This window comes from Candoia aspera, chromosome 3 (genome assembly GCF_035149785.1).
Source record: "Candoia aspera isolate rCanAsp1 chromosome 3, rCanAsp1.hap2, whole genome shotgun sequence".
Classification (NCBI taxonomy): Eukaryota; Metazoa; Chordata; class Lepidosauria; order Squamata; family Boidae; genus Candoia; species Candoia aspera.
This window is the reverse complement of record NC_086155.1, coordinates 189,229,733-189,301,821: the sequence shown is the minus strand read 5'-3', so window position 1 is coordinate 189,301,821 and position 72,089 is coordinate 189,229,733.

Here is a 72,089-nt window from a genome sequence, read left to right as displayed (position 1 = left end):
AAACTGACATTTAATTCTGCATGTTCATCCAAACATATGTTAAAAGGAAGAAGGGCAAATGGTGAACTAATACAAAGAGTATCTTCTGATAACTGGGTTAGGTTCACATTAGCCAGTTCATAGGAGTTTTTAGGAACGGTCATACTATGAGGAGGCTTTAAATGGAGGTTGCCATTCAAAAGCTGGAACTACGTCAGCAACATGTTCAGCTGTTCTTTCTTTTTTTTCCCCTGTCTTCACTGAGAATTCAGAACAAAACACACCCGTCAGATACTCATCCTGCATATCCCCCTTTTTCTCCCCTGAATATGTTCCTCATTTAGATTTTTCAACAAAAAATTAAAGATGGTTTTCTAATAAAGAAGACTGGAACAATCCTCCTGAGCAGTAATGTGTAACAGAATGAGCATTGCTTTGTGATAGTAAAATTCGTTCTTTCCAGATGTGATGGCTTGGTGTCTTCCTCTATCAAAGAGGAACAGTTACAGCACATTATACAGCAGGGGAAGGCATTTTCCCCGCCCATCACAGCCTACTAAAAAAAAAAAATCAACATTGTCTCCTCAGAAAATACATATTGACACTGATAAGAGTTCTGCACAGCCAGAATCCTCATTTCCCATAGAGGCCCCCCTGCTTGATTGGTTTAAGCTCCACCCCTTATGAGACATGAAAAGAAAAGTAATCTGTGGGAACAGCAGCTCCGAACTTTAAAACTTCGTGAGGGTGAGGGTAGCGGGAGAAAGAAAAAGGGAAAGGGGGAAAAAAGCCCATTCTTTCTTCATTATGGTTTGTTGAATATTCCTTTGTCTTGTTGTATAATAGAAATGATGTTCATGGCATTGGAGTATACACACAGTAAATGGTTTCTGTGGTTATCAAACACCTCAGCTTCACTTCAGCATTTAATCACCCTAGAAAAGCCATTTCTTTGCCTTGTATACGATTCTGCCACAAACATTCTCCCTTCGCTGACACCTCACCCTGGAGCACCAGGACTTCAATTCATACCAAACATTAAATGAAAAATGAAAAATGATTATTTTAAAATATTTATTGAATTAAAAAAATGAAACTTTCCTTTTTTTACATAAAAGTGGCGCTGGAGAGTAGCCAAAGGCCCGTTCACAGTAGTGAATGTATTAACACAGAGCAAAAGGTTTGTAACTTCTCATCATGGACACACAGAGGCTATGCCCGAGATTTTTGCAAGTCTTCAAAATGCAGAATGGAATTTGCTTAAAACATCCTACAACTGGGAACTTATAAAGTGGACTGGGAATTTATAGTCAGCAAATGTAATGGTATGTGGGAATGACCTTGGGAGACGGAGGGGAATATATGCTGCCTGGGGAACGATCAGATAAGAGAGGGCATAGCCTGCAGCTGCCTAATGGACAGAGAAAGAAACTCAGAAAGGATCTGTCCTAACTTATCAGTCTGTAAGAAGAGACAGTGGGAGATTTGTATTTTCAGACCTTCAAGATCCTCTTAATGTAGCATTACAATAAAGTACAATTAGGTCATCTGGTCATGTTTCCTGTCTGGTCTACCTGGGGAGACTGACAGCAAATTCACGAATCATATAGTTGGAAGGGATGATTTAAGATGGGGTGGTCTGCAGGGGGGGTCAAAAAAAGTCAAGTGATCTAAAGCCTGCCTCTCTTTTGCAAATGCAGCACAAGTGGGAAAAGGGTGGGGCTTTAGTTGCACAATTACAAATGCTGTCTGGAAGTGTTTTATTCCCTCCTGCTGATTTGGGGCATTGAACTCAAACCCCAGTTCAGTGCTGGAATCTACTCTAGCCTGTAAACACACCCAGCAAGAGATGTGCCACCTCCCTATGAAATTGGTTGCACAGCTGAATTGCATTTCCTATTGGCACGTTTTCCTTACTATTCATTCAGAATCTATCTTTCCATAATGTAAGACCAGTAGTCCCAAATGCCATATTCTGAGACAATAGGCAACATGTGTAGTGAGTTTCTAGCAACTGTGATTCTTCTATCTAATGAAAACTTAGATAGAAGAATTTTAAAAATTATTTTTTTTAAAAAACTATAACGTAGTTAATAAAGCATCCTTTTTTGTTGTTTATTCATTCAGTTGCTTCCGACTCTTCGTGACTTCATGGCCCAGCCCGCACCAGAGCTTCCTGTCGGTCGATGCCACCCCCAGCTCCCTCAGGGACGAGTCCACCACCTCTAGGATATCATCCATCCATCTTGCCCTTGGTTGGCCCCTGTTCCTTTTGCCTTCCACTTTCCCTAGCATAACATTTCCCTAGCAAACTGTCCTTAAATCCCTTTTATTTCCTTGACTTCAGTTTGACTCATGAAATTATAATACTTGAAGGCAGAAAATGGGAATGGTAGTAGCCCATTTCCCTACTCTTCCTACTCTTACAGAAAATTAAACCATGGACTATGTGTTGCCCTTTAATGCTAGTTAAATTTGGTCACCTAAAGAATGATTCTTTCAACCTCATTTTGGCCTACATATGTAGCAGAAGGTAGACAACCTATGAGACATGGGGCCACAATAGACATGGGGCCACAATATTCTGCTGCAATAAAATAAGCTTGATTTTTTTTTAAAAAAATCATCTGAGTAGCCAATTGGTAAGAAATATCTTTGTTTTATATTTTCTAATTTACAATTTTGAAACCATAATAATTGTGTTAATTATTATAATTCATACGATGACAAATATGATTGTTATTAAAGGCATTCAAAGCTGGACATAGATGAAACTATTCCTTCCAAACTTTACTGCTGAAAGTCTAGATGCACCAAGATGGCCAGTCAAACAATTCCTGGATCTGTTTTGCACAGATGAAATGAACTTCCTATGTCCAGTGTGATTCTCTAAGCCTTTCTGAATAATACATACATTTACATTTGTGTTTATTTTTAAAATAAATAAATAAGGAAATTACCCGTTATTTATTAGGTATTATTAGGAATAACTAAAATAGGTTTTGCTTTGTATGGAGGATGGAGAAGAAAATAACTTTTTATTGTACCCAAGTGTACCAAACCACCAGGGGAAGGGGCTGAATTGGGAAATGTATTGTTTCTTCTCCTTGGTCTCTCAGATCTACCTGAAAAGTTGGGGAACCATTGCAAACTGAAGACTATGTGTGAGCAAAAACCTCTAAAATGATTTGGGCTTTGGCTTCCTTGTAGAACAAATTACATTCTCTTGGAGTCTTTCCTAAAACCAAATAATCTAGTGATTTCCGGAGGAAATTCATATGGAGTGTGAAAAGGGGACATTCACAGAGAGTGTGTGTAAGTGTGTGTGTGTGATAAAAAACATATATCAGGGTTCAAAAAGTACAGTCCAGAATTTAGCCCCAGAACCCCCCAATGTGAATGAGGATAAACTTTTCATCCTTGGGGGAAGGAGCTGGGAGGGGTATTACAGGGCAATATGGCAGCTTGAGCCTTACAAGGACTAAATGCACTCATTTCATCCCTTAAACCTCCAATAACAAGCTATAACAGGACTCGCCATGGCCCAGTCGTGGAGTATGATCCTTGACAAGCTACACAAACCTAGCGAGGTCCTCAACTGACCAAAGTCGCACACTTTTACTATATATGATGAGTATGAGACAGGCTCATTTTTCACATATTTTGTTTTATCCTAAAACATGACTCTGAAGTCTTTAGAAAAAAAGTAGAATTGTCCTAACAGTCAGAAATCACACTGAGACGAGGAGCAGGTCTCTAGTGTTTAGTACTACTACATTAAACAGAATCCTAACAAACTGAAGAAGCGTGGGAAAAACCCAGACAGATAAACCCCGAAAGTTAGGGCGGGACTGATCTGTGTCTCTTTGAATGGCTGCTTAATTCCTCAGTACTACGCATGCGTTTTCCCCCCTGGATAGGGGCCCCTCCTGCTCGCCATCAGTACTCATGACAAGTAGAATACTGTACATACCTAACAAATAAAAGTAATAAAGTGACAACGTGGCAGCCAGTGAACTTGAGGGCAAGCTGAACACCAGAATGATACTTGATAGGATTGAATTCTAGCTTCTCCCTTTGAAGAATTATTATCCGTGTTGCCTTCATGATTGCTAAAGCTCTTAAATTTATGCTAATATAGTTATATAGAATCAAAACAAGAATAACAGAGCTTGTACTTGGTTCCTTCTGATGACAATTATTGTCAGCAATAATATTTTCCCTGAAATCTACCCTTAAGAGTAACAAATAAGTATCCATGCAAAGTTAACTATTTCCAAGTCAGAGCAGGAAGCAGAAAAAATCATGATAATTTATAGAATCTATTAATGTGGAATTCAAAGAAAAATTATTATTTGCCATCACACAATAACAACAAAGATTAATTAACATAAGCAGTCTAGCTGTCATATTTCTCTAAGTAAAAATAATTGCAAAGCAATTCTAATTCACCAAATGGACTTCTAAACATATTCCAAATAAAGTCAAGAAAATGAAAGTCACCTTTAAGTTAGGATAATCAGTGTTTTCTGCACTTTTTAAAAACGGGTTTGTGAAATAATATTAGGATTTATACTACTAGGAATACAAGAGAACACTGCACAATTATCATTACATTTACAGTATGAGTGATAACTCCATATCAGCATTTCAAATGCATAAATACAATGTCTGTGAAAAGCTGAAGCTGAAGTTTATATTTTAAATAGTATATTTATTTGGCTTAATTTATTATGTTTAGTTCAAACTTTCTTCAGTGGAGCTCAGAGGAACATTTTTATCTGAATTCACCTTGGTTTACATTACCCATCAGTATGGGGTGAACACAGTAGTCACACAGTCTTGCTCCTGTTGGCTCTCCTTCTGTGTGCTCAAGCGAAGCTGTGAACAACCTACCAGGGTTTCATTGTCACATGTTCTCCTCTGAGAAACAGAACGGGTGTCCATGGAGGGGCTCAAAATCCGCCGGATGGTGGAGATGGTATCCCTAGAGAAGCCTTTTGTAAGTGCTTGGGATATCAGCACAGATATAAAAGGGGAAGGCTTGGATCACAACACTGCCGTGCCGCCCTGCAGGTTTGACACACACACTCCACAAGCACTCCTGGAAACAGACGTACAATCCCACATAACAAATTCTCTTCAAAAAATTTACTGTTGTCGGCATCTCTCCCCCTGCAGTAAACTCTTGCCCATCTCCTTCTCTTTGGAAGGACCTCAAAGGATCTCTTGCTTCTTCCGTACTAGTTGCTTCAGCTTTGTTCCCATAATCTTTCTCCCTTCACATGGGAACTCTGATCCTAGGTCCCTTGCAGTGCTGTGTCCCTAGGCACTTCCATGGCTTTTCTTATCCCCTGGTATTGGTATTGGCCCACATGTCTTTGTGAAATCTTTGTGCCATTATCATTCAAATCTGGTGGATTCCCATCATTCCCATTTGAATATTTGAGTTAGAAATCTAATTTTGCTTTAATATTGACTGATGATATAAATTAGGACTGGCTAAATATTATGGCACTACATCTGTGCAAGGCTGACCTTTTATATGAATTGATTCTTGTTGACTTGCTTGATAAAAAGGGTAAAGAATTAAGCATTTTCCAGCACCTGAACACCTGCAGACCTTGTGTTGGATGGATAGAGCACATGCTGCTAAGATTTTATCAGATTTTGCTTACGTATTGAAGAACTGGTATGCCTTGTCAGACTTTTTACTGGTATTTCGTTACTGAAGATGTGCTATGGCATCTCTGAATGCTTTAGAATACATGGTTTTGATTCTTTTTGTCCCCCCACCCCAATTTGGAAAGACTGTAGACAATGACCTGTTTTCTATGCCTTTATGCAAACTAATTAAACTGAATCAGATACACTTCTTGCCTAAATTGATAGCTGGTGGCAGATCCAAATGAATTTTCATAGACCTTTGATGAGTTACGTTATAACTCTGTTGCTTGAACTATGTAATGCTGAAGACCAATGCAGAGTCTTTGACCATCTAAGGGCTAGAAAAGTTACAAAGCACAGAAGAAACCATTAACAGCATTTCCTTCTGACTTACTCATCCTCCCCTTCCCACTACAAGACATGTCGCAATTGTAACTTCTAGACTTTCTCATCAGCATAGCTTTAGCAGAGAAGCTGCATCCTCAATATACCTGGAGACACCAAAGTGGGGAACCTACCTCATATTTTAATTTTAATATTTCTTGATTATTATGAATTGTTTTCTTTGCAAAACCAGAGAATTTAAAGACAGGGACTTCTGCAAAATATTTTCAAATTATTTCGCTATATATTTAGAAAGCAACATTCTCTTTTTACTGGGTTTGTTTGGTTGTATTCTGTTTAATTAGTAACATCCTATTTACTGCAATCCATCCAGATCGACAAATTATGGCTTGTGCTTGCCCTGTAAACCAGAATGGTAAACTAGGCTTTGATCCAGGTTTGCAGAGAAGTTGAAGTCAGAGCTTGTTGACATGTGTGTTAAAACAATAAAATGCCAATTTTCCACAAATCAAAAAATAAAAGCCATGAGGTCAGCAGATAAGAGAAAGCAGAAAACATCAACCCATGTTTGTTTCGATACACATACACTGAACTGGACTTTGGTGCAATATTATTGGGTTAAAGTAACTACAAGTTTATTGTCAGTTGCTTTTATGGCATGGAATAACAGGAAACCTAATACACAATTTCCCCTGGCAGTGAAGCCTGTATCTCCATAGGAAGCAAATGTTAGAGGTAGTTGCTTGTTTTCTATTATGCAGAGAGCACCTAGAAGAGAAAGCCTTCAGCTGCCTTCCTATCAACCTGAGGACTTGGTAAAACTGGCCAGGAAAGTGATGAGCAGGTCCATCTCTGAGGACAGCTTGGGCTACACCCTGGAAACAAAAGAGATAAAAAAAGCCAAGCCAGAGTCCAAGGCATTATAGCCGGAATCCTTAATACAGTTGCTCCTGCTCCATTTTCTGCCCAGCTTCTTTGGTCATGCCTGACCATTTTCTACAGCAAAGACAGCGCAAGCATTGCATGGAAAATCAATCATTCACCTGTGACAGGGATTGGCACTCCACAACCCACAGACCATATGCAAATTTTAAGTGGCCCCAACACCTTTCCCTAGTCCTCCTAAGTTACTGTCCAATCTACATAGCGTGATAGGGATACTTCATTTCTGGGCAGCATACTTCTCTATTTTTTTTCAAAATTTATAGTCAAGTATTTGAGCAGATCTGGGCTCTTCATGAAAACAGACGTGCTTGGTGGCTGCCTCATTTTGCTGCTGGTCTGGGTGTACAAAAGGGGAGGAGATATAAAGTCACACAGCTGCTGCTCCCAATGCAATCGTGCCAGGTTTCTTTCACTCAGATGTTTCAAAACAGGCAGGATTCCTTTGGAGTACTATGTCCACCCTTCCCTACATATGGTTGTTGCCAGTTGCTGTGGCACAGCTTCTGAGTATCCCTGTTTCAAATTTGCTTGCTTCTAAAACGAAGCACAGCACCACCTGCCAACTTCACAAAGCAATTGGTGGTGGTGGGGTGTTATTTAATTCATTAATGCTGGTAAAACTCTCTGCAATTCTCTGATGAAAGATGTTATTAGGTGTCCAAAGTTTTAATTATTTAAAAGCATTATGTCAGTTCCCTATCTGCATTGTTTGTTCCTGGTACAAGGCAGACATAATTTCAGGAAAATGAATGTTAGAGCTTATATCGCTGTTCTAAATACTAATGTTGAAAAATTTTGATTCTAATGGCTTTGTAATAGAAATTGTTACTATTTGTAATGCTGTTTTTATTATGCATTAAGTGCCTGTCCCCTAAAAATGCTTAGTCTGCTTGCAATTAATTATTGTTCAATAGATGTCTTGCTTTTGGGCTTCTGGGTGTGGATTTATTATTTTATTATATTTGATATCATATAGGTTTTTAGTATTTTATTTATTTATCTATCAAATTTCATCACCGCCCATCTCCCCCCAAAGAGGGACTCTGGGCGGTTATATAAATAAATAATAAATCAATATATAATTGATTTATTATTGAAATGCTAATAATGTAATAATCCTGCTGGATCATATCAAAGTCATAACTTGTCCAGAATCCTGCTTCTCAACCAGTTGGTCTTCCAAATTCCTATGAGACCACTAGCAGACATTTGGCCTCGGATGTGGAAAGTAGCACGCCAGCATGATCATAGCCTGTAACCTTTGATGGATTTATTTTTAAAGAGTGGCTACTTTGAATTGTTGAATGGAAGAAAAGAACATTAAAACACATTTTAAGTGAATAAATCATACTGTGTTGGCATTTATTTTAAGGGAATGACCAGTGGCTCAGCAGAAGCGTACAAGGCTTGCACACAGAAATTCCTAGAATCAACCTGTCATTTCCAGTTTAAAAGGATCTGGTGATGTGTGAACAACTGTTCCATGGGCAATTAAAGTAAACCGATGCAGCCTAGAGGGACCAATTAGTTGACCTATGTTCCAAGAAGTAAGTCTGTGCTAAGAGAACCTTCTTTATAACCTAAGATATGGATTAGGTCAAATGATCTGGCTGATCGCATCTAGCAGTTGTGGACATTTATATGTACAAATAGACCAATTTTTAGAACTTTTAGTGCTAAAGCAGGGAGAGAAGGAATTGAACTTCTCCCAATACATGAGCTTCTGTTTGGAGTTCTATCATGGGTGACTGTAGGAGGATAAGAGGACAAGAGTCACAGAACCATTTCTTCACTGTAGGAAAGAATTGTGTCTTGTTCAGTGTCTAAACTCAATCTGCATTTTTATATCCAAACATACAACCCTATATTGTGTCAGTATGGCTATACAGTACTTGCACAACTGTGCGCTGGTAATGTCTGCTCCTTTGTTTGGATTACTCCATGAAGTAGACAATGATTAAGACAAACTCAAAGTCAGTTTATTAAAATACATTTCACATCTATTAATGGCATATAAATTAAATATATACTTGACTATCTTTCTTATAGAAAACATTCACTAAAATCCAAATATTCTCTAGAAGAACATCAGCAGAATGATGCTTTGAGGCATAAAAATCACAATAAATATCAAATACATGCTTTTTAACCAACAATAAATTTGCAAAAGGGTAACTCAACTGACATGTTAAAAATATAATTCTAAATTTGACCATATACTTTTTATAGTCACAGATTCTGAATATATGCTCATCTGCATATCTAACAACATCCACACATTTGGATTGCTAACTCTTTGTTTGCTGTAATGCCATAAAAACTTGGCTGCTCAATAAAGCTTTTGGGAAGTGTTAGTTTGGGCCAGCACCAGTGAATAGTGCAATTTTCATGGTTGTGGGTCTGTGTGTGTCCCTGTGTAATGCTTTGTAGTTTTTGTTCCATTTTCCTGTGTACCACTCACAGCCAGGTTGGAATGGAGCAGCATAGGAATCTTAGTAATAAATAACAGAATATCCAACTGGGTTATTTTTAAAAAGTAAAATGAAGCCACTAATTTTTGTTAAATGCCGTTTGCTTCTCTCATCTTATTGGGAAATGTTTTTTTAATAACTGATCAAAACGAATAAGTCTGAAAGAATTCTTGGATCTTCAGCTGCTCCAATGTGGTAGATCTAAAGAACCAAACTGCAGAGGAAGATCCATCAGGCCAACAAATAATAAATCAGATGATATACTTGAGCCGTGTAAGTGTCAAGATCAGATTTTCCACTATTGCCTATAAGTGTGAAAATGTGCACACTCATATGAGAATCATGCTTGCAGTCTCATTTTTTCAATCACAAGACCCTTCTTACAAGGAGATGGCTTTTTTCAAACACGTTAATGGGGAGGAGATGGCAAACTCAGAGATGTTGCCAAATGTTCGTGTAGTCTGGTGCTAGTAGAGATGTATGAATATCTTACGCCAAAAGTGGTCAAGATTTTGTAAATCTTCAAGCCAAATGCCTGGAGAACAAATGAGAAGGGCACCAAGAAAAGTGAGAGCAGTTAAATGATTCCACTATTATTCATCCCAAATGGAGAGAAAAATCCAGCACTTCATCTTCTGCAGAACTTACACATATGACATCTGTTTTCTGATCATCTGTCCTACCCTCCCAATGGTCCACTTCCTTTTTCTCCTACCATAGTCTTGGAGGTCTTAAAATGAGAAGAACAAGTGGATAAGAGGGACTGTCCCTATTTCCATGGCCATGAAACAGGTTTATTTATTTATTTATTTTTCAAATTTCTATCACCACCCATCTCTTCCGAAAAGAAGAGTCTGGGCAGTTTACAACAAAATCACAATTAAAACATATAAATTACAATATAAATAGATCTATAACAATAAAATAGATATAAAATATAAAATCCAAGCAGCGCAGATCTTGTTTGTTGGGGAGATGATACTAGCCACCCCCGAGATGGTTGCCTTATTGTTGCTGAACAAATCAGAACACTTTCTCTGGCCATTCTTGTGTCATCCCTACAGACATTACTCCAACTTTTGGATGAGTTATAAATTGTTGATAGCCAATCAGCTGTTATTAGATTTGATCAAATAGATGCCCAGATATGTATCTGTTCCCCTCCTCCAAATAAACCCACAAAGGAATCTCTAATTTAAATCAAAATTTTGTTTCAAATAAGCTTTCAGTGCACATGAAATAAAACTCTAGAGCTGTGAAAGAATTTGGTCTACTGAGTTTTAATAATTAAGCCAATTTTCTTATGGAAAAAAATTAGGGCAGGGTACTATTGGTGTCAGCTGTAAACTACTGAAATACATTCATCCATAGCCATGTTTCTTTTCCCTGAAAGTGTTGGCTAGCAGACTCAACTCAAAACTTTGTTGCTAATCCATAGAGACCCAGTGCCTCACCTATCTATATTGTCATTCATTTTGCCTACTTTGTATTAAGAGCCACTGTACTGCCCGGTGTTTACAATGCTGACAATATTTACTGAATTAACATAAGTTATCATACTGATAACAGAAGTATACCCCAGCATGAATATTGACTCATAATATTTCCAGACATGTTTTTTAAGATTTTATTCCCTCCTTACTGAAAATAAAATAGAAATGGGTCTAATCCATTGTCATAGATGCAGTTGTCTTATGCTGCTGGTTTGAATTTTGTACAACTTAGCACCAGTTAAAGAGGGGAGAAGACACAATGCCTATTCAAATCCAGGAGCCCCTTTATAAGTGTGATTAAAGCAGAAGCAAACTTTTGGCCAGTTGGAGGAGCCCTATTCAATGGAGAAGGAACCATATTCAACTATTTTACAGTAGTTATAAAATGAATGCTGCAATGAGCAAGAAAATGACCACTTCTGTGCTGGATATACTAGTCCCATTCAACATAGCGTGAGCTAACCATCTGCATGTGGTTCTTAGCTGCAAAAAAATGTGTCTTGCTGTGCCAAAGGTTGTCTCCTCACTTTGCCCATTAATGGGCCACTGATTGATTGATTATGTGCCATCAAATCGGTGTTGACTCTTAGCAACCACATAGATAGATTTTCTCCATGATGATCCATTCCTAACCTGTTCTTTCAAGTCTCCCAATGGTGCACTCATCGCCACTATAACTGAGTTGTCCACCTTGCTGCTGGTCACTTTTCTTCTCTTCTTCCATCTTCCCCAGCATTACAGCCTTCTCTAGAGAGCTGGGTCTCTGCATAATTGGCCATTAGGATACAGAAACTCAGATTTTCAAACTACAGTATTAGTCACAAGTCTAAATATATAGAGAAGCAGAATACTGTATATTTAAGATGCAACAGGATTCTACACTCTTTAAGTGCTACATGGACCCTTATGCAAGGGAAGTAATTGGGAAATGAAAAATTACTGCAGTGTCACAGAGTTGGAAAGGGCCATTTATGTCAGCAAGTCCAACTCCTGTTAAGGGCAGGAATCCAAATTAAAGTATCCCCAACAGATGCTTGTCTAGAGAAATATGGTAGTTCTGAACAGACCTTTTAATTGTGCAACTGTGTTGCTTTATTCAGGAAATTGAGCAGGAACAAGAGAAGGTATCTAGACAACATCCCTTCTGTTTATAATCCTCCAGGTTTCTTTCTGCCTTTCTTTTTATTGCAAAAGAACCCACTAAGAAAGAAAAGAAAAAATGGCACATTATGTATTTTGATTGTGACTCCAGAATTTCAGTTACACCAAGGCTCCTTACTGGCATAATTATCCTTTGGGGGGAGGATTTTCTACTGGAACTGAGATAGTTTTCCACATGGAATGTCTACTTTGAAGCAAAGGAGACAATCCAAAGGATGGGCAGCTGAAACAATGAGGTAGGCAGGAGACTATTTGTAGAATTAGTGTCTTGGTTGGCTAGATTTATTCCCTTTTAAACAGGTAAAATTAATTGCTAATCAGAGTTCTAGACAAAGAGAAGGACTTGCAAGAATCAAGACAGAGATTTTGTTTTCATGTCTTTGCGTGCACAAAAAGTTCCATGGCTTTCGAATGGAACCAGAATGCTGGGCACATATTCATAGAAACATCTGTTTTCCCCATGATGTACTGAACAGTATTTATTCTAAGATGGCATATTGTTAAAACATATCCCCAAATCATTGATATATCTTATATATAACATATTCAAAGATAATGCCTTAAATTCTGGCACCTGCAGCTCAGTGCCTAAAAGGGAGCACATTTTTCTCAGGGTATATAAAAGGTAAAAATCTTCTAGGGAAACTGGCAATATCTCCCAAGAATCTGCAAGGTGTCAGAAAGACTGTGCCATTTTCTCACCGATAATCTGTACTTTCATCTTGCATGAAACAATTTTTCACACACAAAAAAGTCTGCACTTCCTTATACTTGAGAATGAAAAAGAATTAGAAATAGCTCCAATTTTCTTCTGAAAAGCAGGCTTCTTCTGCTTTCGATTGGCCTTTCTCATGACCCTCTGTACAAGACGACAGATAATAAATATAATGATTAGTACTGAAAAGAGAGCTGGAAGGATAATGGCCTCAAACAATGTAGTTTTTTACAATGTTACCATAGTAAATAATAGCAGCATCATTTGTATGACTAGAGTTAAGGTTGCATCAGTGTTTCTCTTTTACACACACACAAACCCACACCACTTTTTCCTATGTGGCATACATGTCCTGTCTTTAAAAGTCTGTAATTTCACTCCATTGATTTCCTCTGTGCAGAAAGACATGGACTATGTCCACTCATAATGACTTATGCATAACTTATTACAAGCAACATTGGGCTGATAAGTCAGACACCAGTATTAGACTAGCACTGGCTTCTGCATCATTCTCAAATCATTTAACCATGCTTGCACATACAGGAATGAAGTCCTATTCTTTAGCCATACACAGAGCAAGCAAATTCAGATCACATTACAGCTGGCAACCTGATGTATGGTCTTAGAAAATGACTTCCATGGGATAGGCTTACAAGGCATTGCTGCTCTAGTATGGAGGATCTCTCAATGACAATAGTAACTGTAGTACAAAGAGAATCGCTTCTGTCTTCTGCAAGGACCTAGTGATCTCCAAGGAGATGCCCATCCCATTGGATTTCTGTGATCATTAAGAGGGACATTCTTTTAGTTACCATTTGAATATGAATTTACCTAATTTTGCATTTCCTAACCAATCCACAAATGAAACTTAGTTATCCTTCATCACACACGATTTATCTCTCTCATATAGAAAAGCCTATGGAAAAAATACATATATTGGTAAAAGTAATGTACAAAAATACATCTGACTTGGAAAATTGTTTGCAAAAACCTATGCACATTAGGCAACACTACAAACAAAATGCATGTTTGGAGAAATATGTACCAAAATAAATACAAATGTTATGCATTTAAAAAAAATACATTTTGATTAATTAAACTTGATTTCCTTAATATTTTGATATATTTAAATATGAGAAATGTAAAGAAATCTGACCTTCACATAGGACAAATTTTATTTTATTTATTTATTTTCTATCCCACCTTTATTATTTTTATAAATAACTCGAAGAGGTGAACATACCTAATACTCCTCCCTCCTCCTGTTTTCCCCAAAATGAGGAACAGAGAGTACTGAAACTGAAATGGACAGATTCCTCCATCTCTAGGAGTCATTCCTGAAGATGACAGATAGGGAGGGTCCCATGGGGAAAGTAGTAGTAGAATTCCTATATTGTGAAATGCAACTTCTGTCATAAACTCTCTTGTATCCTTGGCCAAATCACGTTCCTGTCTGCTCAACTCTGGGCAGACCACAGAATTTCACACCATGCTTTGGATTTCCAATGGATGCCAAAACCAAATAGCAGTCCAGAGAAATCTAAGTATTTACATTTAAAAACATAGTACCTGAGCCCAAAGCTAGGATTCTTAAATGAAATCTTCAGCAGTTCCAAGGAAATTAATACCAAATATCAAAGGACGCTGAAACAGAAGGGTTGATTTAGCACATTTCAATTCATCATAAATAAATCTGTTCTAAGAGGGACATAACTTCCTGATCTTAATAGATTCTCCTACATTAATAATATAATTAACTCAAACATATATCTTATTTAGAAAAAGGGTTTTTTCTCCCTTTTCTATGTCCTAAAGATACTGCTTGTGTCTAATTACTAGCAACATGAACATTTGGCTCTCCTGTTTCTATTCTTATTTAGTAGGAACATAATTTTAACAATAGGAAAAAATGGCTTCTATGGTAGAAATACCAATAGTTTAACATAAAGATGGAAAGAATCCAGGTTCTGTTGACATATTTTATGAACATGATGGGATGCCAGATTGTCGGTGTACATCTGTGGGGGTTGGCTACTCATTCTATTGCCTTCTGTGTGCTTAAATGAATTAGCTATTATAAAAAAAGTGCATAAACAAGTTTAATGTTCTACACTTCACTTTCCATCATAGGAAAAACTGTCATGTTTACTAAAATCATTATGAAAAACAAGAAAGAAGTTTGATTTCTCTTTGTTATAAAAATGGAAAGGATTAACAAGCCTAAGTTTTCAATGCATTCAATTCATTTTTGTATCTACGCGTGTGATTAGCAGACTGCTTTTTTGTTATGCTCTGTAAAACGTGGAACTGTTATCCAGTAATTATAGTAAGTATATTTTTAAGACACGAGGTTATATAAGGTCATTTAGTTAAGCATTTTCTCCCTTTAGACCCCTTCTTGCCATTAAAATCACAGTCATAAAAATTACCCATGTCATCCAAATGTTTTCATATATGGCATAGTATCATTATTTTATGTGCTGAAAGGTTCCATAACAGAATCCTGCACAACGAAGATGCAAAAGTGTAGCTTCCATAGGAAGACAAAGCACCACTTTATTCTAAATGCATGAAAATATGTTTTTGTGGAAATGTATCAGGCACTCTAACTTGCTAGTGTTGATTTCAGCATAATTTACAGAACAGACTGCATTTACAGTTGATGCAGTCTTGTTTATTTCCTTGGAAACAACACTATTTGAACAATAATATATTCTTGAAGTTTTCTGGCCAATTCAAGATCTGGGTCAAATTTCCTTTAACCTCAGGTCTCCAACTAGATCCTTAGAATGGTTATACTTCCTCAATGAAAACAAAACAAAACAAAACAAAACAAAAATCACCCCTGAATGCAATGGGAATTCTTAGCTCACTAACAGTGATATATTTATGTAATAGGGAATAGCCCAAACATAGTGACTGTTAACACTCACTTAAACCATTCCATTCTATTTTTAATAGGACTCATCTTTAAGAAGTCAGGCTGAAGGAAATCAGCCATTGTAAGGAAAGGTTTATCAGAACAGCCCATGGGATTTTATATTTATTATTTTCCCCTTGGTTTAACAACAATGGAACAATTTAAACTTCATTTTAAATCTAACAGTTTGTGAGCTAATTTAGAATCTGAATTCATTCCAAGCCTGATAGCTTGAATTTGCCCCAGATGGACTTCCAGTTCTGTTCAGATTGTTCAACAGCTATTTGTAACTAAATCTGTAGCAATGGGCCAACAACCAGCATCCTAACTGCATTTTCTTTCTTTCTTTCTTTCTTTCTTTCTTTATCTTTTTTTGGGGGGGGGATTGAAAAGGCTGCATCTATAAATCACTGTATATGTTTTTTAAAAGGCAGGCACATCCCTTCCTAGCATCTCAGAGACTCTTTTGTCCTGCAGATAAGTATACAAATAAGTGGCAAAGCATCACTGAAGTTTGATATAAAAACACTCTCTCTTTTTTTTTAATTTTGGAAGGCAACCAAGGCAGCTTCACACTGTACTTTATTTCCCTCTAATCTGACTGACTCACAGTCTTGCGATAGTGAGATAAGCTAGGTAGGCAAATTTTTACAGAGTTGCAATTACTGAAATTGTCATTACGCTGCTCCCTGTAAAATAAATATAGATAGAAGTGAAATTATGCACAGGCTAGGAGTAGAAAGTGTTTTGCTTCTGTTTGCTAAATTAATCTCTTCCTAAATGGCTGCAGGCCAGGTAGGTTAGCATTTGTGGTTTCAAAGGTTTTCAGCGCTTCCAATGAGCCATGAAATTACTGCATGCGGCTGAAAATGGCAGCTGATGAAAGGAAAAGAGTGAATCCCAAAGGCAGAAAGACAGGAGGAAGCAAAATTACAGGCAAAAAGTCTGATTTTTGATGTTGCTCATTGTGAAATGTACACCCAAACTTTTAATAAAACATAAAACATTAATAAACCGGCTAACAATTCCTTACAATTTCTTTTGAAGTCTTGGTATAATTTTCGAAATACTTATTAAAAACGGGCAGTGATTCAAGAAGAGCTGAGCACTTTCCGACTGCTGCTGGTGGCATATTGGTGCACTCTGCTCGAGACTTTTGAAATTAGATTTTTATTGATGTTTTTTTAATTGAATTATATCCCTGGATTGATGCTGCCAGTTAATCAACTGACCCTAAACTCTTGAATTGTTGCGCAACTTTAGCTAATTTTAATTTGGATAGCAAAGAGTAAAATATACCATGTAATCAAGCATCAGTTTCTCATTCCAGATCGACAAAGTTTGCTTGGATAAAAGCAAGTTGGCTCCAGATCAACATGGTGTTAATAGCTACTTGGCAATGGTACATGTGTATGCCACTGGTGTGCTGACATTTTTCCTAGACAGAGATGGAAGAAACAGCTTTTTAACCAAATAGGAGTCCAGATTATAGTTGAAAGGAATGGCTCCTAGGCCAGCAAGGATAACTTTTGTTCTATATGACTTTTAAGTTGTTACTCAACAAAGATCATGTCCTTAACCTGAGCCCATAACATTCCATTGATCTGAAAACTGCCACATTGATTCCAAAGAAATGTTGTATAATAGAAAACCTTAGAACTACTTCATTACTACAAATGATCTGTTGTACTAAAAGGGGATCATATATAATATTCATGGTATCTGGATACTTATCCAAAAAACATCGTGGAGGTGGTGGGTGGGTGGAACAGGAAACTTTATCCATAAATGCAGTGCTTTAGGTTCCTTTACTATATACCTACTCAGGTGTAATTTTCATTATAATTTCTGTTGAGCAAGGCTGACAAGACAATATACTTCAGAATCTTGCTTTTGGTTTCTTGGATACTGAATAAACTAGGACTCGGTGGTCCCATTGAAACTGTTGTTCATTGTCAAGAGGACCACAGTGTGAATTTATATTCATTCATAGGTCCAAGTATACCATAAACTTCATGTCCCATCATTAGAAATATATGACAATTTTGATCATTTTAAAAATAAATATATCAAAGAACTCACAAAAATAATAATTTCCTCAGAAATTAAATGAAAGGTACTTGAGGTGTTAAAACACTGAGCATAGGAGAAAGTGAATCTGATCAATTCATTTACTCAGATAAAGCACTTGAGTCCTTAGTGCTTAAAAATCAGTGCTAATAGAATTGTCACCCACTTTTTTCTGATAGGTGTTTATCAGCCACATGGCAGAGTAGTATGTAGTTCTCAGTGGGACAGGAAGAGCTGTATATTGAATTTAGCTTGTGAAATGGGTGTATCTCTCTCTCTCTCTCTCTCTGTCTATCTATCTGCCTTTCTAAGCTGCCTTATTCCCAATGGAATCTTTTTAAAAATTGCAAATTTCTTCATAAACCAGACAGAGAGAACTTGAGACCAAAAAAAAAAAAAAATCTTGAATGCTGTAGACAGCAAAACTGACAAATCTGTCCTTTCCTTGAGGGAATAGCTTCTATTTATCTACTATAAAGTGCTTCAAAAACTTAGTGCTAGGTGCTTCCTCTCTACCTATGGCATTCACTGAACACGGAAAAGAGAGGAAGCAGAGGCAGCTGCTCTTCTCATATGCTCTGCACGTGCAGATATAATAATGAATGATTGCTACAGTGGCATCTGTTTGAAAAAAGAGCAGACAACTTTGCATTACAAGAATAAAGCCCCTTGTACATTGCACTGTGGCCAATACAATTAACCCTCTGACCTTATGGATAACTACTTTGAACTGTTGCTCAAATGTAAATGTTTGAGATTTAACTAGAACCTGGGAAGTTACTTTATACAGAATGAGACCACTGGCTCATCTAGCTCAGCACTGGCCAGAAACCAGTCTTCATTATTTGCATATAAAAAGCTGTACTACCACACCAAACTGCACTACTTCCTACACTATTCTTTTAATGTCCTACGCCTTTCAGAATTTTAAAAGACCCAGATCTATCCCTCTGTAATTTCAATATTCATTTATTATGACGCTTTCTTCCTCCATCCTTTGAAAGCAAAGCAACAACAAAAGCTCTGGCTTAAAGTCACTGATTTCAGTGGACTTAAATGCACATATTTGTGTGTATCATGTGGGTACCAAACACAAACCAATGTGGTTGTGGCTCTGCATTTGGGCAAATCCTCCCCCAGGCAAACAAGAGTTAAAGAAAATTCTGCAGATCTGAAGATACTTCAGCACCAGTCTGAATTTGATTTATAAGTAGTCTGAATTTAAAATATTTCAGCTGCTCCTGGCTTAAATCAAAAATTTTATTAAATTGTAAATTGTAATTGTTATATGTTTGAAAATTAGGTAATTCAGTTTGAGCTGAAACCGTGCCTAAAAAGTGAATATACACCTCTGACCAAATAAATATTAGACTACTGTAATGCGTTCTACATGGGGCTACCCCTTGAAGAATATCCGGAAGCTACAACTGGTCCAGAACGCAGCCACGTGGACAATCTTAGGTGCCCTAAGGTTGGCACATGTAACACCTTTGCTATGTGAGCTGTACTGGCTCCCAGTTTGCTTCCAGGGCCAATTCAAGGTGTTGGTTATCACCTTTAAAGCCCTACATGGCATGGGTCCCAGTTACCTACGGGACCGTCTCATCCCCATCACATCAGCCTGTCCCACCCGGTCATGCAGAGAGGGCATGTTACGGACCCCATCTGTAAAAGAATTCCATCTGGCAGGGTCCAGGCAATGGGCTTCTCTGCAATAGCTCCGCCCTCTGGAACATTCTTCCCCCAGACGTGAGACAAGCCCCCTCTCTCCTGGACTTCCGTAAAAAACTAAAAACCTGGTTCCATCATCATGCCTGGAGCAGGAAGGGGAACAGTCTTTCGTGGGGATGGCTAGCACTCTAGAAGGGCCCTTTACACTCATGGATGGAGGCACAACCTTCAGCCATCTGGATTTTACCATATTTTATATTTTTATTGTCTATTTATTGTCTATTTATTGTATTTATAAGGTCATTGAATTTTAAACTGTCTGGTTGTAAACTGCCCAGAGTCCTTCCTTTGGGGGGGGGGGCGGAGATGGGCAGTGATAAAATTTGATAAATAAAATAAAAAATTGATAAATAAATACCCTAATCTTGTTTATAAAGTCAGGCAGGTAATCAGGGCTTCTGGGTTTGATCTAATGGGATAAACATGCCATTCAATAACCGAACAAATGCCATGACTTACCAGTGTTAAGCTACTCAGTCTGGTTCTTCAGACATTGGACTGAATTGATCAGTGATATTATGCACCCTAACAAATTTTAATAAACTCTTCCTCTTCTACAGTAAATTTGCTGAAAAGGATAGATCAAAACAGAATAATTAAGGCATGTAGGATCAGTTTCCCAAAGTACCTCCGAATATTCACATAGATCAAAATAATGCACATTTGAAATGTACCACTGAAATCGAGATGGGTGAGATTTCTGAAAGATTTTAAAATACAGTATTTTTTAATCACCTATCCACCTTGTAGCTAAGATGTATTTGTATATTGTGGCATGAAGTAAAGCATTCCCATAAGGTTGGAATGTGTTCCAGCTGAATTAAGTAAAGTCAAGGAAAAACCTTAAAACATATGTGTTATCAAGACATAGCAAAGTTACATGCTAGCTTTTTCCTTTAAAAAAGAAAGAAACGATATTAGAATACCTTGGCAGCAGATGTACACCCACAAACCTTAAGATATTTAAAGCGAAACTGACCTAGCTGGATTTATTATAATTTATCATTTATTACAAATGTCTTTATGCTGCTTCAGTCAAAAGCGAATCTAAGCAGCTTACTATGTACAACAAATTACACAATATTTATAATATTAATAAATGACATGATCATAAACTCACATCAGAACAACACATCATTAGCAGCATCCACATTTATCCTGGGTACATCCATCTTTTATATCTCAATCTATGAATGCCAGCTAAAAATAACCAAGTTTCTACGAATGTTCTCAGTATTAGCAATGGAGGATGCTGGTTTTATTTCTGGTAAGAGCTGATTCCACAGGACAGGACCTCCAGCAGAAAATCAGGATATTTTCATCTTGCACATTTTGACCAATACAAAACAATCCTTCTGTAATATCAGTGTGCTCCAGAGGCATCTGCAGAATTAAGGACTTTCATCAATATAACTAAAGCAGGATTGTGCTGTTGCAATGCAAGCTCCACCCCTTTTGCACATAACACAAGTACCAAACGGGTAGGGCTGAGGTGTGGTGATGGCCAAATGTGGCTTTTGTCATTTACCCTCTTTGTCCTGGGCAACTCTGGAGTCCCCCAGTCTTGGAGTATTCTAATGACTGTCATTTGCTGCTGGAAGGAAGCAAGACAAGAAGTTTGTATCTCCCACTCTCCTTCCTTGCTCCATTGTCTCTATAATTCTTTTGTTTTTGTGCTTGCTTCGAACTGCAAGCAATGGGAGGAAATAATTTTAGAAGCAGTTACAGGTAGTCCTCACTTAGCAACTACAATTGGAACCAGAATTTTGGTTGCTAAGTGAAGCAGTCATTAAGTGAATCTGACCTGATTTTATGAACGTTTTATGGTGGTCATTAAGTGAATCACAGGCATTAAGCGAACCATGTGGTTGTTAAGTGAATCACAAAGTTCCCCATTGATTTTGCTTGCCAGAAGCCAGCCAGGAAGGTAAAGAATGGTGATCATGTGACCACAGGCCACTGCAATGGTCATTAATGTGAAACAGTTGCCAAATGCCCAAATCGTGATCACGTGACCAGGAGGACACCATGATGGTCATAAGTGTGAGGACCGGTCATAAGTCAGTTTTTTCAGCACCATCATAAGTCTGAATCATCACTAAAAGAATGATTGTTAAGTGAGGACTATCTGTAGCCTAATCTAATTTCCCATGATAAAAGTCTGAAAAGTTAGATTCTTTTGATCTGAAGCACAACCTATTCTAAGCCCTGCCTAACCTACAGCTCCCATTTCAGGGAAAGTCAGGGGAGAAAACCACTAATCTTTCCCAAAGGACACAGATTTGCAACCTCCGAATAAAAACATTTACCAGTGAGCATTAGATACACATGACACATTCCCAACTGGTAGTCGGTGCCATAGACTACACAGCATTTTCTGGGTACTCCATTTTATACATTTTCCCACTGCAAATCAGGTTTTTATAAGATCGCAAAATTATGCCTCTCTCTGTTTCTCTGTCTCTAAATAGATATAAATATTATGTAAATAAATATTTCCAATTTATTCCCAGCAAATAAATTGTGGAAAAGAAAACAAATGCCCTGGAGAATTCAAAAGTAAATTATGCAGTTTATGAAAGAAAACTATTGCATGGACATAATTCATGTTCCCGTTGAGGAATCACATATTATACCTACCGTAATTGCATTATTTGGGATAATACAACATGCTCTGTGTGGCCCATGCTGCATAAATCTATACAGTGTAAAGACTAAAAAGGATGGACTACTTCATTACATTCCTACGAAAATGTTATTTCAGTGAGCATACATAAAACATGGATACATCTAGTTTGACGGTGAAAATTTACTTCTGCTTTGTGATGAAAGATAACAAGCCACGTGTGGCCTATCTTTTAAAACAAAATAATAACACACATTCTTTCCACCATCTGTATTCCAAGTAATTTGACTGAAAGCATATTATACCTTATGATCCCAGGTGAACAATGGAGGGATACACTAATCCTCATCCATATAAAAATCACCATCAGGTTTATTATATTGCAAAATTACAAGAAACAGATAGTCATGTTTAAGTGCCTGGAAGACAGGTGATATTTCAGAAACTGCTTTCAGGGTTGGCTAATTTTTATGGCAAAGGTTTTCTAAATGTTTGAGAAAAATAAAGGGAATTGTTTTTGATATATTGATAACCAAAAACATTCTTAACTGAAACAGCAAAAAGTCTTGTTGGTTTTTCAGTCTATCAAAGATGCTTCGTAGTGATTTATCAGCACGCTTAGCACTTTGAATTATAAGAAAAGCTATCTTTTTTCTGTATTCTTTGTTATTACACAGGGAGGAAAATAAATGTCCTTTGGGTGCTACTTTTTTCAGAAAACTATATAGCAGAAACATGTGCCACTTAGAGCTGCATTAAGACCTACCCTTTCAGTATGCACTGAAAATGCTACCATATAATGATTTATGTCCTCTGCATTATGAAGTATTCAGTATCCAGGCTGTGTGATTCTAAGTATGTTCTCATATTGAGTTTAACGAAGGAGATCCCAGGTTTAATTTCAGGCAACTTTAGGCGGCATTAGAAACTGGGGGGCAACAAATAGCCAGTATTGGCTATCTGGCAGCTATGGGTGAAACCTTTCTGCCTCCGGCAACTGGAAAATTGGTAAACCCCCTCGAGTTGTTTTTAAAAAGCACAGCTATTTATTCATAGACAGACAGACACAGACAGACAGATAGGGGAAGAGAGTATATATAAATAAAACCTGCAACCTTCTGTACCCTAAGCAAAGATCTTAACCGTGTGCTGTTTCAGCAGTGCCGTAAAGGGAGGTATAGGGACTATTGGACTGCATTAGCTCAGTAGTCCTTAGTAGTCCTTCCTCTGCAAAAATAGTCCATGAACTGCTGAAGTTAGCCTGCAGCAAACTCAAATTCTCTGTTCCAAATAGACAATAGCATTCAAGGCAACATAACACAAAAACTGTACTTCAGAAGTGGAGCACAGAAACCTGCCCCAAGGTGGCTATGAAGGTTAGTAGGGGTTAATTGAGGGTGATGTCATCCACGTCTGCTCCCCAGAAAGAGTGTTCTCCCTGTTCTGGCAAAGGGGTAACCAGGCAGTGTGAATAAACCCTAGACCAGACCTACACAACATACGGCCCACAGGCCATACGTGGCCCACCAAGCAGCCTTGTGTGGCCCGCCAGTGTTTTTTAAAAAGTCAATAAATTTGATGTTGCCACCGCCCTGAAAGACACGCTGCTGAGACCCTCCAGTGTCTCCAGGCCTCATTGCCACTGCCAGCTCTAGCACTGCCTCTGCTTTGCTAGTCACCAAACAGCTGATCAACCTACCAGATGTTTCTTTGTGACCCACAATGATTTTCAATTTATTTTTTTTAAGTAATTTTATTAAAGATTACAATTTACAACAATAAAAACTAATACAAAAGAAGAAAAAAGAAAAAATAGGAAAAAATATTAGAAGGTGCAGAAAAGAAAAAAAGGGGGAAATGGAAAGAAAAATAGTAAAAATAAGAATATCATAAAGAAAAAGAAAAGAAATATGTAAAGAAGTGACTTCCCCCTTCATCATAACAAGTATGAACAATTTTAGTAACTTATCACCTTCTCTTAAAAGACAACAAATGATCTCTTCCTATTTCCCGTCTCTAATTTATAAACAAATCCATAAAACCTCATCATTTCCATCCTGACATCAACAAAAGTCCATTAAAGGTTACCAGAGATAACAACATATCTATTTTAACCTTGATCAAATAAACCAACTTTATATTTGTTCCTTTTACTTTTAACAATCTTGATCTTTAAACCTTTCAAATAATGTTCTTGAACTTGATTTCTTATTATCTAGGTCTCTTGGTTTGTTATTTGTATATCCCTTTTAACTATTAAGACATCAGCCAGTTTCTTTTGTATGTCCAGTGTACCATCTTTTTCCATGTCATTCTTATAGCCTGTCATTTTTAAATCTACTTTCAAAGTGGTCTCAATCATGTCAGATAATACTTGTTCTTCTTCCATAGCATCTTTTAAACACAGTCTAGCTATAGAGCCAGACACTTTGATGGCTATTCCCTCATCTCCCAGAGCTCTAAACCTGCTGGAGACTGCTATCTTGTGGTCTCCTCACAAGAAGCAACTGTCTGGAGTACTTGTGGGCTATCTGAAGTCCTCTGTTTGTCCAGAGAGGAATTACAAAGAGCTGGTCTACTCGCTGGCTCTTCATTCTGCTGTGGTCATAGTTCAGTACGCCATTTCTTCCCCAGAAGTCCAATGATTTTTAATTTATCAGCATGGTCCTTCCCTTCTATAATGTGTGCAGGCCTGCCCCTAGATGAAAAAAAAAACAGGGATGAAATTGAACAAGAGATTTGTTGTTTTGTCCCTTCTTTTTAGCAGGATAACAGATTTGCTGGTGCCCAGAATGCCAGGCTGCTTGGGGATGTCCTTCCTTGTTTTGGGTGGTATGTGTGGGAAGGAACCGTGTGTTGTAGGATCTGCAGCAGCTCTGTGCTGTCAGTATTTCAGGTCCCCAGAAATGTAAACAATCACAGATCACCTTCAAGCTGCTTTTGAGAATTGAGGAATGAAAATTGTGCAGATAAAGTGCCCGGCATGCCTAATCAATCGCATGGCTCACTGCCTGAGGTTGGTATGTCAAATGTGAATTTTTAATTTCAATTTATATACAGGAGGTCCTTGCTTACCAACTGCCTCGTTCAGTGACCATTCAAAGTTATGACAATGCTGAAAAAATAACTTTACAACCAATGCCCACTTTACGACCTTTGCAGTGTCCCTGAGTCATGTGATCATCATTACAGTCCGCATGTGTTGTCCTATGCCTGACCCGTGGTTTTTCTTTTTTTCCCCCCATGGCAGAATGGAGAGATTGGAAAGGATTACAAGAGAGTAAGCAGGCACACAATGGGGAATACACCAGGCTGTTTGCATAGCATGCTTGTGGCTCCCAGCCCCAAGTGAGCTTGGCGCCGCCGATGCCACCACATTGCTTTCGATGTGTATTACCCATTGTGTGCCTGCGTACTCTCTTGTAATCCCTGTCTCTCCAATGAATATAAATAGAAACATTATTTCCCTTTTTGCTAATTATCCCAGCCCTGGGGTGAGCATCCCAAAGCGGGGGAGTGGTTAGGAGGCAAACAAAAGTGAAGGTGTGAAACTGATTAGTCTTGTCAGATTCCAGCCCACTATCTAATACTGAAGAGAGCATTCCAAAGTTGGGGGGAGGGAGGAAAAGAAAAGCACAGCCATGGTCACATGATTTTCCACTTAGCAATTGCTTCACTTAACAACAGAGATGCCAGTCCCAATCTGTGGCAACTAAACAAGGACTACCTGTATGAGTTTCTATGACTATGATCGTGTTCTAGCTAGAAAGGCAATCTAAGCTATGAGGGCATCCTTGATCCACCAAAGTTCTTCTGGCTTTCCTGAGAGACCAGGACATTAATAGTATAGGAGAAAAGCATTGAAGAGTGCTTAGTGGACATCCCTCCATCCACACACACCCTTTGGGGCATCATTAGCAGCAACTAATGTAGCTGCATTGATTTTAGTTCCTCTTATTTTCACTTGGATTGACCAAATATAGACATGACACCAAAGTGTAAATGAGGTTGAAAGGAATTTGTGAGTCTCACTTATTTTTTTAAAAAAATGAGCACTTCTAAAATCTACATATACCAGGTGGTGATTCCTACTGACATCAGTGTACCTTATAAGTTTAGGATCCAAGAACTCCCATTTTGATTACACTGTTAGGAATCCAGAATCTGTTTAAAACAAGCAATTAATGTCACTTAAGTCAGTAAAATGCAATCAAGCTAACATCGAAGCAGGCCTTAGAGATTTATTTCCATCTTTTGACATGCTGGTTTTGGACATGGAAAGCTTAAAATGGAAACTACCCCCTTGCCAAAATGGAATCTAAAAATAGGTGTGTGATACAGTGCCCAAGTCTCATAGCACTTCAAAAGAAAAAGTTTGAAATTTGGAGCCCTTGCCCTCCCCCAAACTTTCCATGAGGCTTCATACCACTTAATTTACAGAAAATTTTAAAATATTCTGACTTTTTACAAAGACAGTAGAAATCATTAATGAAGATACGTTCTCCCACAAGAAAGGGGGAGGAAGATTCTCAGAAATAGTCAGGAAGTCCAACTTATAACTTCAAATTAGCTTATTTTATCATACATTATTTAATAAATGCTAGCATAAATTTTTAAAGCATTCATTTTGCATAGCATCATTGGGCCAAATGGCCAAAAAAAGAATCAGAAATTAAAGTAAGATTTGCAGTTCATTTTGCCATAAAGGAAAGATCAAAGTTGAATTTTCAGTACTACACAGAATAAAGGTGCCTGATAACTGCCAAAAATATAGACTTCCTTGACAGCTAATATTTAAATCCAACACCTTCTAATGTAGCCTTCAGGAACTTGGCCTCAGTTTAGCTTATGCTTTGGTGTAAAATATTTAATCTTAGACTTGGTAGAGAGGAAAGGTGTGAATGTATAACCCTTTCAATGAAAATAGCACTGCATCAAAAAGTTTACCTTGTGATAAAATAAGTATTATACTTTTCAGTTCTTAGTGGTATGGGGATACCAAGTCATCTTGTATGCCTCCTGAAGAATCTGTATAACGACCAAGTAGCAACAGTAAGAACAGACCACGGAACAACGGACTGGTTTAAGATTGGGAAAGGAGTACGGCAGGGCTGTATACTCTCACCCTACCTATTCAACTTGTATGCAGAACACATCATGCGACAAGCTGGCCTTGAGGAATCCAAGGCTGGAGTTAAAATCTCTGGAAGAAACATTAACAATCTCAGATATGCAGATGATACCACTTTGATGGCTGAAAGCGAAGAGGAACTGAGGAGCCTTATGATGAAGGTGAAAGAAGAAAGTGCAAAAGCTGGCTTGCAGCTAAACCTCAAAAAAACCAAGATTATGGCAACCAGCTTGATTGATAACTGGCAAATAGAGGGAGAAAATGTAGAAGCAGTGAAAAACTTTGTATTCCTAGGTGCAAAGATTACTGCAGATGCTGACTGCAGTCAGGAAATCAGAAGACGCTTAATCCTTGGGAGAAGAGCAATGACAAATCTCGATAAAATAGTTAAGAGCAGAGACATCACACTGACAACAAAGGCCCACATAGTTAAAGCAATGGTGTTCCCTGTAGTAACATATGGCTGCGAGAGCTGGACCATAAGGAAGGCTGAGCGAAGGAAGATCGATGCTTTTGAACTGTGGTGTTGGAGGAAAATTCTGAGAGTGCCTTGGACTGCAAGAAGATCCAACCAGTCCATCCTCCAGGAAATCAACCAGACTGCTCACTTGAGGGAATGATATTAAAGGCAAAACTGAAATACTTTGGCCACATCATGAGAAGACAGGACACCCTGGAGAAGATGCTGATGCTAGGGAGAGTGGAAGGCAAAAGGAAGAGGGGCCGACCAAGGGCAAGGTGGATGGATGATATTCTAGAGGTGACGGACTCGTCCCTGGGGGAGCTGGGGGTGTTGACGACCGACAGGAAGCTCTGGCGTGGGCTGGTCCATGAAGTCACGAAGAGTCGGAAGCGACTAAACGAATAAACAACAAATACTTTTCATTCTGCAAATTCCTTCCAAGAAACGGTGTACGACTGCAGCTACAACCAGCAATCTTATAGGGAAAAAAGAATTGAGGTGAAATAACTGGCTTTAGCAGTGACCTCTGAGTTCCCAGCAGTAGATGGAAATTAGAAGATTACCTTTTTTTCTTTTTTATTTGGTTAGTTTCAGACATTTCTTTATTTGAATATCCCTTTTTGTATGATAAAATCATAGAGCTGGAAGGGGCCATCCAGTCATTGATTTTAATGGGAGAGAAATAATCTATGCCAGTTCAGATTTGTGAAATTCTGGAAGGATATATGGCAGAGCACCTTAGACTGTATGGTAGATGTATGCCCGGTGTATCCCTAGAGTCCTTCTCTGTGAGTGTGTGTATGCATGTGGGCATATCTGCACATTCTATGTTTTCAAAAATTCCAACATCAAAGAAGCAATGCTTTCTGAGACTCCATATTTCAATGCTTCTGAGTCTTGCCTTGATGGGCAATTACAAACCAATATATGTTTTAAAGTAACAGAGAGAGAGCGTGCGTGCACACATGCAAGAAAACTGGCATAACTGAATGAGATGCCAGAGTCAATTGGCCCTGAGAATTGCCCAACCATGTCAGGTTCTGATAGCAGGCAGTTTTGATCTATGCCACCAAACAAATAAGAGGATAATGGAAGCAATTTAACACCTGTGAGACACTTTCTATGCAACTAGTACCAGCAGACAGAGACAGAGAGCATTTTTTTAAAAAAAATGCCTTTAAACAATAAGTTATTTATTTTGCATCTACAATTTTATATTATATTCTTTTTGTACAATATTTTGGTATTTCACTACGCATGTTTTCTGGACAGATTACAGATTACAAATACATTAAACAATACTAAAACTTTTTTAAAAAATTCAGAAAATATAAAATAAAACAATTAGATATTCCTAAATCTATCCTTCCACCAAAATGCAGGTGAAGTCTTCTATGACGGAATGAGCACCTCCAAATGAATTGCTTAATCCTTCCCCTCCTGGCTGATATACTCTTGTCTATTTATCTTGTTACTTTCCCATTCATGCTGGGAAAAAGAGAGGCCGATTGGTGGGACTTCTGCAAGGCAGAATTAGCAAATATGCCTGACCTCAAGCAGCCCCTCTCCTGCCTGAAAAATCTCCTTTGTAAGAGAACCCCACACTTACATTCCTACTATTTTGGAAAATACACATCTAGTGATGTACAATGACTAATACAATGTCCTATTTGGCTCATTACTTAATTGATTTTATAGGATAATTGTGAGGATAAAATGTGATAGGATGACCATACCATGATCTGGGTTCTTTAAAACACATAATTTTAAAAAAATTAATCCTGGATGTGCACATAGATTCTGTCTTGAGACTAAGCTTCAAAAAGATGGGCCTGAAAAAGAAGAGATCTTAATGAATATAGGAGAAGTATATGAGATAAGACCATCCTTAGATTTCAGGCTGAAGCTTTCAAGGTAAGTACCAGCACATGGATTTGTTCTCAGAAACAGAATGGCCAGTAAAACACTAGTCCCTAGCTGACTCCTGAAGTAAGTGGAATTTCCAATAAATATATGCATTCCTGTTTCTTTAGTTATTTGCTAACTAAGGACTTCTCATACATTTAGAAAAACAAGCATTCACAATACTTCTGTAATCACAAAGTCTGCCACTAAATTAGTATTTCACGTGTTTACATTTAAATTATTAACTGTGGCTGAATACAAAGGAAGCAGAAAGAACTTGTAATTTTGGCGATAATAATGGAATATGATTAGCAGCATATCTTTCTAAAACCTAAATGTGGTTTGTATTTGCATTAATTCTTGCTTTAGCTGTTACAAGGCCAGTGTGTATGCTTTGTTTCCTCTAAGTCAATGTGGTATTTTTGGATTTCTTTAAAATTGTAAAATCAGTGAAACCAACATCAAACCAAGTGCAATAATGTCTGCAGGGTTAGGGTTAGTAGTTAAAAAAAGTCAGAATGGTGGTTGTGATGGTGTCATTGAAGCTCTTTTTTATGTCTGTCCCATGTGCAACCCACACTTGAAAAATGGGTGGAGCTTTGATCTCGCCATTGCAGCTGCCAACTTGACTTTTTTTAATCAGACCCTGTGGACACCCCTGCGCTATTTATTACACAGTGTGCATATAAGTGATGGTTTTGCATCTTTGAATTTCTCAGTGAAACTAAACTGCTAGATCATCTAGATTTCCAGTCCATTTTTAATCTTGATCTTTTTTCACTTTTAAAAATTAACTAAATACAAAAATCAAAGAAAAAGAATGTACAAAAAATTATAAAAGAAAAAAACAAGAAAACAAATACAGGACATATATTCACAGACATGCATACATATATAAAGCTGTACAGTTAACATTTCAATGAATGGAAGCCAAAATTCATTAGAATCATCCATAGCTAATCTATATTGATCAATTCTGCAGGCCACTGAATAGTTGGATCCATATATTTGTCTTTCCAATGCTGAACAATAAGTCTTTTAGCTGTAAGTAAGGTAAAGAAAATCCACTTTCTTTGTCCAGATGTCAACTCCCATGTGTTACGGATGAACTTCAAAAGAATATAAACATCTGAAAATATTGAATCTCAAAGTGTAGTTAATGCATGTAACTTCTTTCCCAAATGGAATAATTGTCGGACAATGAAGAAACATATATTTAAATAAAGCATTAATTTCTTTGCATCTCCAACAACTTAACTATTTACTCACACCTTTTCTATATAAATGCAATGAGGCTATTTCTGAAATATTTCTTGTTGAAAATCTAAAATCTAAAATAGTCTTTAAAAATTAAAGTGCTTGGTATTTTTTAAAATATATCTTTTTTTACTTAAAACATGCAAACAAAAAGAAAGGGAAAAGATACATACACATACATAAATGATAGATATAAAATATTTTTAAAGATTTTTTTAAAAAGCAAAATAAACAGATAACCCTTATTCTGAAACAGAAACCACCTAAGTGGTTTATGGACAATGACAGAGGTATTTCATTACCAAAAAAATAGTGACTCAGCAATTTTTGATATTATCAACCATGTTTTTTTTGCAAATGTATCCCTAAATAACTTGCAATTAAAACTTATTTATTAAGAACAAAGTTTAGAAACTCTCCTACACATTACTAGTTTTGTAATTTATACTATTTGGGTTTGAAACTGGAAAGTTAGAGCAAGTTTGGTGTGGTGGTGAAGGCACCAGGCTAGAAACTGGGAGACCAGTCCTACCTTAGGCCTGAACCCAGCTGGGTGACCTTGGGCCAGTCACTCTCTTTCAGCCCTAGGAAGCAGGTAATGGCAAACAGCTTCCAAAATCTTGCCAAGAAAATTGCAGGGACTTATCCAGGCAGTCACCAAGAGTCAACACTACAAGTTAGTGTTGACTCTTGGCAACTGCCAAGGCATGCATGCACACACACACACATCACTTCTTTCAGTCATTTTTCCTCAAGCTAAACATGCCCTTTGATCTCTCTTCATACTTTCTATGGTGCCTATGGTTTTTAGTCTCTAGTCCATCCTTGCTGACCTTCTCTGAATCGCTTCCAATTTCTCTAAAACCTTCTTGCTGTTGGTGTCCAGAATTGGGCACAGTATTCAAACAGAAGAGTGGAATAATTACTTCCCGTGATTTGGAAATTATACCTCAGTTGATACAGCCTATATCTTTATTTGCCTTCTTTGCAACCATATAACATTGCTGGTTCATATTCAGTTTGCAGTCAATTAATATTCCAGGTTCTTTATTACCAAGTCAGGCATCCCTAATCCTATACACGTGCATTTAATTTTTGTTTCCTAAGTGAAGAACTTTGCACTTGTCTTCGTTAAAGTTCATTCTATTATTGGCATCCCATTTCTCTTATCTATCCAAGTGATTTCAAATTTTATTTATTATCTTCTAGCATATCAGCCTTCTTACCCAAGTGCAGGCAAATTTGATAAGCACCTTTTCATTCAACTCAGAAGAGTGGAATACCTAGGTATGACTTTTGAGCCAGCTGTGTATCCACTTAATTGTCATGCTGTCCAACCCACACTTTATTTGCTGGCTAATCAGCACATCATGGAATGCTTTGACAGACATTTTGCTCAAGTTAAGATAGGTCTACAGCAGTCCCACAATTTATTAAGGAAGTTACTCAATCAAAGATCTTAACAAATCTATGCTGACTTCTGGTAATTAATGCATTGTTTTGAAGATGCTTACAGGTTGATCTGTTTATGAACTGCTCTAGAGTCTTCCCAGGTATCACTGTCAATCTAATAGTCTATAGTTTGCTGAATTTTCTTTTCCCCCTTTCTGAAGATAGGGACAACATCTGTTCTCCTTTAGTTATACCTTCAGTATGCTATGGTGCAATCCACCTGCTTCTGGAGATTTAAACTTAGTCAAAACAAAGAGGTATTCCCTGACCACCTCATTCTTCATTGAGCAGCTGGTGTGCTTGCTTGCTTGCTTGTTTATTTATTTATTTTCCTTTTGTTTTAAATTTATCTAAAGGAGCCATTATTTTTTGTTATTTATAGCATTCTTTGCTACATTCAGCTCATTCTGAGCTTTTGCTTTCCTGACACCAGTCCTACAGATATGGGCTACCACTGCACAAGCTGCCATTCCACAGTCTTATGACCCGGCCCCTTTTCCATTTCTTGCACATATCCCTTTTTGTTTTCAGATCTTCACTAACAATGTAGCCATACTGCTGTTGTCCCCTCTTGAAATTGTTAGCACTTAAAAGTTGGCAGTTTTTAAGAACTTCTTCTTTAGGAACTTCCACCCATCCCTTCCCATTAGCTTCTCTAGCCATTGCTTTGAGTTTATTAAAATTTCCTTTTTTTAAGTCCAAGAAAGCAGTTTGACTACATTCAGTTTTAGTTCCCTTTAAATCAAGAACTCCCATATCACGCATTGTCACATTCTCCCAATGTTTCTGCTACTTCCACTTGTTCAGCTAAGTATTGCCTATTGATTAATTCTTGATGTATAGCTTATTAAATATAGCAATGGATCACTGAAGAGGCACTGAAAAAATAGTTTCCAGAATTCATTTTAACTGCAAGGATTTAACTGCACTTTTATTTTAAAAGTGTCCTGCTGAACAGAATGTCATTTCATTTATTTGGTTGTAAATTGTTATAGCAAAAAGTATTTCACCCAAACAAAAAAATGTATGACAAGCTTGCTCTTTCAGCACATCCAAAGAAGCTGGCACCCAAACATTCATTCTGTCTGATATCCACCAGAGGTGAAGTTTGGGCCAGAAATAATTGAATGAGATATTCCAGGCTATGCTAATGCATTCCAAGTAGCTTTCAAGAATAGGGTTGAAAGATTTCAAAATAACTCACAAAAGGAGGAGGAAGAGGTCATCTATATGAACCAAGACCAAAATTAATTAGAGAAAAGAGGAAACATTACTAATAAGTAAAAGAAAAAGAGATGTTGCAATGAAGATAAGATAAATCAGAAGAAATTAACAAAGGAATTTTGAAAAAAGGAAGAAAATTAAGTCATTTCCAAAAGAAATGTTGAATTAAAATTCCAAAAAAGCAAGGGCTATCTTTCATCAAGGAACATATCCTACTTTACTGTTGACCTTGTGTAACATTAGAGATTTTGGTGGGGGTAATAGCAGTAGCCATAAGCTACAGCAAATTATTGGCTTGGTCCTCCGCATTTTAGAATTGGACCATATACTGCTTTAGCCAAAGAATCCAATCTGTAGTGCAATCCTATATGACTACTTGTGATGTAAGATTAAAGCTTAGTATCTTTTTAGCCTGGATTGTTTCCAATTTGCTAAAGTACTACACTGTTCTGAGAATGTTTTTTTAACCAGTGTGTAGAGGCTTGGCGAAGCACAAGATGTGTCTGGGTCTACAAGGGGACAAGTGGTTACGACAAACACAAAGCAGAAGTATGGGGATTTACTATTGAGCAAATCAAAACATTGTTTCTAGAATGAGTGGAATAATTTTGTTTTGTTAAATATTTGTTTTCATGGCTAACAAAGGGATTTAACTCCTGAGTTTTATGAAACATAGAACAAAACTTCATGTAAGCCGTCACTAACAGCCTTCAGAGTTTTCCTATCAGTATGTACAATAGATGTAAAGGACAACTGGGACTTTTCCCATTAATTTCTCAACTCCGATATATGCGGTATAGACAGCCATTCACCCTCACAGCATCTATCCCTCAGATAGATATGCTCCCTTCATTCAAGGATTTGAATAGTTCAGCCTGCAGTAATTGGGATTTCCTTAAAAATATTAAACTGTTTTCACTATTAACTACTATCTTGAAAATCCTGAGGGCAGCATTCCAAGAGCTTTGATTTTCCCCCAAAATGATTTGGTTCCCAGAATGTTTCAATTTCTGGATTTAGCGACTCGGAGCTGTGGTGCAGAAAAATATATTTTAAAAAATCTTTGAAGCTAGGCACAGAGAACAGCCAAGTATCTGGCTAGAAATTGCAGTGTGTTTTATTTTATATTTCCCCCCCGCCCCCAGTCTCCGGATTGCAGCCCAGCAGGCATACAAATACAGAGTGGGTGCCAGAAAAACACAACCAACATACTAGATATCAGGATTTAACTTGTTTTTCTAATAATAAAAAAAAATGACTGAGAAAATGTGCCTGGTGATGTTCGTTTGGTAATTATCTGCTTCCATATTATCTGCCTTTTCTCACCAGTGCTGATGGACACAGTCCACTGAGCCCTGCTTTCCGTTTTATAAGTCCCAGGTACAGACAAAAAACTGCATTTGTCGGAGAAACCTTCAGAGTAAGTGCATTTCTTTTTTCCTTTCCCTTCACTTTCTCCTCATCATGTCATCTTAGCCAAGGAGGATAAACCAAACAGGCCACTGGCAGGTTAATAGCAAAAGGATGATCTGTTCTCCCCTCATTGCCAAAACAAATTCAAAAGAAGCAATCGCCTTTTCCTGCAATGAGATCTTTCATTTCTTCTGCCCTCTGGTGGCAGCCCATCATGATCTCTGTGATGCAGGTGAAGGGGCTTGGGCAGGGTACATAAATTCATATCCTGCCTCAGGAGGACTGAATGGGGTGCCTCAGCCTTGAGATCCGTTTCCGGTGTTGGGATCTATGAATTATTGTGGCTGAAAGGCTGGGAAAAAAAAACAGAATTGGAAAAAGATTGGGCTGGATAACTACCACAATCAGAGTGGTAGTAAACTGCTATTCCCAAACTGGAATGACCACCATTTTATGAAGCTGAGAAAGTGTGTTATTTTGTGCAGTTTGATGCAATGGACAAATCCTACTGCAGGAACAGGTGCAAATGACAGTGGATAAAATGGCATCATTGCATATACAGGTAGTTCTCGCTCGGTGACTGCCTCGTTTAGCAACCATTCAGTTACAACGATGATGGAAAAAAACAAGTTTACCACCAGTCCTCACATTTATGATCTTTGCAGGTCTGTAAAGCAAAGGAAAGCTGAAGTAAGATCATAAGCACAGGTGTGGTCTCACTTAGCGACTGCTTCACTTAATGACTGAGCTGCCAGTCCCAATTGCGATCACTAAATGAGGACTACCTGTACAGGAAGATGAATGGGAGAGAGCATTTCATATATGCCAAATTTTATTTATATATATATAAATATATGAGGGAGATGGGGGGTGATAAAAATATGATAAATAAATAAATACACACACACACACTACATACACATATAAATACATTACATACATATATACATGCAGGGAGGCCTGGGGAAAATGAGGACATACTAGAAGTAGTTTTAAAAAAGGATTATGGATTGTGTTGTGTTGGACAATCCCCAAATTTGGGTTATATTGACATAATCCAAGGATTGTAGGATATATGGCAATCTGAGTCTGAGACAGGGTCTGTCTCTGAAGAGAGAAATCCAATAGCAGATACCTCCTTCCAACCCTGGTGGATATTTCTGCAGCCCCTTTCCTACCAGCACAAGAGCTCCAGTGCTAAAGGGAGAAAAAAAAACAGGGTGAGGGGAGAAGAGCCACCTTGGTACTAGTCTAAATTAATGTCAGAGATTCTTCCCACCCTCCCTTCTGGCCTGCTGGTCTATTACTGGCTAGGTGTTGGAAGCGGTTAGAGTGCTCCATCTTCTGCAGTAGGATTGCTTGGTCAAGGTGGTCTTTCTAAATTTTGCCTCTCATTCTTGGAGAGAAAGTCATAGAACACCCAATGCGTCGTAACCCAAACTTCCTACGATATGTGAAGCTCCAAGCACAGCTTGCCTATTTAGTTTCAGCTGCCTTGTTGGGATTATTTCAGCTGCAATTTATATTCAGATGCAGTGAGGGATTTTGTCCTCTCCCCCCAAGTTCTAAAGTTGCTGAAGCTGGCTTGGCACCCAGCTGCACAATCTCACTCTCTCCACCTATCTCCATCCCCAAGCGTGACACTCAGGCATATGGCGAAAATGTCTGGGGATAAATTCAGCAATGCTGTAGTGATGACTAGGAGAAAAATATTATTTAACTTTGGAGGAAAACACCTAGTTACAGTGTGTTCCAAGAGCCTTTATCTATTTCTATGGAGTCTTTAAAGCTGAGCACAGATGGCTTTTATGTCAGAAGGAAAAATAAAAATAAACTCAGTTTACCTGTAAGATATAGTATTAGGAAGTACTTATTCCTGAAATGTTGGGCCTGCTTCCAAGAATTTTGAACATCCAGCTGAAATTCTTAGCAGCCTAGATTTCTCCTTGCCTAGAACATGGACAATATCTCTGGAGTGGCCCAACTAACATAACAACAATGTTCTCAGAATTATCTTTGATGTAAAATTGCTACCATGTTAATACCACTATAGGCAATTCTGGTTGTATTAAGGCATTGGATGAACCAAAACAAAAGAGAGCAGAGCAGGATTGCTAAAGTGAAGGCAGGGGATGTCAACAGCCAGCCAAGCATGGTATGTTAAAATATTAATCTTGGTAAACATTGATTTGTTTAGATTTAATGCATAAGATTAAGGAATAGGAAAGCAGACATCAGGCTATGCCTAAAGGTAAAATGTGGTTTCCCAGTTATAAAAATTTAATTTGGTTGCTTAAAGTATAATTTCTTATATTTATAGCAGCTTCATCTCAGGGAGATAATAGTTAGTCCCATGGACAACACACTGACTCCCAAACAATTATAAATGTTTAAGACCTATCCTGAGAAAAGATGGCAAGTGAACAATCCTGGGGGATACAGTGTTATATTACAATTGCATCTGTCAGCTAAGATTCTAGTTAGAGGTCAGACTGCTTGTAACTCAACACTGAAAATATCCTATGTCACAAAGAAATATTTAGATCTGATTTTCACTGCCCTAATGAAGATTTTAAAATGCTTAAAATGTGGTGATTTACCTAACAAACTAAATTTAAGTTGGCATTAAGATTCCTTCCAGACTGGTTCTTGCATGAAATTTCACTGGCTCTCTTTCAAAGTTATGTGCAGCCATGGAATTTACCTAATTTAGCCACAGGATAGGACTTGTAGATTCTTAATGGAGGATGGGAAAAGCTGACCTGCACATTTTTGTGCAAACTAGTGTGAGACAGAGACATGTCCAACTATTCATCTAAGGAAAAGTTCAGGCAGCATCAGTCTGCCCTGATCAGAATATGGTCTGCAACTATAAATATGCAAAACTAATGTGCCCTGTAGCTCCTGGACAAACATACAGATTAGAATGTAGCCATCCTGCAGGCTTTGAACTTTTCTGAATTTCAATATGCAGTTCTCAGATGAAAAGCAGCTGTACTACACCATTTGTAAACTGTTTAGAAGACTGCATTTGGCTAGAAATTAATATGTTGTAATTTTAATAGTATATAATAGGAAATTTTGTATTGATTGTTTTACACTGCAGAAGTAGAATTTATGAAACTCATACGGCTGGAAATTGTCTGAGTAATCCACTTCTACCTACAGTTTCTCCTTCAAATTTAATAGAGATGGAAGTAGAGCAATCACAGTTAATTTATGATTGTACAGTGGCTCATACCATTGGTTTGGACACTTGGCACAATTTATATGTCTGATGAATGTCCATCTATGTCAATGCCTATGGATTCTGAACATGATTGGAATAAGAATGGAATAAGGAAGTGGAAAGATGAAAAGTGAGCTCAGTTGCTTCAAGCTACAGATTCTACTTTTCATTGATTTATGAAATGAAAACTCCCTACAGGTAGAAAATTAGCAGTTGGGGAATGGGGAGGAAAGATTTGCCCTAATTTGCTTAAGGGGTGCAAATATCCTTCTTAGCACAGGGAAAGATTGAAAACTCTATAGTTTAGTACTGCAGTCTATTTTCCCATCTCATACTATAGCATAGTGTTTCTCAGCCTTGACAATGTTAAGATGTATGGACTCCAACTCCCAGAATTTCCCAGCCAGCATGTTGCCAAGGTTGAGAAACGCTGCTATAGCAGGCTAGTTCACTACCACAGGCTGTATGAGACCATCCTGAGCTTTGGGTGCAAGCCCTACGGGACATCCAAGAGTTGCCACCAAATTATTGCTTTTAACAAGTCAGAAGAAATAAATTTATTTAATACATGTAGATCTTGGACATTACTGATTTTGGTCCCCCAAAACATGCACATCCATGATCTATGAAGATTTAGATTCAAGCCATAAGGAGCATGAGGCATCCAGGAACTCCAGCATGATTCAGCCCAAGCTAGCATAGCTAATGGTCAGGCTTATGAGTTATTAGTTCACCAAAACCTGGAGGACAGACCCTGGGGCATCCATAGAGAGTTCAAAAAAGTCAAGATGGCAACTGTTTTCAAGACTGCCACCTTGATTTTTTTGAGCCCGTCTTCTCTCCCCCTGCAGATGCCCTTGCCTGGACTTGCTTCAAAGGCTGACTAAAGCAGAAAGACAAAAGACATGGAAAATGCCCTTTGAGGTTACAGCTACTATAATAGTGTGGGAAAGAAAATACACTTTTTATATTACAAGGTCTTTGGGGAAAGTATACAATATATTTCTGCATCCCACTGCAGAATTCCCATACGAAGCACTCTCCCCATAAATCTATTCTCAGCTTTTCTTTTTCCCATAAGGAAGCATGATCCTGGCCAATTTATATGAGAGAAAGGATGGTCACTTAACTACTCCTTGCCTTTGATAGGTTTGGCCATTAAGAATCAAGCTGACCTATCACTTCGCCTTGGCTTCAATGGTTTGGTTGCTCCAAATGTAGTAAAAAGTTGAGTGCATGGGGAAAAATGGGGAAAAGTATTATCATGCCAATTCACAGGCTTACAGATTTCTTGTATTTTATATTGTCACTGAAGTTATTTCATGTTTCCAAGTAGATATATGTCTAATAGTTAGGTCCAGTGTCTATAGGTTATAGTTAGGTCTAGTGTCAATAGTTTGGTCTAGTGGTTAAGGTTCTGGGCTAGAAACCAGGGGACTGAGAGTTCTAGTCCCGCCTTAGGCATGAAATCTGGCTGGGTGACCTTGGGATGGTCCCTCTCTCTCAGCCCAACTCCCCTCACAGCGTTGTTGTTGTAGGGAAAAGAGGACGAAGGAGTATGAGGTATGTTTGCCTCCTTGAGTTATTTATAAAAATAATAAAGGTGGGATAGAAAATAAATAAAATAAAATAAATTATGAGATCTTACTGTTAATCTCTTAAATTATTTCCTTTGGTCAATGTAATTTTATTTTATTACATTTCATTTTTGTATGGGATAGCATAAAATCAGAGGATCACACATGGGTTTTCAGATCCTTGAATGAAAAAAATGCAATAACAATACCAAACCTTGCATAGAATATCAAGTTTACAGCACCATTTTTTTTCATAAATTTGAGCTATTTTCTCTTAGTAGTTTGATGCTACAATCTTAAATATACCTACTCAAAAATAATTCCCATGGATTTTAATAGTACTTATTTTCAGGTACAGTTATGTAGGCTTATTAACCCCAACAGAATCCAGTTGTGAATGAGCAGTCTCAAAAATAATAAGATTATATCTTAATCGTAACAGAAAAATTAATATTAATCATCTCCCTCTAATTCTCACCCTCCTCTAAAAGAAATAATTTCATTCATTTTCTCATTCTAGTTTGCTCCCACTCTTCTTGGCCACTGAGTAAACACCATTAATAACTGATACAAAGAATCAGCCATATAGATAAACTGGGCATGACAAAATATCAACTTGCAGCTGCTCAATTGAATACCGTATCTGTACGAGTGGTAATTACTTTTAATTTAATTAGGACCCCTAGTATTGTTTCTATCTCATAGATTACATTATAACATGTAATGTGTTAAAGTAACAAGACAGAAGAAGGAGGGGGAACTAGCAAATATCACCGTTTTATCTATAAATAATCTCATAGCTTAAGTTGTCTGGAACATTTGTTTTTCCCAATAACTGTTCATAAACTCTGTGAGTGAGGGGGAGAAGGGAAGAGAGGCAAATGATACCAATAAATAACACAGAATAAAAAGAATCTGTATTCCTTTGGGTAGGAAGTGCATAGAAAAGCTTTAAATTGAATTAACCTGAAATAAATTTGTGATTACCAAGTCATGGATAGTCTAAGGCGTTGACAGATGGACAAATTAGAATTCACCTTGCATGCAAATTTCTCAAATTTGCTCTTAGTCCCTTGAAACATTTCTTTGTCACTGTTTCATTCACCAGTTCACTAACATAACAAGAGGTAAAGCTTCAAGAATAATAGAAATAAATATCCAGAAATATCGAGAACAGTATCTGCAAAAGACTGATAGCACTTTATTACAGTCTTCTCCAGCCCAATATTCTGGCAGCATACTTGGAAGTCACCAGACTGGGAGAAGATGATTGACTATTGATTAGAATTGGCTCTGGATTCATTCCATGGTATAGGCTGAATACTGACCAACAGGGAGCTTACCTGATTAATACAACTTCATATAAACTGTACCACACTTTCACAACCTAAGACTTCAAACTATTCCAACAGCCATGACTCATGGATGGTATCAACAATTCCACTGCTACAAAGGTTCTTATACAGTATTCTACAATCCCAGATTGAAGATCTACTTCACCATTTACTTCATGGAACCTTATTTTCAACTATAGCATGCAAGCAACGTTCTTCAGGGTATTTGTCTTTTATCATCCAATTCTGTTATCAGGTCATGCTACCCAGACATATAACTTCTTGCATGATGGAAGTGTTTAAACCAGTGTTTCTCAACCTCAGTAACTTTAAGACATGTGGATTTCAGCTCCCAGAATTCCCCAGCCAGCATGAGCATCACTGGTATGAACTGTCATGCAGTTATTGTAAAAGAAATCCTCTCAGTATTCTCTATTAACTTGATGGAGGCTAACTTGATTCTTTTGCACCTTGCTCTGTGAAAAACATGTCTAACCTTCAATAATACACCTGGATTAGATTTTATTTTGTGAATTCTCCAGTAAGTGAATTCTCCACTAAGTAAAAATTCTCTGCATCTGAGATTCTAAAGTCCCAGCACAAATGACAAAACCAGAGTGCTAGCTTTATAAACAAGTGCTAGTATTGTAAAGCAACAGCCAGTCAATTATCTCAGTGTTTCTCAACCTGGGCAATTTTAAGATGTGTGGACTTCAACTCCCAGAATTCCCCATGCCATCCACTGACCTCTCTATTTAAACATGTATCTTTTTTTATTCTGTTTTAAAATCTGAATAAATTATTCAAACAATCATTTTCCTCAACATTATTTCTTGTTAACACTTTTCTTATTTGCCTTTTTTGTTTTTGCATCTTTTACCCCTTCAGAAACAAGTTTCAGAATTTTATTGAAACAAAATGTTTTTTCTAAGGGATGGTCGAACACATTACTACCTTTTATTTGTAATCTATTTATCTATTTTTAAAATGGTTTCCTTTATTCTTTACATAATGGTAGCACGGTCTTATTGTACAATCTGTTCCCTCCTGTATTGCATCAGATTAGATTTTCAAATTTTTAAAAAATATGCATTATATGTATGCTGTATTTATGATTTTATGGAATTTTTAATCGTTTTTATTGTGAACCGCCTAGGGTCCCCTGTCTGGGGGAGATGGGCGGTGATAAAAATTTGATAAATAAAATAAATAAATTTATTTGTACATGTAATGCAAATAATAATGCTTTTTATAAGTTAATCTATTTTTTTAATAAGAATTAAACTTTTATTTTTAAATCCTTTCTTTCTAGGAGTGCTATTTGCAGTTTCTTCACTATTGATATTAAGAAATATCTTAGTTATCATCTATTCTAATGAATACTAGATTTTGATTTTGTTTTGTGCCACAGCTTTTACTGAGGTAGCCATTTTAATCTCTTGCATCATTCTTACCCAAAAAATTCTGCTCTGAATTTTTCTAATATCGCCCCCCTTTTTTCTGTACTTCAAAACCCTAAACCCTGTTTCCTTCCCCCAACCACATTCCCATAAAATGTTCTATGACCATCTTTACCTCTTTGTAATTCAGTATTTTACTGGGAAAAACGGTTGATAAATATTTAACATCAGGACTCTGTCTTGGCCTATATAAGCTAAGGTTCTATTTGGTGGTGATGCTAATACCTTATTTTTTCTCAACATTCTGTATCCATATCTACTGAGTTCTATTTTCCCTTCAATAGCTATTACAGCTGTCAATAAGCAGAGAATTTTTTCCTCAACCTGGGATGAAGCGCAAGGCAGAAATGCAGGATGTAAAGAATTCTCTAGCCTTCCACAGAAATGCAATATGAGATACACAAAAAAATAAGGCTTGCTAATCTATATGACAATAAGAACATGAGACTAGGAATACAGATAATATACTGCTTATGTCACCATGCAGAAATGTGTCTATGTAATAAATATAGAGAGAAACCTCTTTAAAAATCAAATTCTGCAACAGTGCTTACAATACCTTAGAGGGCTTTTCTGAGTGCTGAAGGGTTCTCTGATGTTTTGTAGAAATTCTCTTCCATTTGGGAAGTTTTGGTTTTTCATCCAGTCTAGACACTGTTGCAGGGACGCGGTGGCGCTGCGGGTTAAACCGCTGAGCTGTCGATCGGAAGGTCGGCGGTTCGAAACTGTGCAGCGGGGTGAGCTCCCGTTGCTAGTCCCAGCTCCTGCTCACCTAGCAGTTCGAAAACATGCAAATGTGAGTAGATCAATAGGTACCGCTTCGGCGGGAAGGTAACGGCGTTCCGTGTCGTCATGCTGGCCACATGACCCGGAAGTGTCTATGACAACGCCGGCTCCAAGGCTTAGAAACGGAGAAGAGCACCGCCCCCTAGAGTCGGACACGACTGGACTTTACCTTTACCTAGACATTGTTGCAGAGGTATGACATCCCTCTTCCCACACTTGGGGCCAGTCTCACATTTATCCAGTAACATCTTCCTGAAGGAAACAATGAGGAAATATCACCTATATATTTTCTCCATTATGCAATAACAAATAAATTGAGTGTGGTCTTACAAGCTACAGCATATGCCATTTATTCCAGTGCAGCCATTTCTACACATTTGCTCATTGGCATTCCTTTTCCAGATGTGATCTAAAGGGGTATGATGCCACAAGCTGGGGTCTGGTCAATGCCTGGATGGCTTACTGCCAAGGAACTCACTATCTTGAGTTCCATGAAGATAGATAGGCAATATATGAATACACATAAAATTAGATTCTGCAAGCAGTAAACTGCATGGTTGTAACACTTGTACAGATGACAGTGAAGAAGATACTTATTATAATTAAGCTTTTGATATAAGTTTTTTACATCTAGCATCAGAAGCTGGCAAATTCATGTTCCTAACTACATATTTAAAGAGTATTACAAATGTAATGCAAGGTGGAGTTGGAAAATATTTGTAGCAGAGAAGCGAATGGGGTTGATGAAGTTCTCAACTTTTTATCTACTCACACCTTTTCCAGAAATCAATCTTTCCATCTGCCCTCTCATCCTGGAGCTTCTCAGGATCTAGTTGTGGGAAAGCAGCAGCAGAAAAACTACACTCATGGCAAACTGCAGGCCAGAGTTCCTGCTCCTTGTTGTAGTCTTCAGTTCACATTCACAAGGAGATGAAGGACCCAGATCTATCAACATTGAATGTATTTTTGCCTCAGTCATCCACAGACATTAAAAGAATGTCAGTTGCATGGTCCATTGTATGATTCTAAATCATGATATTAACAGCTAAAATCAATTGTCTTTGATATTGTACAAAATTTTTGCAGAAAGGTTCCAATTGCCAAACTGAGTTCACTTATTCCAGATTCCAGTAATAACAGAAAGCCTCAAGTTGATACTCAGTGGTGTTGTTCTGAAGCTCCCCCATTTTACTTCACAACTCTTTGTTCCTTTTTTTATCATTGTGTTGCCATGTTACCTGAGGACCAAAACCACACTTGCACACAAGCCTTAACACTTCCTTGAGGTCTGATTGATTGTAGTCTGTTTGGCAGCGTAGTGGAGATCATAATTTCTAACTCACCCTTTAAGGCAATCCTAATGGGTAATTTCATGTTCCTGATGAAAAGTCAGACAACAGGCAGATGGTCATAAGCACACAGCCTTTTTTTTAAATAAGAATTTTGTTAAGTTTCAAGCAAAGATAAAAGCTACAGAAAAACAAAAAAACTACAAAGAAAAAAAGAAAAAACTAAAGAAGTGTAGAAACACAAGAGAATTTTTTTCAAAATTACAAGAACAGGTGACTTCCGACTTTTAACAGCAAGGATATGCACAATATTCCATAATCAATCCCTTACTCTATATAAACCAAAATCACATTATTTCTATAAATCATTCCAATCACTAAATACAGTTGCTCCCTCCTCTTATATTAAAAGAAATACACACACACACACACCTCCTAATCAATTCCCTCCCAAAGATAATATTTGATTATTTCCTTCCTACTACTATTCTATACATTCCTGTCTACTATAATAAAGATCAAACTAGAAAACATATAAATTGTCTGCCATTGTACTTAATACAATTTCAATAATCTTAATCTTATTAAACCCCAAACCAAACATTTATTTTTTATACCTTAATAATCTTAATACAAATTGTTAAAGATAAATGAAATCAGCCAAACCCTAAAAGCAATCCAGATAAATATTCTTAGACCCTTATCCACTTCAAAATAAACCAGAGCATTTACATGTCCCCACAATGCGCACAGAGCTTTTTTCTTTAAACAGCCCAACTGCCTCCTCAAAAACTCTAACATTTATTTATTTATTTATCAAATTTTATCACTGCCGATCTCCCCCCCAAAGGGGGGGGAACATCTCTTCAGGAGACCTCCCATACATAATAACCCCTTCTTTTCCATGGCGTTGCATGAGATCAATTTCACCTACGGCTTGCAACCCAATCTCTCCCTTTAATTTCTTCAACTCCACTATCCAATCTTCACCCAGCATTTCAACAGGAGTCCTGATCTCACTCTTAGAAGAGACATTTCTGTCACTGTTAAATTCCTCAGTTTTATCCACAACATCCCCAACCAGATGACACATTTTACACCTCATGTTTTCCACGATATCCTGAATGCCTTGCATAAAAACTTGGTAGGAATCAGAAAGAATCTGTTTAAAATCTTGTTGGAAGTCAGAGAAAGTCTGTTTAAAACCCTCCATGTCTCAAGCAGTAGATTATGGCACCCCCTAGGAGCTTAACCAGTGAAAGTCGAAGATATGAAAGAATTCTGAAATGTGTTTACATAAGTGAAAGTGAGATATGCAGACAGTTTCCGAGGGAAAGTGGAAGCAGAAAACTGAAAGTTCAAATCAGCTGATTCAACATGTAGGAAAATGCTAATATCTTCAAATTTAGTACAAAAATAACAACAAGGAGACAATTATTTACTCTCAATCCTCTTTAATATTTGGATGGAAAACAAAATCCAAAACTTAAAAAGATTTTTTTAAAAAAAAATTGATCCCAAAAATAACGATAAGCACCAAGAGAACCCGCTTCTCCTTGCTGTAGAAAGCCTCTCTTAGGGTACATACACTTAAAAGAAATACAAATTGGGTGATTTAAAAATGGAGTGCTGGTCTTAGTGACCCTTTAAGGCTACAGCATGGCTTGGAAATGGTGATGTCCCAGCCTCCTGGCTAGCCCTTACCAGTCAAGTGCAAACACTGTTTGTGATCTTCTGGCTGAAAGCAGCCATCCAGAGGACAGATGGGGTGATTCCAGGTGTTTCCTTTTTCCATAAAAACTCTCCTGGGCTTCAGGAAAAACCTGCCTGAGCCCCAAAAAACTGCCACATTGTCAGCTCTGCCTGCTGAGCCCACGGGCACAGTTGTTCAGTCCACCATGTCCCCACGGGAAGTCATAAGCACCCAGTCTTGAAAGGGCTTTGCTGCCAGCTCATTATAGCTTTACTAATGAAATTTTTATCCAATTTCTGGGGTAGCAGAACCTACTGAAAAAGGGGAAAAAACATAGATACAGGAGGATGACTATGCCCTATTTTTTTAAAAAAGAATGAACCACTCTGAATATATACTGAAAAACTCTGAAAAATATATACCGTAAACAGTTGTTGGATTATAGACTTTGCTTTCATCAGCTAAGCACTAATTGTCAACGTAATGGAAATACCATATAACCTACTGTATGTATGCAGCAATAAACACACAGTGTTCACATGAAATGAAGTTCACCTCTAACCCATCTTGAGCTTGAACAGAAGCTGTTTTTTCCCCAATAAATTCAGAGATTAGTAAAACAGATAGAAGACATGGCGACTATATGATTGCAGGATGTCATTGTTCATGAAAAAGTATGGTTCATATGGTGCTACATTCAGGAAAGTTCAGGTTCATATGATGGTCTTATGCATAATGCTGCCATTAATCACTTAGAGCTGTGCTTCCTGGCGATGCTATCAGAAAGCAAGGAGAAAGGGGGGAACCTCCCAAGCCTGGAGAAGGTAAGAGACCTTATGTTTCACAGGTCAGTCAAACCTATATTTGGATGGTACCACTTCAGGTGAAAATAGGGACCTTATCTATACTAAATTCTCCATCATTAATAAATTAATAGAATAAATTAATAGAATTCATTCTATTCCAGTAGAAACCAGGTGCTGGTCTAATCTTTTCTCTAACATATACTTTTCTATCAGCATTTAATTTGCCTGTAAGAATAGTGATGAAGTAAGCTAATTTTGAGAGCCAGGTTGGTGTAGTGGTTAAGGCATCAGGCTAGAAACCAGAGACTGTGAGTTCTAGTCCAGCCTCAGGCATGAAGCCAGCTGGGTGACCTTGAGCCAGTCACTCTCTTTCAGCCCTAGGAAGGAAGCAATGGCAAACCACTTGTGAAAAACCTGGCCAAGAAAACTGCAGAGACTTGTCCAGGCAGCCTCTGAGAATCGGACACAATTGAACAGATTTTTTAAAAAGCTAATTTTAGATCTTGGACTTAATGGACTTCTAAGAACATAACAGCCCTGCTGTTCAGGCAAAGGCCCATCTTAATCCAGCATTTGGGAGACAGTGGCCATCCATGTGCCCTTGGAAACTCACCAACAGGAGATGGAGATATATTTCTCTCCTACCAATGTTTCTCTGGAACAGGTGGGGGTTGAGAGGAACTGTATATATACATATACATATACATATGCCCTAGTGTTTACAGAAATAAGAAAAGAAAATGATCATAATAAGCAGTGGGCTCCACTATGCCAGGTCAGTGCAGATATTGATAGGAAAACAAGACCCCTGCAGGGTTATGACAAACCTCAATCTTGTCTAGCAATCAGGAACACCGAGACCAGCTAAGTACACTTAAAAAAACCTCACAGCATGGATAGGAGGGTGAAAAAACTGCTGTACTTCCCAGGCAACTAGTAATCAGGCTTGTTTGCCATTACCCCAATGATTTACCACTATCAAATCATTTAAGCAGCACCACTTAAGCCTAAGGATGCCCCAAGTACTCCCAAACTCATCATCACCTGCTCCTTCCCTAGCCTCACACTCCAGAAGTTTAATCTGATGCAAGAGAAGGTGGCATAATATGTCTCTGAGACTACAAATCTTAAGACTTGTGGAGAAAAAAGACATTAAGTTGAGAGTTGGAAGGGTGTACTGGTCTTTCCCTGCCCCAAAGTAGCTTTGAGGTCAAATTACTGAGGTAAGTGCAAGCAAAGGAAGTTGTGCTGCTGTGGTCCAGGCATGTGAACAGCTGTGAGTGTTCCTGTTCAGCCACAAACAATACATCAAATATTTTTATTAGATTATACTCCACCTTTTATAAAGGAGCTCAAGGTGGCATACGTGTGGTTTATTTGTTCAGTCGTTTCCAACTCTTCGTGACTTCACCGACCAGCCCATGCCAGAGCTTCCTGTCGGTCGTCAACACCCCCAGCTCCCTCAGGGACAAGTCCGTCACCTCTAGAATATCATCTATCCATCTTGCCCTTGGTCGGCCCCTCTTCCTTTTGCCTTCCACTCTCCCTAGCATATATAGTGCTCTCCTATTTGTCCCCACAACATCAACCTTCTCAGCCAAGACTGGGCTAACAGACAGTAAGCTTCTGTGGCTAAATATAAGCAAGAACTGGGTCTTCCTGATCCTAGTCCAACACCTGAACCACTTCATCACATCAACCTTTCAATGCATTGGTCGTAGCTCACTGATGGTCCACTGAAGTGGTGAAATGCACAACTTTATCACCTTGGTGAGAAAGAGGCTTCAATCACAGAACCAAGCAGTACAAGTTTTCATTCCTTTAAAGTGAAATTGGTGTATTAACTATTGCCTGGAAAACTAACATCAAAGACCTTCTTTCTGGACACAACAAACACCAAGCCTTCTTTGAATTGTGACTAAGAAAACTTTTGCCAAGGTAGCCACTAGACTGTACTGCAATCATAATAAATTGTTTCCATTTAAAAGAATGCCAGATAAAGGATTACAGTTTAAAAGAACATTGTATTGTGATGGATATTTTCAATTATAATAGCCTCCAGAACTCCTGAGACCTGCTTTGATCGGTTTTCTTCACTTCCCAGCTACTGTCTTCTCCAGTTCTGGCATCATATCAGCCACTGCTTAGTATATTTGACACACTGTCTTGTGAATCCAAGTAATGTGCTGGTACTAATTATTTGTACATCAATACCGGGGGATTTATGTTATTTTTGGTTGATTTTTACACGATCTAAATGCTCTCTCATCACAAAATGCTTCACTGTGGCCAGCTTACAATAAAAAGTCTTTCAAAAGTCTTTTCACATCTCAGCTGGATCTGTTTTACAAGATTGCTAACCTGACAGATGTGACTTAATTAATTAATATACATGCACAAAAGAGCTCAACAGATTGTTTGCAATAATCTTCAGACCACTTTGGTAGCTTATCATTAATTTATAATACCTATAATTTGCAGAGCATCAACATACCTGAAATATTATTTCAGTCACAGATTTGCTCAGTCAGTGATTATTTCAGAAATGTGATTAGGTTTCTGGTTTTTTAATTGCTCAGGTTAACAGTTGTTTTTGTCCTTTAAAAAGTGTGGCATTATTAAAAATAAAGTTGTCATGCTGATCATTACAGTCATGTAGTCTGGTTAGCACTAACCATCCAAAATATAAAATAAAAAATCAACTTATAGAAGATCTGCTCAGTTAATACATCAGGAGATACCTGAAGTACTTTCCGGCACTTGAAGAAATTAAATGCCAACATAAAGTTTCTCTAACATTTGAGGTTAATTGATGTTAATGGCCAATTCTCTGATTTCTTATGAAGAAAGGTGCAATTTTTTAAAATGCATTAAAATATATCCCATTTTATTTACGAAGAAGGACTGGCCTCTTGAGGCATTTTCAAATATTTGAAAATGAATAATATTCATTATTCTTTTCTTAATGTTAATAGCTTGAGTTGAACTGGGACTTTTAGTGGGGGGGTTCCCCCCTTTTTAAAAAATGTATCTAACTAATTTACCTGTCTTCCAGACCTTACAGAGAAGGCTGGAATTTAAAAAGAAATGCCAGTATTGTAGTGGAGGATGACTTTAAATCATCTCCCATATAACATGTTTTCAATAAACTAAGGGTAGTACTTTTTGAAGTTGAAAATAAGAATCCTTGGAGTAAAAAATCCATAACTTATCAGTGTTCTTCCATGTGGCTCATTCAGAATTCAGAATTTGGAACACAAATTTAGAATATAGAACGTGGCATTATTCATTTCTTGGCACTCAGTCAGACAAGGCAGTTAGCCAAAAAAACTATCTCTCCCCATACAGGTAAACCAACATTTCTGACAATCTTAAAAAATTGAAAACATTCATAAATCAAAATATGAGGTTTTCCATGAAAGAAGTTAATATGCCAAATTTAAGAACACTGGATATAAAAACAAGCTGACTTTACTAAGAGATGCCTCCATTTGTGCTGACTATATCAATGAGTAACTATAAAAAAGACTTACCAAGATGATATTTCAATCAGTATTAAGCTTTTTAAACAGAAAGAGAGCACACTTTCTTTTCTCTTTCCTTCTATTTGAGAGTCTGGGGCAGACATTCATAAATAATCACTGTTGGTGAGGAAGTGAGGGAGAAGACTAGGGAATTAACTCAAAAAAGTTAAGGTTCCTTATGAAGGGAAAATTTAAAACTTCCTTTGCTGTTCGAATCTCAGTACAAATTGGTCTACAACTATGTCTGCCCACCTTCTTGCTATTAGTAACTGAATCGTTTTCATAATACATAAGGTTATCATGTGTAACAATATTTAGAAGAAAATGCCGAGGGGCTAGTATTCTAAATGAGTGACAGTGGGGTATATTTAGAAAAGGTAAAGGTAAAGGTTTCCCTTGACATTAAGTCCAGTCGTGTCTGACTCTAGGGGGCAGTGCTCATCTCTGTTTCAAAGCCGAAGAGCCGGCGTTTGTCCATAGACACTTCCTCTGTGGTCATGTGGCCGGCATGACTAAACGGAACGCCATTACCTGCCCGCCAAAGCGGTACCTATTAATCTACTCACATTTGCATGTTTTCGAACTGCTAGGTTGGCAGGAGCTGGGACTAGCAACAGGAGCTCACCCCGTCACGCGAATTCGAACCGCCGACCTTCCGATCGGCAAGCTCAGCAGCTCAGCGGTTTAACCTGCAGCGCCACTGCATCCCTTACATTTAGAATATTTAGAAAATCTTGCCATAAATAAGCTACATTCATAGGAATATTTCTTATGTTCAACTGATAAGTATGTTTTCTGAACAGGAACAGTATGTGGAGTTGTGGATTGTGATTGTGTAATGCTTTTAAAAAGATTTCGGTAGATTGATTTCAGTGGGAAGGGAAACTCAGAATAATAAGATTTAAAACTCTTCTTTGAGATAGTTAAAATTCCATCTCTAAAGGAAAACTTCATAAAAATCAGCCATATAATTTTTTCTACTTAGTTTTGCAAATAATAACAACCCCAGACAGTGCCACTTAGAGCAATGGGCTTTCAGGATTCCTATGCTTTTAAAATCTCCTGATTGAAGAACTTCCCCATTTTCATTGCTGATAACTGGCAGGGCACTTAAAACTGTTGACGGAAAGAGTGGCCTCATTCCCTTGGACTTCACTTCACATGTTCCTCAGTCACCACTGGAGTAGTTCTTCTAACATTATATTGTATTAAATTTGGCTTTTCAATACAGTTAGGGAATCCCTTTTGAATTACTTCAAAATATAAAATTGAGATGTCTCTAGCCCCTACATCCACACTTTGTATACTTTTCCAGTGATCACTGTTCACCCCTTACTATTACCTTGAAATGATTTCCACTCCTAATCCTTAGCTCCAACTCTATCTCCATTTAATTAATATACTGGAGAGCTGAACAAATATGGGAATGAAGAAGACAACGGAGACCACAAAGAGAGGGAGGGTCAAAAAAAGTCAAGATGATGACCCCAACCACACAAATGAAGCTTTACTGCCTTTGTATGTGCATTGTGTGTGACACATGTACTTTGTACAGTCACAGCTGTCTTCTTGCTTTTTTTTACACACACCCATGCCTCTGGAAGAAGGACATGATATTGAGCAGCAGAGCTCTGTGTACTTCAAAAATTATTTAGAAGTACTTGCACCAATGAAGCACCTCTACCTTTCATTGAAGCAGCCCAACTTTTCCAGGCTTTTACATGAGCCTGAAAACAAAGTGCTGATGTTTAGATTTGCAGTCGCTTTAATGAGAAGTTTCTTTAAAGCAGCAGCAGCATCCCTCATCTCTCCTTCAGTTGAGAAGTCTGAAAAAAAAATCAAGCTATGCAAAGCATTCCAAAGAGGTGCTCCACAAAGCATGTTAGCACAAATACATACTTCTCTTTGAAGCACTAAAGCACATCTACTGGGAGGGAGCATTGATCAAGCAAGGTGGCTGTGTCTGTGCACACATTCACAGACAGCCAGGAACAGCCTCTGAAGTAGTCACAGGCGTCTTTTGGATGCTTTAACACTTAAAGGGATGTGCATCTCTTTGGAATTATTTGCAGAGTCACACTATAAATGTTATAGAAGATATACATTTATTCCATCATATCCAAAATACTAGCTCACTGGCTATCCAGGAATAGATGTTTGTGATCCAATTATCAGAAATCATGATTCTAGCAGATTTTGTCAGACTGTTCATCCATTTCAGTGATCAACATATCCAGCTTTAACTTTGCCTTTGCAATGTTTTATACTACTCATGCCATTAAAAAGTTAAAGTGAATTTAAGGGATTATTTAAAGTCATTCTAATTTTTTTTAAAAAGGAATCACTTCCTTCTTCCAACACAGTGTTACTTCTATCCATGTAAATTAACTTCATCCTAGGAAATATTTCAGTTCAAGGTTCTCTTAAATGTTTCATTTTCGACACTCAGCTTAATGATAGAAATTAGAAAGGAAATAAATTAGATGAATAGTAGCAAGGAAACTGGATGCTTCGAAGTACACCCTATATAATTGGAAGAGCAGGAGTGAATGTTTAAAATAAGTTCAAGAACAGTGATAAGGCTGGAGATGATGTTATCTATTGGACAGAAGAAACCATTAACACACACCAGAGTGTTTTCAATCACTTAATCAGAAAACCCTTTTCCTGAGCACTGTTTCTTGTCCATGTGCCATAGACAAACATAAATATTTTGGATTTCCCGCATCCTTCATTCTGATAATAACCTCTTAACTTTAAGCCCTTCCCACCTCAAAGACAAAGCTAAAACAAATGATAATACATGAAAGATAAAGATTATTTTTATGTCAGATGAGCTTGCAAATTCCCCACAAAGAATCTGTTGGGTCTTTTTCATGTTTCTGGGATTTTTCCCTTCAACTCCACTGCTAGGTATGAAAAAAAAAATGAAAAGAAAGCAGAGTAATTTTCTTTAATAAAACTGTGGAGTATCAGTAATGGGCCAGTCCCTCCCTCTCAGCCCAAGTCACCTCACAGGGTTGTTGTTGTGGGGAAAATAGGAGGAGGAAGGCGTATCCGGTATGTTTGTGGCCTTGAGTCATTTATAAAACGTAATTAAGGCAGGATAAAAATTAAATAAATAAATAAAAATATATCATGGATAGCATGTTCATTTAAAGCAACTCCACTGTAAAGAAGATTGTTTCCCAAAATCAGCATTTCATACCTAGATATCTCTTCTTATACCACGTTATCCACTGATAATCTCAAAATAATGTTCAGTTGGTTTCTTAAAAACCCTTCAGTCAACCTACTAAAATTCAGCTACAACATACAGTCTTCCAATGCAGGCCAAGATTTTAGTAAAGGTACATTGTGTCAGGTTTGAAGTATGCCAAAGCAATGCCACTAAAGGACAGTTATCTGGACCACATTAAGATTTTGCCACTAGTCTGTTGTGCTGGAGGAAAATCAGGAACAACATACCAGAGTGGAGAAAAGCATTGTTTTGCATCATCACCGAGCCCACTAGCAAAATACCTCCACTTAGTTTTATTAAACATATAAATTAGTCTTGGAATTGTGGTCATCTCCCAGCCAAAGGAAGAAACTACCTAAGTGATGCACTTCCAAAGCATCAGCCATCAATAGACACATAGAGATAAACCACATTTGCACACCACTGAAAAGAGACAATAAAAAAAGCTAAGAAGGAAACAAAAAGACCAGAACACATCCTCTCCAGCAGCCAACACCCAGATAAGCAGGGATTAACACCAGGCAAACAATCAAGCAAAAGCAATACCCTAACCAAGGAACTACCAAGGAGAAAATCACACCCCCACCAACACTGGCAGAGCAAGCTAATGTATATAAATTCCAATTCAGGCACTTGCATCTCCAGCTGAAAGTTTCAGTAGTAGATGATTCCAAAGCCTTGGCTTAAAACCAAGAAGTATTAACATTTGGACTTGGATCATACATCACCCAGAGCCACAAAATGGTTTGTTTGGTTTTAGCATTGTCTGTTGTGTAAATGAAAGCAATTGCAGTTTTTTCAATAAACCATGGTTGATAAAAGGTTAGGATGATACATGAACTGAGTTTCAGCACTGCATTTGGACAAGCAAATAATCTGGTCTGAAATAAATAATAAAGCACCTTCCAATATTCTTGGGAAATTTTATCAATACTTTCAAAAGAAATTTAAACTTACACAGCCTTCTGGAGAGGATGGATTATGTCATGAATAATTCACTCATGTGCCACAAGCCTATATATGACCTATTAGCAAGACTGCCTTATGTTTAGCAGCAGGGCTGATTACCTGTTCTTACTACCTTTTTATCCCCTGGCATTGAAATAGGGTAACTAGATGCAGAAAAGGATGCACCTGGAAAAATATAATTCCACAGGTACAGATTTTCTCAATTCTACATGACAAGCTGCAGCTGCTAACATTTCCTTGTCCATGCAAGCATTTAAAATACAGGATCCTGTTTTCTTTGCACCATATGCCTAAAAGCTCTCCATCTTCTCCTGCTAAGCTTATGGTACTCTCTTTTTCTTATCCTTATGCAAGCTGAAGTCTATTATTAGAAGTTGGGACAGTGTGAGTAGGTTATAACTAAGCAGTTGATGCTGTTTTTCCACTGGTTCAAATTGGCTTTGTCAGATATTTGAATAATGATGAACTAGAAATTGCAGTTTGTGTTCAGATAAACCAGAAGGTGGTATGGACAATAAAGAGAAAGATAACTTTAACCAGGCTTCCCACACAACATACCCACCCACCTGTATGACACCCATGCCTTTTCTTGAGGTTGGCCTGTACTGCTATAATTTCTGTTGTCCCACTGTCAATTGACTTGTTGAAGGTATTGCATATAAGGCCTTCTCTAGACAAATCAGTTTCTTTCGGCGTTGGCATCCAGCATTTTATACGAACTGTTTAGTTAATTTAGAATAGTTGATTGCTAATTATGGGTGGTTTAGAAAGGAGAGGGATTTAAATTTTCTGAGTTAATTTTCTACAGGAAGAAAAGGTATAGAGTGCTGTGTCCACCAATAACTGGAAAGACCTCTTGCCTGATCTCTTTTTGCAAAGCATGTACTTCTTTTAAAAGATGGATTTGTTCACAATCAGAGAAAGCACAGTATCTTTAAGGAGAGGGCTTAATGAACTTGGGGCACTGGGCTAAGCCATCTAGGACCAACAGATACACACAAAAGGATAAAGTGTACTTTGAAAGCAGCATAATGGGCAGCACTTTATTTTAAATCAAGGAAACGAACACACACAAGATCTCACAAAAAGATGTGTTGTTGCATTTCAAAATTCAACTGAGACATCATTTTCAACATTCTTCTTGATATATTTGTTTGGCAAGATGCTCAGCTCTATCAAGTATCACATGTTACAAGATCTCCCGGTAAACCTAAATGAAAAGCATTTTTTACATTTTTAGGAATGCTTCAATAGGTGTATTTGAAAGCTGTTTCAATATGGAACTGTTATCAACATTAAAAGAAACCAGGTTTGGGGTTATTTTGGTTTGCTCAAAAGCACAGAGGGAGGGGGAGAGAAATCCATTGAATCACCCTGGAATCTCAAGACAATTCCAAGATGAACTGACTTGGAGTGTAAATGACCTCTTCATCTGAGTGATAAAGTTCCAGCCAAAATATTCTCTCAGCCTGAGACGTGATTCATTAGAAATATGTACATGGTGTGGAGCTCGACTCCCTATCTGGCAGAGTCCAGCCTGCAGACTGATAAGGAAGCAAATGCAAATGTTCTGATAAGAACTGAATGCAAATATTTATGATATGATATTCCCTGGGAATTATGTGGAGATAAAACAAAGTGTATTATTTTCCCGCTTCTCTTTCAGGTTTGCCAAAATGCCCTTTTTTGCTTTCGGAATTTGCATTTCTTCAAAATTGATTCGGCTTGCGTATTATGTTAAGCTATTTGTTTGCTAAGGATGGTAATTAGTTACTGTAATTACAGCAATGACAGTTGCTAAATTGTTTTTAAAGCATTACAGTGAGCCTGTGCCAGAAGATTGCAGTATTTTTTTGGATTTAGGCAGAGGCTGGAAAAACTCCCACTCTAAGGCCAGCATGGGATTTTGACTACAAAGCTGCTTTTCCTGATTGAAACACTTCTTTAAAAAATGAGAAATCATTAAAATACATTGATTATAAGTAACTTTAAATTTTAGTTTATTCCCAGATCACAGAAATATTAGTGATAGTGAGTCCTGTGGGAAAGGAGATACAAGGGTATCCCATCGTAAATAAAAGTGAAAGCTGATAGCAGGGGGAAAAGGATATAACTATTACTTGGAGCTTGCTAATTAAACTCTTCGTCTGTTTTTTTAGATAAATTTAAAAAACAATTGTGAAATGTCTAGTTAAAAGTCATCCCTGAACTTTTTTCTTCTTTTGGTAGGTCCATGGCTAACGTGAGATAAGGGAGTGGATAGGGATGAGGAAAGATGAGGGGAAGAGAATCTCTTCTAAGGAATGCAAAGTGTTCTAGGCAAACAAATTCTGAAGTCACCCCATGCATACAGCTATTTTGTGTTTGTGTGTGAAGTGTACTTTTAAAAAAATGAAGTATGGGATAGGGAATAAATCTCTTCCATGGCCTCCCAAGGATTTTCTCCAAGATTCATATGTCCTTTTCACCTCCTTCATGCTCCTTTTGATGACATCTGGGCATGTATATGATGTTGGTCATGAGAACTGACTCTGGAATGAAAGCACCAGAAGCATCTTAACGTGAGGAGTTCCAAGACATTTGATCTCAAGAAATTACCTGGCCTAAAAGTGCAGATCTGATTGGATTTGTATTTTCTACCTCTTCCTCTTGATTCTCTCTCTTCATCCCTATACAATCCCAATCTTGATAGTTATTCAAGCCAATGTAAATTAGGCATAGCCTCCCTCCTCACCCCTCTCATATAAAACAAGCAGCCTGTTTCCTCCCTACTCCAGAACAAAAACTATCAGCTGGTGTGGCAAGCAGAACACCCTTAATCTTCATTGTCATATAGTATTTCCATTTTTGCTCTATGTCCACTTCTAAACATTACTGAAAAAGCACAGACAAACCTGAGTTGTCACACCTGTATCTATTTCTCCTTGCATTGCTGTTGCCATGTATTACAAACTGTCCTTCTCAAGCTTGTGCTGTTTAGATGTGTTAGACGTAAATTCTTCTACTTCCCATCTATAATGCTTAATGCCCACAAATAGAATAGAATAGAGTAGAATAGAATAGAATAGAATAGAATAGAATAGAATAGAATAGAATAGAATAGAATAGAATAGAATAGAATAGACATTATTTTATACTGTTGTAGACTCACACTATCTGGGTAACAAATGTATTAATACAGCAATAGAGGAGTGAATGCTATATTATTAAGTGATCTATTTTATTAGTTGGTAGTATATTATTGTATTTCTTTGTTTTACTTTGTTTTTGTCCTTTTAAATTTTGCTGGTCGTTGACCAAATAAATATTATTGATTGATTGATTGATTGATTGATTGATTGACTGATTGCCCACAAATAGAAAAGAAATATAAATCAATAAGGTTTTGTTCTGACATTAGGCCCAAAGAACACAAATACAAGCAAGGCTGTATTTACACATTGGCTTCATGCCCAACTACTCTAGACCCACTTTGTTCACTCACTGACTCCATCTGACAGGTTTCTATTCATGTCCATTTGACTGTAAGTAGAGATTTCTTAATAATCAGGGGTTGCATTATTAGAGTTCCTGGTCCTACTTGCAATGATAATTACTGAGGATCTTTCAGGCCTCCAACTATGCTTCCTGTTCATCTCTGAGGTGTTTAAGACATTAGGATTTACAACAGAGCATTCAGTGGGGATTTGGCCATTGCTTATAGAGCCATGTCTCTACAGGCATGTTTAAAATATGTGAAGATAACCTGTATGCCTATGAAATAGTAAGAATTTACCCCTAGCTTTGTTTGGTCTTACATGTCAAATTATATACTAGGGTGGGAAGAGAACCTGCCACAGGATTAATTAATAGACAACTTCATCTTACGGTATAATGGCAAAAAGTATCTTTAAATGAATATGATGGGAGTGGGCTATAACATCAAATGAATTTAGAAATGTTTATAATGATGGAAATAAACAAATGTTTCCTGCTATAGAAATTGAAGATTATTTCCGTGTGGTCCATCAACAGTAGGATAAATAAGTCTTAATTACATTTTGAGATATCCTCCAACAGCATCAAAGAAAATTCATTCTACCTAGGTGTTCTTCTTCTCTTAAAACTTATGATGGTAGCTGATAGATGGTAAATATAAATTAGCTGCTTTGGATCAAAGAACAGCTATAATGATGGGGGAAAGAGGAATGGCTATATTCATCATATCATCTATAGCAGATGGAGTCAGAAAATGACAGTATTTTGGTGAGCCAACATAGCAGGGAAAAGAAATGAAGAAATGGCCATTACATAGTTCAGTTTAGACTACTTTGCTGACCCAACAACATATTTGCTCCAAAAAGTTAATTTTGCTTCTGTGTTCTCAGGATGTTTATATTTTCCAAATAAATGTGTATTTCTAAATTAAATCCTTATATTTATGTCCAAACCCTAACTCTAATTAAGCCAGTTTTCAAATCAGACCATCCTATAATTTTTAGAAACTGTTGACATTTGTAGAAATTTAGAAATGAGCCCCTCACTCTTCACACATGAATTATATGAAAGGCACATCAAGAGTAATACACAAGAGCCTTCCAGTTTTGGAAAGGATGAATTAGCTAAGTTCACATCAAAACACAAACTAAATAAATTATCTCCTAATAATTTTTTTAATGAAAATGTGCAATATAGGCCATAACATTTTATTCATTGTCTTAGACTGAAACATTTTATCATGGATAAAGAATGAAGGATGTTCCTTCTTTCTGTGATATCACTGGGAAACTTTTTATTTATTCTGTAATGGAATGTTTAATATTGTAAACTGTGGAGTCATGTATGTATGTATGTATGTATGTATGTATGTATAGTGTTATCAGTATCCATGGAAAGTCTGTACTGATATCTATAACAGATGTGTATACGGCTACTGTCAATCATGCTTTAAGGTTTTATGACATCTTACATGGATATATTCCATCCTAGCTGGGCATATGTGTTTGCTTATTTACTTATTTATTTACTATATTTTATGCTGAGGAAGCAGATTCAAAGTCATTTACAAAAGATATGCCCTTGTTTCTGTGCTTCCCAGCTTGGGTTCCAAGATAAATGCTACATGAGAATAGCATCAAGAGAGCTTAAGATAAAGGTTGCTTTTGTTCCACTTTACTGTGTGACATACCTATTTACAATTAGTTTCTTTTGATGTTCAAGTGGAAAGTGCTAATTCAGGACCCTCCCCATGTGGCATTTTCAGTGATCCGGCTTTGGTATTGTTTTGCTTTGTTCCCGTGAATTTAGGCACAAAATTTTGCCATCTGTGATAGCAATGCTCTGCAGGACTTGGGAGCAGGCTTTTTCTGACTCAGAAACTTTTCCTTCAACTAGCTTCTGTTCCCTAAAGTTGAAGTTTACTAATAGATTTCACAGATAACCTATCTGCAAACATGATCTTAATACCTCTGTTTTGTTTTTAGTCACTTTCCCAATCCTTGTTTAAAAAGAAACCTGTCTAGCTTGATAATATCACCCTATATAAAGAATGTGAACTCTCTACCAAGGAGAGAACAACACTCGCACCAACATAAGCAGGGCAAGCCACTGTATATAAACAGAAAGCAAACCCCACTCCCTTTTCGCACTGAAGATGGTGCCTAGTCTGGCAATGAAACGTCTGCAAGAAAACTACAAGGCTCAGAGAGCACCAAGGACTCCACAATGTGAAGTCTTGCTGCATCTCACTCACACATACATATATAGAGGTTGTATACTGCAATCTACACCCATTGTTGCAGCTGTTGGGAAAAGCACCTGGCTACTAAATTATGCATCATGCCATCTTCATAGCTTTCACTGGGAAGTTATAGTAGGAACAATTACATTTCGACAGTCAGACAGTTTACCTCTCATCCAAACATTATTTCAGAATGGCTATACACATGACACAGCATGCATTTAAAGCAAGAAGGTGGAGCCTAGGAATTTCTGTGCAGAATGGGGCAAATGGATTTCAGATAGACCAGGAGCTGCCATAGTTTAAAGGATGGAGTAATTACTGGATGGAAGTTCTTTTTCCACTTCTGCTGGTCAGCTAGAGTGACCACTGATTGACTCCCGGCATTTCCTGCCTGTTCCCAATATTCCAGTGCCAGCAGGAATGAAGACAATTGCACTGTTACAAGTCTGTGGAGTTAGAAATGGTGTTGTTTGGAGTTCCTTTAGTGTCACTTCTAGCCTGGCTGTAAGCGTACCCAAGAATGTGATATAGTCACATGCTAATTCTTCTCTCAGGCCTGAACTCAGAAGACAGCCTTGGGAAAATTTTCTATCCCAATCCAGAACAAAAGAGAAATAATTGTTCAAAAGGATCCTTATCTCTGTGGCAAGAGCTTTTTAAATCAGACTCTGAATTCAGTTGTAGAGCTTCAACTTGAAAAGGTTTAACAAACATATATCTGAAAGTTATTTGGAAGTCAAGGGACTATTGCATTTCAACTGCTTTCTCTTGCTCTGTGTGTCAATGAATTGTACGAAGAGTCAATAAATGCTTTATCACTTTTATGCAAAAGAGATTAACCTCAGCAGACTGTAGACTGATTCAAGGCTTTATTAGTGAATTGTTCTCTGATTGAGGCAGCATTCTAGAGAAATGCCCACAGTTATTTGCAGATTCTTCTAAGCATCTAAGGAACTTCTCATGTTCACTTTACCAGCAATAGTAAAGGAAAGTCCTAACAAAGAAGAACCATAAGCTTCTACATGTACTGTAATGAGAACTGAATCATAACTGTTTATCATAAGAAGGTAAAGATCAATAGTGGGACACATACTTGCTTGCAGTATGCCATGGAAATTCCCAGCAACTCTTATACTTAAAAGGATCATTACCAAAGAAGATGTAAAATGTGTCTGAACCTTTATAAAGCTGCTGTCACTTAAAGGAAACAATACTAGGTTGATAGACAATCAACATACTTGGGGCTGGCTAGTGCCTTGAAGTGCCCCTCCTACATAATGACTGAAGGAGATCACAGCCATCTGGATTTTATGAGCTGGGGTAGTTAAGAAATTGTTTTAGTGGGATTTTATTAGAATTTTATTGTATATTTATTAGAATGTTATTGTATATTTATTGTTCTTTATTGTAAACCGTCCAGAGTCTCTCCGGCCGGAGGAGATGGGCGGTGACAAATTTGATAGATAAATAAATAAATAAAATTAGTCTGGTCTATTGTGTATTTTTAGATTTGTCTGTAGGTTGAGTCATGGCAACTGGATGTCTTTCCTTTTGGTAGAAACGTTTCACTGCTTATCAGAAGAAGCTGCTTGTCCAAGCAGCGAAACGTTCCTACCAAAAAGAAAGAAATCCAGTTGCCATGACTCAACCTACAGACAATTCCATCTGGATGACTGAGAATCTTCATCGAAATTTTTAGATTTGGTTATTCTGTCTAAACAGCAACTATAGTGGGATCATGTCTAATTACTACTGCACAGTTTTGATTTTCATACTGAAAGCCAACTGAAAGGGGAAAAAAGACTATACAACCATCTCATTCATCTCAATCATATACCGTATATGACTGATGTGCTGCTCCATTAGCATCAATATCCTGGATCTTTCACAATATTTGGATTTGAAATGTATATTACTTTGATGAGGACGGCTCCTTCAGAACAATGGCTTACCAGCATAAACATCTGGGCTGGTTGTGATGTCACACTGAGAAGCAAAGAGCAACAATCTTCTCTATGAACCTGAACACAATGAAAATGCATTACCACTAGTATCTTCAGCAAGTTTACTGAGAAATAAGCACCACTAAATCCAAAGGACATTATGATGGATAAGTAGATGTAGAATTGTGAAGACTTTAAATCTCATAATAACAAGCAGTTGATCCCATATGTTCAAACTGTAAATTATTATTATTATTATTATTATTATAAACTAGGAAAGTGACGCTTTGCTCTCTACACGTTAATCATTCATACATATATGTACATTGTACAATATATATATTATATATATATACACTGTATATAAATTTTATATACAGTGTATATATATATATATATATATATATATATATATGCATGCTTAAATTGAACACACATATTCTTTTCAGCCCACTCTCCATGTCTGCTTAAAAGTGTCACTCAGTAATCTAAAGTCATTCAAATGTTTACTGGATGAGTTAGCAGTGGTATTTACTAATAGCGTGTCCTTTAAATGGGGTTATCAGTTCCTTCTTTACTTTTATGTTTCGAGTCTTTTATCTAAAAAGTCAATTTTAGTCCAAGCGCCCACCCACCCCCAAAATCCCCATACCAAGCGCCCCCTTCCATGCTCATTCCTGATTGCTAATTAACTGGCATAATTCGTCATAGAACAATGACTTATCACACATCCCCAACATATGATATATTTGAAATAAGTGACGCTGAAAAGTATTAGTAGACATTTTTTCCCAGCCCCAACACCTCTTCTTCTCTTCTCCTTGTCCAATGAAAGACTGGTGTGAGCCATTTTTAACAGTGTGTGACAGATTCCTGAGAGTGCGCTGGAGATAGTAAGTCAAGATTAGACTGTGCAGCACAGTTGGAATACTTACTTAAATCACAAAGAGACTGGTTCTTACTGAGTACTCTGTTTATATCTCACAAAAGTGAGAGGGCCTGGTCTTGATGCAGGTCTCCTATAGATTCCTAAGGCCTCATTTTGCACCATGGTGGGGTGGGGCACTTGGCTGATGGCAATTTCTTTTCCCCAAAGAGGTAACTCAGGGCTTTAAAAAATAGCACATCAGACCCAACTTAACCCACACTGCTGTCTGAGGGAAACATCAAATGGTGCTCATTTCCAAGTCAAAGTGGACAATATAGAAAGCCAGGAACATTCTTTTGGCAAAAAACCCTTGATCTTCCTGGCCATAAAAATACCACAGTAAATTAAAAATCTAACAAGTGGCTATCTCTTCATCATGCAAAAACTTGCTCCTCAAGGGGCCATCTCAAGCTGTATAACAGTAAGGCCGACCTTCTCAAAGGAAGAAAATGCCTTCTGATGTATATAAAACCCAAAGTCACCTTCAGGTTGAGCTGTAGTTCCATGTAATGCACTTGGCAACAACAAAGGGGGCATTGCCTTCCAGAGTGTTTTTGACTTCCTGGTCTAGCCAAAGATCTGCTATTTCCTAAAGATTTGCCCCTGCTTGTTTTTTGAGATCAACTGAAGTCATCTAGGAGCTGTCACCTAGCTCAACATTTTGATAGAGAGAGAAAGAGAGAGGTAATTCTTGAGTGCTGAACTGGACCACCAGCTCTTGTCTAAAGCAGTATAACCTAGATACAGTTTTCCCACTTCAGTAAGAATTAAGCCTAAGTTGAAGAGATTCATCATAGTTTTAAAACTGTATTCTTCCAGGGACCAAAAGATAAATAGCTGCTATCCCAGACTCAATTGGGCTGCTTAAATCTAATTGACTTTAATGGAATTTAAGCATTTATCTGTGCAAAGAATGGCAATCTAGATCTTTACAACCAAGTGTTAAGATTTCATTAGCCTGTGGGTTGCAGCCTAGACAGTAAGGGGAATGCACCAGCTTTCCAAAACACACACACACACACAGATGGGAGAAAGGTGAAAGAGATTAGAGAGAGATTGTTCCTGTTGTTCTCTGTTTGACAGCACTGTCTTGTCTTGAGCAATATAAAATTATATGTACTGTAGATCATATACAGATTCCAGTTCCTAAATATATGGAGCTGCCTACATAATCTGCATATTTAAAGTAACAGTGATATATCAAAGCTTATACGGAACTCTTGTTTTGTTTTGTTTTGTTTTGTTTTGTTTTGTTTTGTTTTGTTTTGTTTTGTTTTGTTTCAGATCTTTCTTTTCAGCATGAAGAAGGGAATTGGGGAACTCTGGAGCCTGAGGGTCATTGTGGCTCAATTGAATAGTTCTCATATACAGTAGCAACTGCCTTGGACAGTAACTGTTCAAAGTTACAATGGTGCTGAAAAAGTAACTTTGCGACCAATGCCCACATTTATGACTTTCACAGTTTCTCCCTCTCAATCATGTGTTTGCCATTACAGTCCATTAGCATGTGTTATCCTATGTACAATCGTAAGCAGTCATGGTCATGTGATTTTTCACCTAGCAACCACTTCGCTTAATGACTGAGTTGCCAGTCCCAATTGCGGTCGCTAAACAAGGACTACCTGTAGTAGGAAATTAGTATTTTGTGCTATATCTGAACCAGGCGGGGGACATAGGGAAGAGGGGGGAAAAGTACAGGTAGCCCTAGTTTAGCAACCACAGTTGTGACCAGCAACTTGGTCGTTAAGTGGAAGTGAAACTGTGACTGTGCTTATGATCGTACTTCAGCTTTCCTTTGCAAGGATTGGTCACAAAGTTACTGCAAATAGTCACTAAATGAGCAGGTGCTAAATGAGGACTACATGTATAAGGGATCATGAAACAAGTATGCCTAGACCCAGAGATGCCTTTAAGAGTAGCATATGAATTCAGTAGGATGAACTTTCTTCAGCAAAGGATCGTTACCTTGTCGTGGTGCTGGAGCTTGAGCACCTCAATGATGCCATGAGCTAAACCGTGAAGGGCCACCCAAGACGGGAAGGTCATGACAGAGAGGTCAGACTAAATGCGATCCCTGGGGAAGGTAATGGCAACCCACCTCAGTATTCTTGCCGTGAAAACTAAATGGATCAGTACAACCAGAGATATGTCGGTATACCATCGGAAGATGAGACCCCCAGGTCGGAAGATGGTCAAAATGCTACTGGGGAGGAACAGAGGATGAGCTCAACTAGCCCCAGACGTGATGACGCAGCTAGCTCAAAGCCGGAAGGACGGCTAGCGGCCGACGGTGCTGGTGGTGAACGGCGAATCCGATGTTCTAAGGATCAACACACCATCGGAACCTGGAATGTAAGATCTATGAGCCAGGGCAAATTGGATGTGGTTATTGGTGAGATGTCAAGATTAAAGATAGACATTCTGGGCATCAGTGAACTGAAATGGACTGGAATGGGCCACTTCACATCAAATGACCACCAGATCTACTACTGCGGACAAGAGGACCACAGAAGAAATGGAGTAGCCTTCATAATTAATAGTCAAGTGGCTAAAGCAGTGCTTGGATACAACCCAAAAAACGACAGAATGATCTCAATTCGAATTCAGGGCAAGCCATCTAACATCACAGTGATCCAAATATACGCCCCAACCACAAATGCTGAAGAAGCTGAAGTAGAGCAGTTCTATGAGGATCTGCAGCACCTACTGGACAACACGCCTAAAAGAGATGTTATTTTCATCACAGGAGACTGGAATGCTAAGGTGGGCAGTCAAATGACACCTCGAATTACAGGTAAGTATGGCCTGGGAGAACAAAACGAAGCAGGACACAGGCTGATAGAATTTTGCCAAGACAATTCACTCTGCATAACAAACACTCTCTTCCAACAAACTAAGAGACGGCTTTATACATGGACTTCACCAGATGGACAACACCGAAATCAGATTGATTACATCCTTTGCAGCCAAAGGTGGCGGACATCTGTACAGTCGGTAAAAACAAGGCCTGGAGCTGACTGTAGTTCAGATCACGAACTTCTTCTTGCACAATTTAGGATCAGACTAAAGAGATTAGGGAAGACCCACAGATCAGCTAGATATGAGCTCACTAATATTCCTAAGGAATATGCAGTGGAGGTGAAGAATCGATTTAAGGGACTGGACTTAGTAGATAGGGTCCCGGAAGAACTATGGACAGAAGTTGGCAGCATTGTTCAGGAGGCGGCAACAAAATACATCCCAAAGAAAGAGAAAACCAAGAAGGCAAAATGGCTGTCTGCTGAGACACTAGAAGTAGCCCAAGAAAGAAGGAAAGCAAAAGGCAACAGTGATAGGGGGAGATATGCCCAATTAAATGCAAAATTCCAGAGGTTAGCCAGAAGAGATAAGGAATTATTTTTAAACAAGCAATGCGCGGAAGTGGAAGAAGACAATAGAATAGGAAGGACAAGAGACCTCTTCCAGAAAATTAGAAACATTGGAGGTAAATTCCAGGCAAAAATGGGTATGATCAAAAACAAAGATGGCAAGGACCTAACAGAAGAAGAAGAGATCAAGAAAAGGTGGCAAGAATATACAGAAAACCTGTATAGGAAGGATAACAATATCAGGGATAGCTTTGACGATGTGGTCGGTGAGCTAGAGCCAGACATCCTGAAGAGTGAGGTTGAGTGGGCCTTAAGAAGCATTGCTAATAACAAGGCAACAGGAGACGACGGCATCCCAGCTGAACTGTTCAAAATCTTGCAAGATGATGCTGTCAAGGTAATGCATGCTATATGCCAGCAAATTTGGAAAACACAAGAATGGCCATCAGACTGGAAAAAATCAACTTATATCCCCATACCAAAAAAGGGAAACACTAAAGAATGTTCAAACTATCGAACAGTGGCACTCATTTCACATGCCAGTAAGGTAATGCTCAAGATCCTGCAAGGTAGACTTCAGCAGTTCATGGAGCGAGAATTGCCAGATGTACAAGCTGGCTTTAGAAAAGGCAGAGGAACTAGAGACCAAATTGCCAATATCCCCTGGATAATGGAAAAAGCCAGGGAGTTTCAGAAAAACATCTATTTCTGTTTTATTGACTATTCTAAACCCTTTGACTGTGTGGACCATAACAAATTGTGGCAAGTTCTTAGTGGTATGGGGATACCAAGTCATCTTGTATGCCTCCTGAAGAATCTGTATAACGACCAAGTAGCAACAGTAAGAACAGACCACGGAACAACAGACTGGTTTAAGATTGGGAAAGGAGTACGGCAGGGCTGTATACTCTCACCCTACCTATTCAACTTGTATGCAGAACACATCATGCGACAAGCTGGCCTTGAGGAATCCAAGGCTGGAGTTAAAATCTCTGGAAGAAACATTAACAATCTCAGATATGCAGATGATACCACCTTGATGGCTGAAAGTGAAGAGGAACTGAGGAGCCTTATGATGAAGGTGAAAGAAGAAAGTGCAAAAGCTGGTTTGCAGCTAAACCTCAAAAAAACCAAGATTATGGCAACCAGCTTGATTGATAACTGGCAAATAGAGGGAGAAAATGTAGAAGCAGTGAAAGACTTTGTATTCCTAGGTGCAAAGATTACTGCAGATGCTGACTGCAGTCAGGAAATCAGAAGACGCTTAATCCTTGGAAGAAGAGCAATGACAAATCTCGATAAAATAGTTAAGAGCAGAGACATCACACTGACAACAAAGGCCCGCATAGTTAAAGCAATGGTGTTCCCTGTAGTAACATATGGCTGCGAGAGCTGGACCATAAGGAAGGCTGAGCGAAGGAAGATTGATGCTTTTGAACTGTGGTGTTGGAGGAAAATTCTGAGAGTGCCTTGGACTGCCAGAAGATCCAACCAGTCCATCCTCCAGGAAATAAAGCCAGACTGCTCACTTGAGGGAATGATATTAAAGGCAAAACTGAAATACTTTGGCCACATAATGAGAAGACAGGACACCCTGGAGAAGATGCTGATGGTAGGGAGAGTGGAAGGCAAAAGGAAGAGGGGCCGACCAAGGGCAAGATGGATGGATGATATTCTAGAGGTGACGGACTCGTCCCTGGGGGAGCTGGGGGTGTTGACGACCGACAGGAAGCTCTGGCGTGGGCTGGTCCATGAAGTCACGAAGAGTCGGAAGCGACTAAACGAATAAACAACAACAAAGGATGAACTTTATGTCATTACTGTATTTTTTTTTACCTGAAATAATCTTTGATCTAGATGTAATGGTACAGAGATGGCAAGATATATGGTTTTCCTAAGGCATCCTTGCTCCTCACCCAACTCAGCTGAAGCCATTTCCCATGCAGAACATATAATTTTTATTAAAACTTTCAAAAACTAAGATAAAAACTAACACAAACTAATATATAGCAAGGAAGAAAAAAGAAAAAGAATTCAAAGAGAAATCTAAAAGTGCAAGAAAAAAAAAGAAAAAAAAAAGAAAAGAATGAAAAAAGATACAAAGAAATGGCTTCCAATATTCTTCACAGCAGTTACAAGTACAATTATATTTTAACTTCTCGTTCTAAAATTACATCATGATTCTCTTCTTTCTATAATCTATCCTGTCTAATCATCAAACCCATAAATCACAAGTTCATTTTTTTCATTTTTATGCAAAAAGTCCATAAGGGGTTCTCAGTCACCAATAAGTGTAGATATTGTCTTTCCTCTAATCAAAGAAGTCAGTTTATCCATCTCAGCAAGATCTTTCCATTTCACCAGCCATTCCTCCACAGTGGGTAGTGTCGAATCTTTCCATCTTCATGCATATAGTAAGCTCACCACAGTAATCATATATTAAAATAATCTTCCATGACTTTTTTCTAACTGGGTATCTATCAATCCTAAAAGGAAAAGTTCTGGCTTCAACTGAATATTAATTTTTAAAATCCTCTGTATCGATGTATGTATCTGAAACCAAATTTCTTTAGCTTTTTTACATGTCCAACAAGCATGATAGAATGTTCCTTCATGTTGTTCACACTGATTCCAGAATATTCTAGAATAAAAGTGACATTGTAAAGAAATTGTTTTAGTTTTAGTTTTAGTGGGATTTTATTAGAATTTTATTGTATATTTATTAGAATTTTATTGTATATTTATTTTGTACTGTAAACCACCCAGAGTCCCTCCAGTCGGAGGAGATGGGCAGTGACAAATTTGATAGATAGACAGATAGATAGATAGATAGATAGATAGATAGATAGATAGATAGATAGATAGATAGATAGATATGTTTAGAAAAAGAATTCTCAATGGAAGATTTCAATCAAAAATCTGCATACCCAACACTAAGAAACTAATGAATCTTAGGAATACTGTGGTGAGCTCATATAGAGATCAAGGTCCTTGAGTGTGTGTGTGTGTGTGTGTGTATAAAATCAAAAAGATGATATCTGAAACAGATTTTTTCATTAAAATCTACCAAAAGTTTTATATATTAGCCATTTAATATATCTTGGCCATTGTGCTGGGCCATGGGTAAATAACTTTTGCCTTTTTTCAACTAATTTATCTTTCAGGTTGCTGTTCCAAGGATTAGCAAGATAACAATTGGGCAATGACCCTGAAAATTAGTAAATAACTATTCTTTGTATTGAAATGTTCAGTATCTTCTCTACTGGAATATTCATACCGTTAGAGTTAGATTGGCCTGAATAAGAGCTCAGCAGATGGTAAAATATCAAATTCTCTCGCTAACTTATCCATGTAGTTCAGCACATTTTAGCCAGTTCCAGAAACATGTGTTCACTTGTTACAAACTATGTCACAAATCTTCAGTGCCACAGCTAATATTTTACAATTGGTCAAATAAACTGGGCTATGTATTCTAAATATGTGACTTAATGAAAACGACTGAAAGATTTATGCCTCCATTTAATGTACTTAGCTGAAGATCCAAGGGGATTGCCAAAAGAGATAAAAACTGCAGTAAGGGTTAATGCTTAGTTATCTTTTCGTTAACTTGTATAGCTTAGTAGTCAAAGGACATGAAAGGAAAACCTTTGATAAAAATTAGCCTATCTGTAAATCCCAAAACAGGCAGTTGTCTTTATGTAGAACATACTGTAAACTTTTGTAGTTCCAAATAAGGGGCTGCTATAAAACCTTCTTTGCCATTTATGATAAAGGCCATCCCTCCCGCAATCATTTAGCATCTAATGGAAAAAACACTTTAATAAATAAATACTGTAATGTGTATAAATAAAAAGGGAGAAAAAGGAAATGATTAAATAAAAGAGAAACACTTCCGAGTTATTCTGAATTATTTTATTAGACAAAACAAGTGCATAAGTGCAACAAGGGTATAATTAACTTGTATCTTTCCATAATATGCAAATGTTAACCAACGGCAATAAAATTAATGAATGGATAGTCACAACTCTCTACTACAAGAAAATCAAGGTCATGCTGCAGAGGAACCCCCATTAAGGTTAGAATGTTAATTAATTGACAAGTCAAACATTGTCAAGTGACCACTTACTATTTGTGTATGGTTTCAGATCCATATCCCTTGAAGTCAAGAGTATTCTTGTAGCTTGGCATCATCTTTTTAAACATCCCGGTATTTAACTTAATAGCAATGGCTGGATAGTACTAGTGATGGGAGAGACTTATGTTTACATTGTTAATGTGAACTTACTTAAATCCTTTTTTTTTTTACTCTGCATGGTAATCAGAATAAACATATGCACCAAAATTTACATTTGTCAGTAACCTAGCATTAAGCAGATCTTGCTTTTTAATAATGAAGTTAGGATCTCAAAACTGGAGTCGCCTTCCTGATATCACTACCGCCTGATGCTCCCAACACTAGAAATTATAATGTGAGGTAAACATTGACTCCCAAATGAGGAAGCAAAAAAGAATTAGTCCATTTATTTAAAATAACAGGTGGATCAGCGCATGCTTCTTTTCTCATTCTTCCACCAAATGTAAGCTGAAGAGCTTCAGGACTTATTTACACACTCAGGGGTGAGTTCCATTAGAGCTTACAGGAAATAACACTTAAAGCCTGCAGTGACCCATGTCAGGTATCTAGTCATGTAAATGTCAAGACCTTAATAGGAGGGAAAATTCTCCAGGACCTTAAAAAGTGCATTGCATCAGCTGATTATCCCAAATCCCAAAGCTGATACCTCCAAGGCATCTCAGGGTGCTTTCTAAGGACAAAAAGAAGGAGTCATTTTTTTGGCAGGCTGTGGTTTCTGATTAAAACCTGTCTTGCTATGGAAGAAAAGTGTGCTTAAAAAAAAACCTGTACCCTGATGCATGCAGTTGTTGTTGTTTATTCGTTTAGTCGCTTCCGACTCTTCGTGACTTCATGGACCAGCCCACACCAGAGCTTCCTGTCGGTGATGAATGCAGTAGTTCTGGCTAAATATTGGTCTACTGAGTTGTGAAGGGAGATTTCAGATCAGCAGTGGTAGGGAAGTGGTATCTAAAAAGAGCCAAGAGGGCACGCTGAGAGGTTGCATCCTCAGCACTTGCCATTCCTCTGGGTGAGTAAATGTCAGTAGGGCATGGTCTTATCAAAATTAATCCAATCACAATAAAGGAGCAAAGATGGGCATTTGTACCAGGATTGACTTTTCACGTTTATGTGATAA